The sequence below is a fragment of the Garra rufa genome, chromosome 1 (genome assembly GCF_049309525.1).
Source record: "Garra rufa chromosome 1, GarRuf1.0, whole genome shotgun sequence".
NCBI lineage: Eukaryota > Metazoa > Chordata > Actinopteri > Cypriniformes > Cyprinidae > Garra > Garra rufa.
Genome location: NC_133361.1, coordinates 101,000,672 through 101,072,760, shown reverse-complemented (window position 1 = coordinate 101,072,760; position 72,089 = coordinate 101,000,672).

Sequence of the window (72,089 nt, the reverse complement as noted above, 5' to 3'; positions counted from 1 at the left end):
CGCGTTCTGTGTTTTTATTTAAACCTAAATAAGTTTGTCTGTCAGTTGGCAGGCAGTTTTGGTCGCTTATAAAATAAAATAAAAATAGTTTTACCCTCCTGCTGACTATAGTGTCGTGCCCCTCCCAACCCATTCACACACGCACATAAGATGATTCGACTATCGGTCGACTATAGAAAGATTCGAAAATTCTGATTCGACTATGAAAATTCATAGTCGGGGACAGCCCTAGTATCTTTAGATGGAGACACTGAATCGCTGGACCATGAATGGAATCCCTCGATGCACTGAATTTAATCAAGTCAATTACACTTTGAAAGAAGGACATTAAGTTAGTTACTTGTTCTTGTTCATTTATTTATTTTTTACTGTTTTCTATTTTTTGTTCTATTTCTGTAATTTAATCTTAATAACTTGAACAAATTCACTAAATAAATTAAACTTTAACCTTTATATATTTCTGTAAATAATGTTCAACTTGTGTATTATTCAACAACAGTTTTGTTTACGTTGTTTATTTGATTTTTTTAAGTAATGTTTCTAATTTGTTCTTCTATGCAACACTTTATGCATCACTGTAGATGATTTGTTTAATTCTTTTCTCTGCAGTGTTGCTATGGCAACTAGTAAATACCGTGAATTTGGTTATGCTAGCATGTGTGGAAATATTTGATAACCCACGTTAGGTTGTGCCCCGCTCACCCCTAGTCAACAAAAAAACGAATTGCACGAAATTTTTCGACACTTGAAGTTGCAAAAAGAAGGGTAAGTTTTGAATGAATGATACATTTAAGTAAATGTAATACTGTTTGGAGGACTATATTTTTGATCCTCTCTTCATCCAAGAACATGTTTTGAGGCTGAAGGCTTTTAGTTTAAGGATATATTTTAGTTTTGAATCATTTCAGGTGAAGACAATTTCAGAAAGTTGGTTCAGTTTTTCAGACCTGTTCTGCAATACAAGGTCAACTCGTTCTTGTGCAATGTGCGGTGGAGACGAGACGCAGCACTGTTCAGCACTTTGTCAGAAAATTACATTTGTATTTTTATCTGAGCAATGTTCTTTCATAAAAAAAGGTTTGTTTAATAAGTACAGATCTTACAACCATACATAATCTGTATACATTTTATTTTTCTGTTAAAAAGACTCGAAAAGACTCGAAAGTCAAAGCGTAGGACTTGGGACTTGACTCGTGACTTGCCTGTCTTGACTCGGGACTTGACTCGGGACTCGAGGGCAATGAATTGAGACTTACTTGTGATTTGCCAAACAATGAATTTGTCCCATCTCTGCTATTTGCAACATCAAGGATTCCGAGAGGAGGTAAAAAGCCGTCAAGTTTTAACACAACAAATATCTTATATCTCACGTCAGAGGTTGTCATCACAGTGAATCTGTTTTAGGGGCCGTTCACATGTCGCGCCTAAAAACACGTGGAAAACGCCAGGCACGCCGCTTTCTCTTTCTTTCCAAACTGCTCTCGAGCTTGCGCTGCTCCAGTGGCGTCTGCCGTTACTAAGCAACCATGACATGCGCTCTCCATAAATACGCAGAAGTTTCAGCAAAGGATAAATGGATTTTCAGCATTAAAAATCCCTTTCAGTAGCTCTGATATTAAATTTATTTAAAAATGTTTATTCATGTACAGCTATGATAAGCTGTTTCTCCACCTTGGCAGTGCTTTCAATGTTCTTAAAGGAAAGGATGAAGCTGATTGGTTGGTTCATGTCACATGTCAAAGCATTTTATTTTATTTAGAATTGTGGTGCCTTACACAAAAAATAAAAACATTTTTGAAGAGTCAGGACTGATGTTTGCTATGATTGTTAGACCCAGTTATATAATATAAATTTCATTAGTTTATCTTAGATTTTGTATTTTTCAGGGTGCACAAAATTATAGTAGGGGTGAAATAAGGGGTGGGTGGGGAATGACCCCTGACAGACCTGCAAAAGCTGTCCACATCCGCGAGAGTCCATCGGCGTTGGCGGCCCCGGCCCAATGTCGCACTTCGAAGTGGAAGTCCTGGAGCGCGAGGAACCAGCGGGTCACCCTGGCGTTGGTGTCCTTGGCCCGGGCCATCCACTGTAGGGGGGCATGGTCGGTCACCAGGGTGAACTTACGGCCGAGAAGGTAGTAACGCAGCTCCAGGACTGCCCACTTGATGGCCAGGGCCTCCTGCCTTGGACAGCTTCCTGCTGATATAAATGATGGGATGCTCCTCACCTTCCTGGATCTGTGACAGGACGGCTCCTAGTCCGGTATCGGAGGCATCCGTCTGCAGCAGGAAGGGGCAGCCGAAGTCGGGAGCGCGGAGCACCAGCGACGAGGAGAGGGCCGTCTTGAGCCGAGCGAAGACCTCCTCCGTGGCTGTCGTCCAACAGATCTTCTCTGGCTGCCCCTTCCTGGTCAGGTCTGTCAGGGGGGCGGCTAAAGAGGAGAAGTTGGGGATAAAACAGCGATAGTACCCCGCCAACCCCAAAAAGGCATTTGCAGGGGTTGGCGGTCAGTCCAGCCCGCCGGAGCTCCGAGAGCACCCTCCGCAGACATTCCAGATGTTCATCCCATGCCTCGGAATGGATGACGACGTCATCTAGGTAGGCCGCCGCGTATGCTTGGTGGGGCCTCAGAACGATGTCCATCATGCGCTGAAACGTGGCAGGCGCTCCATGCAGGCCGAAGGGGAGGGTCCGGTACTGCCAGTGGCCACTAGGGGTAGAAAAAGCAGTTTTCGGTTTAGCAGAGGATGAAAGGGGTACCTGCCAGTATCCCTTTGTTAGGTCCAGGGTGGAGATGTACCGGGCCCTCCCCAGGCGGTCCAACAGCTCGTCGACCCGAGGCATGGGATAGCCGTCGAATTCGGAGACTTCGTTGAGGCGGCGGAAGTCATTGCAGAAGCGGAGGGTGCCATCCGGCTTGGGTACCATTACAATGGGGCTGGACCATGGTTCAATTACCCCCAACTTCAGCATTTCTTGGATCTTGTCCTCTATAGCCTGCCGACGAGCTTCTGGGACTCGGTAGGGCCGTTGCCTGACGATCACTCCAGGGGGCGTCCTGATGTCGTGGTAGGTGACGTTGGTCTTCCCGGGCCTGGAGGAGAACACATCCTGGAACTGACTGACCAGGTGCTGCAGCTCGGTCTTCTGGGCAGCCGACAGATGGGGATCCATGTCGACAACCACGGGATCGGTGAGACTGAGGGCGGCGAGCTGGTCCCGGGTCCCTTGCCACTTCTTCAATAAGTTGATATGATATAACTGCTCTGCTTGTCTCCGTCCAGGTTGGCGTATCCGGTAGGTAACGGGTCCAACCTTCTCCATTACTGTGTACGGGCCTTGCCAGGTTGCCAGAAACTTACAAGCGGAGGTGGGGACCAAGACCATCACCCTGTCTCCCGGTTGGAATTCCCGTGGTTGGGCTGCCCGATCGTAGTGGCGTTGTTGGGCCTGCTATGCCTTGCTCAGGTGCTCCCGGACTAATGGCATGACACGGTCAATCCGTTCCCTCATCTGTTTGACGTGCTCGATGACCGTGCGGTGGGGGGCAGGCTGCTGCTCCCAAGCCTCCCGAGCGACATCCAGCAGCCCCCGTGGCTGGCGGCCGAACAGGAGCTCAAAGGGGGTGAAACCAGTTGAGGCTTGGGGGACCTCACGGATGCCGAAGAGGACGTAGGGGATCATGAGGTCCCAATCCCGCTTGTCTTCGGCTGCCACCCTTCGGAGCATTTGCTTCAGAGTTTGATTAAAGCGCTCAACGAGTCCGTCGGTCTGCGGGTGGTAGACGGTTGTCCTCAACTGTTTCACCCGCAGCAGCCTGCAGAGGTCAGCCATTAGCCGGGACATGAACGGTGTTCCCTGGTCAGTCAGGATCTCAGTCGGTATGCCCACCCGGCTGGCCAACAGAAACAGTTCCTGGGCGATGGCTTTCGCTGTGGCTTTCCTCAGGGGGACTGCTTCTGGATACCGGGTGGCGTAATCCACGATGACGAGGATGTGTTCGTGTCCTCGGGCAGACTTAGGCAACGGCCCTACGAGATCCAATCCGATCCGCTCGAAGGGCACCTCGATGATGGGTAAAGGAATCAGAGGGCTGGGGGGAGGAGTCCTGGGTGCTGTGCGCTGGCAGGTCGGGCAGGCTTTACAGAACCCCTTCACATCGGCCTCCAGGCCCGGCCAATGGAAGCGGTCCCAGATCCGCTGGATGGTATTCGCTGCCCCCAGGTGACCTGCCATCGGATGGGAGTGGGCCAACTCCAGGATAGTCTCCGTCTTCGTTCGGGGAACGACCAAAAGCTCATCCTCCTCCCCCCGTCGCTGGGCCACGCAGTATAGCAGACCGCTTCGGATGATGAAATGCGGGAGAGGATGGGGCCGTGGGAGGACGTCGTTGCCGTCGATGGCTCTGACCTGGTTCCAACAGTGCTTTATCCCTCTGGGGCCTGAGGGTGTTTTGAGGCCCTGAAGAAGTTTGACATGCCCTGACATTTGTTGTTTTTTCAGTATCTTAAAAACATTTTAATGGCTAAAGTCTGATTACATTGTAATCAGCACATATTGGGCTACAATAATATGTAAGCAACATTAATGTACATGGTTGTGTTTTTGAGAAAACTACGTTTATGCATGGTTAGTGAAAAACTAAAGTTTTGAAGTCACTGAAATAAGGCCATGAAGCACATATAGGACATTTCTTTACAAGACTTTTGATAATTGGATGTCGTAGGCTAGAATTTTATCAACCAAATGATGTGAAAATCATCTTGTTCACTCGTTCAGAAAAAACAATATATTGATGTAATTTTCTAAAACATGTTTTGTGATCGAAAGGGATTATTCATAGGTGTGGCAATGGCCCATGAATATTTAGAAATTCACACCTGAAAGACAAAAGAGCCCTCCCTAATGGCCCCATCAATGAGTACGTTTACATGGACAACAATATTCCGATTTTAACGCGATTAAGTCAATACTCTGATTAAGAAGCAACCATGTAAACTGATATTTTTGATTAATTTAATCCGACTAAAGTCATAATCTGAGTAAACACAAATCGAATTAAGACAGGTGGAGTATTCCTATTTTAGTCGCATTATGGAAGACATGTACACACCTTAATCAGACTATTCCCCTTGTGTAGGACTTTTTGCCACATTTTGTGACAGGATACACACTAATGCTGCGTTCCAGGCAGGTTTTTGAGCTCGTAAATCACGTGTTCAAACCACGACTCAGGACTTTGTAGCGTTCCAGGCAAGCCACGCCAAGCATTTATTATTTTTATAGTATTAATAATTTGATTGCAACGTTATATTGTCCTAAACTCTATTTTTCCACCGTGTGCCACTAAAAACCGCACCCCTAGAGGCTTTATTGTTGTTTCTCGGGCTATGTCACGTCAGAACTCAGAACTGGGAGTACGTCGTCGATCTAGTACGAGTTCACGGGTGGGAATTCACGGGTTTGAGTGCCGTTCCAGTGCACTTTCACGGGTAGAAGTTTGGAAAAACACGGGTAACGGGTTGTCTGGAACGCGGCATAACGCTCTCAGTTGGTCGCGCTTTGGTTTCATTTTTATTTATTTATTTTTTGCTACAACATGGGCTTAATCAATGCTCATTGCTGATAAATAGCCTAGTTTGTTATCATAATTTTTAGTTTTATGGAAACGTTTTTAACATTCAACCCCCTTTTTCATTAGTATTATTTGTAAGTATTTATTTTAATTTTGTGAACGGGATTTCCGCTATTGGAATGTCTTAGGATGCTTTTTACTTTTACTTTCGAATTCATGATCTTGGTTTTGCTTGCATATATAAGGCTACACCTATCAATTTTAAGATTAAAACAAATTCTTAAAAGATGGATTTGTTATTTTTAATTAAACAGCATAACAAAAATAAATTAAAACTAGCTTATATAGCATTTATTAACAAAAACTAATAAGACGAGGCATGGACTCCATCACATGCTGTTATATGCCGACTAAACAATTTATTACAGGGCGCGCAAACACTGAGCAATCAAAATAATTAATAAAAAAATTAATAAAAGAAAGCCTCCAAAGCGTAATGTGAGGTAAACGGCAAAGATAACAGGGTTTTCAAAATGAAAACAAACAAAAAAAGTAAAACTAAACTGGCTTTCGGTGACTGTGCTTGCGTGTGTTTTTTTTTTCTCCTAAAAACTGACTGGCTCTGAAACGCTCGCTGTATGGAGCAGACGCTTTGGAGCAGCACAGCATGCACTCGCACAAATGCGACCACGGCAAATTTTAACTCACACATTCTAAAAAATGTTGTCTATGTCCAGAGCCACTTCAAGCTTTTGTAAAATTAAAACCCAAACATCCAAAAGTCTATAACGAAGATGAACTGATAGCGTCGCGTGTGGACGTAATGATGTGTGTCATTAATCGATCTATGTACTATAACATGTAAAACGGGATCATGAAAGGAATATTCTAAAAGCAACTCATGTAAACAGCTTAATCATATTATTGTCTTATTCAGAATAAGGTCATTAATTAGATTACTGGTGTCCATGTAAACGTAGTCAGTGACTGATTTGACTAGCAGAAGAAGAAACAATGTGAGAAGATTAAAAAAAATCGTTTTTTTAGATTATTTATATTTTATTTACAACACAGTATAATCAAAACATACATAATGAAGGTCAAAGACACAATATTGAGCTCCCTCATCTAACCACACAGATGTGCACAGACTTTGTGGCATTCCTGAAAACTTTTTCTGAATTCAGTTCAACAAATAAAACAAGTAAATCTTACCTGATATTAAAGTGTGTGCACTTTAAATATCTGTATTTGTACTGTACTTTTATCTGTATCATCTGAAGTTTGTACAGCGCTCTCAGAGGAAAACAGTTTGAAGAGACTCAAGGAAAGGACAGCAAGATTCATCTGTTGAGCAGGTTTCTGAGCACTAAAAACAACAAAAGCAAAACATCTGTGAGCCTATTCATATTAGGAGCATCTATAATAAATAAATACACACACACACACACACACACACACACACACACACACACTACCAGGCAAAGGTTTGGACACACTTCCCTTTACAGGGGAATAACTGGTATATAGTATAGTCATAGATTCTAGCATTTGTACTAATGTAAAAAAGGACATGTAATATCTGAGAAACTAATAATTATTGTTTAGCACTATATTACAAATAAACGTGATGTAAACATACATTCAGTGTAAACACTCATATTACTTTTACACCCTACTGTTATACAATAAAATAAATTAATATGATCTTGCATCTTACATAAACATATTGTCATAAATGCATCTTACAGTCATAAACGCATCGTTTTCTAAAACATAAAAAATATCCTGGCATAGTTAGAGATGCAATGCAATCAAACGTACTTCATAATGTTTCATTATGTATATAGTCAGGAATTATAGTTTGGAATAAGTCTAACTAGTAAAATGTGTACACGTTTCGTCAAAGTAAATAACAGCGAAAGCTAGTAGGAAAATTAAAGTAAGACTTACTCATGTAAATGTCTCCTCCTGCTGGGTTTGCGTTGCATCACGTCCTTCTTATGATTGAGGTAAATATAAGTCTTATTCCTCACAGCATGTCTTAGTTTCAGAAACGAACTGTAACCAAGATGAACTTGAAAAGACGTGTTTCTTTGTTTGCTGTGATGTGGGAGTTTCCTTGCCGCGCTTGTAGCACATGGCTAATTTAAATATCAATCGTTCTTCGCACGTGGGCGTGATCTCATTAGATATAATCAGTTGCAACTGGATAGACTAGACATACCTTTTGTTTCATATGGATTACTTTATTACAGAATATTTGTTTTCGCTAAAACTTACTTCCTTTAAAAGCATACATATCAAGCTTTCTGTAGATACCACTCTTCTGTTTGTGTGCTGAGTATTCACCGAGTTTGAATGATTTAAGTGACGCATTTCTAAAAGCAGTTCGCAGAGACAGAGAAAACAGAAATCAACCTGTTTGTTTTCTTTATTCTATAAAAAAAGCACAGCGTTCTTTTGCTCTTGTTAGTGTGCACAAATAAAACTACACACTTAACAGCTTCCAATGATGTATAGCTCTAATTTGTATGCCTGAAACCGACAAAGTATTTTTAGTGTCTTTTGCACTGATCTTAAAAAAAGTAGGTTGGTCACGCCGGCGTGACCGTCGGCCCCAGGGGGTTAAACGATCGTCCTCCCGCTGGTCCTTGGCGAAAGAGCCCCCCTGGCTGGCCTGTTGGAAGACATCATAAAAGAGATTAGCGCTTTGAGAGGGGGACTCACCATCTCTCCCGCTGTCCGAAGCTAGCAGCGCTGGCCGGCGGCGGGGTCCTCTTGGCCGGCTGCGGCGGCGACGGTTCCCTCCCGGGCTGGCGGGCTGAGCGGCGGCGGCGAGCAGGCGGTCAAACCCCGGCCAATCTCTTCCAAGCAGTAGGGGGATTGGTAAATTTTCCATTAATCCAGCCTCCAGCGACCAGGTGCCATGGGCGGCGGTGATGTTCACGCAGCGAGCTGGAACTTGTTGGGTGTCCCCGTGCACACACGTGATCGGTAGGTAACTCTTCTGGCCATGGTGAGGAGGACATAGCTGGGCCTGGACGAGGGTGACCGCGCTGCCCGAGTCCAGAAGCGCCCGGATGGGCTTGCCGTTTAGCTTCACGTCCGCCTCTGGAGCCGCAGGTGGGACGCGCTGATGGACGATGCAGCCCGCCAGCCACGTCCGCGGAGGCGTCGTGGTTTCAGCGGTTGGCATTGGCTCGTCCATCGGAGAGGGAACCGTCGGTCTGCCAACTGCGCGCGAGGTGGCCTCCGGCGCGCGTCGCTCCTGGACCACCCTCCGGGGAAACGGCGGTGCTCTCTCCCCGGCCTCCCGATGGTGGACCGCATCCGCCAGCTCGATCGCCTCCACAAGGGCGAGAACGGTGGCGGGGTTCCTCATCCCCACCGCCTGACGATGGGACTGAGGCAGGGCGCGGAGGAGGCGATCGATGACCACTCGTTCCACTACCTGAGCTGCGTCGGGGTCTCCATCCAACAGCCAATGATGGGCTAAGCGGACGAGTTCAGCGGCTTGGGCTCGGGCTGGCACCCGGGCTTTAAACTCCCACTCGTGGAATTGTTGCGCCGCACAGATGGGGGATAGACCAAATCTGGCGAGGATTTCACGCTTCACCTCCGTGTAGCTCTCAGCGATCGCAGGGGGAAGAGAGAAATAAGCCCGCTGAGCGTCTCCGGTGAGAAGGGGTGCCAGCGCCGAAGCCCAGTCCTCAAGCAGCCATCCTTCTCGGTGGGCTGTAGTTTCAAACATTTGTAAGAATGCTTCAACATCATCGTGAGCTGTCATCTTGGGTAACAGCCGAGCGGCCCGCATTCGGGGATCAGGTAGTGGAACTGGCTGGGCGGCTTGGGCACGAAGGGCGGCGAGTTCTTCTTCAGCTCTGCCCTGCCGAGTGGCCAGATGTTCCACATTTTGCTGCTGGCGGATGCTTACTTCGGTGAGGCGTTGCAGCAGCTCTTCTATTTTCCACGGGGAGAGAGGGCGCCGATCGATGCTGAGGGGGTGAACAAAAAGAAAAAAAACAAATTAATGCGGTGCAGTGCCAACACTTGTGAATTCTCCTGCAATGCCCGCATTCTCCACCAGATGTCACGTGGGAGAAAACACACAACAAGGTGGATAGTGAGCAGAAGCCCCGGAGGGTGGATTTTATTAAAAAAGAAGTACGTGTTGAAGTGAAGGGGGAATTAAAGTTCGTGGTGCTCTCGTGGCTGGTGCTCCTGTGTTGTCCTCGTGCTCGTGAAGGTGGGTGTCCAGGCGTGCTCAAACGGGCTGTCGGTCACTCGCTGCCTTCTGAGAGATAAGAGACAAAGGATTAGAACCAGTACGATCAGCATTGAGACAGTTGTCTGTCGAAGTGTGCTTGGTGGTGGCTTTTAAATCCACTTGATGATCGCCGGCAGCTGGGACCGATCAGCCCATGATGAGGACGTGCAGGTGTGCTGCGTTGGTTGCCAGGGCGACGCTGATGAGCCCAGAGAGACTCGTCACATCATATATATAGATCCTAAACTCTGTCATTAGATTTTCTAGGTTTTTTATTAATTGTATAACGGCCAGCCTAAACTCTGTAGGGTACCGGCTGAGCAGGATCAGGTTTGGACACCGTGGTATAGGATCTAGCATACATGCATTACATATCTACATGTTTTGATGTTAATTGTTTTGTGCCATTAAACTGAGGTTAACTTTTATTCCTTTTTTTCCACCTTAGACCTAACAGCACTGAAAGAGGAGAGAGAAGTACTGAATGAAACTGAAGAGAAAAATCAGTTTGAGAATCTTCATGGTTTCATATCTGGAGAAAAATCAGTTTGTTCATTAGAGTCTGTAAATACTTCTACACAAAAAAGAGCTCAAACTACAAACCTTGAAGTCCACCAGAAAATCCACACTTCAGAGAACCCTTTTACCTGCAAACAGTGTGGAAAGAGTTTCACTCTAAAAGGAAGCCTTAACAGACACATAAGACTTCACACTGGAGAGAAGCCTTACACCTGCCAACATTGTGGAAAGAGTTTAGCTCGAAGTGGAAATCTTAAAGTCCACCAGAAAATTCACACTACGGAGAACCCTTTTACCTGCCAACAATGTGGAAAGAGTTTCACTCAAAAAGGACACCTTAACACACACATGAGAATTCACACTGGAAAGAAGCCTTACACCTGCAAACAGTGTGGAAAGAGTTTCAATCAAAGTGGAAACCTTGAAGTCCACCAGAAAATTCACACCATGGAGAGCCCTTTTACCTGCCAGTGGTGTGTAAAGAGTTTTAAACTAAAAGGAAGCCTTAACATTCACATGAGAGTCCACACTGGAGAGAAGCCTTACACATGCCAACAGTGTGGAAAGAGTTTCAATGAAAAAGGAGCCCTTAACAAGCACATGTTTGTTCATACTGGAGAGAGGCCTCACACATGCAAACAGTGTGAACACTGTTTCAGTCAAAAAGGAAGCCTTGACAGGCACATGAAAATTCATAATAGAGAGAAGCCTAACAGATCCCCTTAGTGTAGAGTGAGTTTCAAACTAAATGTATAGAATGGAACTTTCTAATTATGTTTCTCATTATGTTTTGTCCATTGTACACTTTAAGCTCAGTCCAACACAATATAGCTAGTTGACTCGGTAATGCATAAAAGCGCAAGGAATAATATGGATGTGTTTGCTCTGTCTACAATGTAAGAACTTCACATTTGTATCATGAATTGAAAAGAGATCTCACAGGAAGTGCAGTTTTTTGGTTGAAGCACAATAAAGGACATTGTTAGCATTTTTAACATCACCGTTTCGGGTTACAACTACAACCCTTGTTCCCTGAGAAAGGGAAGGAGACACGAGGACATACAGAGGAAGGCTCCTCCTTGGGCTCTGTTCGTCATCCTCCTCCCGGATGTCCATTCTCCTCCTCCTGTTGTTCCATCAGTGCAAGGATGCGCCTTCCAGAAGGGGGACGATATGCCTGGAATATGGACCTGTTTTCGTTTCTGTGTGCCCTTTTTTGGTCCCGTTCCTTTCCTTTAGTCCAGTCCTATGTTGAGTCATTTTGTGCACCCGTGTTCCCCAGTTACCCCTTATATTAAAATCAAAGTCTGTGCATTCTGTCTCTGTTGGGTCTCTATTGTCCAATACGTCTGTCTTCCCTATTTCCTTGTGTGGATTACCCTGTGTCTTTCTTTGGACTATAATAAACTCTGTTCCTTTGATCTACGACTCCGTCGTTCCTCCCAGCACAGTATCGTGACATCAGTGTGTTCAAGTATTGGAGCAATTTTATTAATCCCTGTCACACCCCCCGTCAACCACAACACACTACACCACATCCAGCATTCAGTGCACTATAGCAATGCAATGGGCCTAGTAATGAGTTCAATTTGTGGTGTCCGAGACAAATTACTACTGCTCATGAAGAACACACTGCCAGATTGAAATACACAGTATGATGTCACAATGACAGAGTCATTAGCATAAAAAAGAATGTTTGAAATCTTTGATCTTCAATTGAAGCTTCTGAATGACTCTTGTGCAGATTTAAGCCTCAGATTTCTCTCTTAAACACTCACTCTAGTAAAAGTTTTCTTCCCACTTACGAGGAAGCACTAGGGACCAGAAATAAATTCTAGGGCCGCCAAATTCTTTGGCTGGTTGGTGGGTGCAGGAGGCCCCTTTAGCGTCCTAAATGCTGGGTGTGGTGTAGTGTGTTGTGTTTGGTGGAGGGTGTGACACAGTCATTGACAAAAGAGGAGCGGAGCTGTATTCTCTCCAATCAAATGAACAGTAATGGTTTATAGCAGGGGTCCCCAAACTAAGGCCCGCGGGCCGAATGCGGCCCACCCCCACATTTGGACCGGCCCTCTGAACAATGCCAGAGACATATTTTGAAAATAAAAAATGAAAATTAGAGGTTGTAAATATGTTTTACTTTTATCATATCGGTATTTGATTATAAAGGTTGGCTTTCAAACTAAAATTTCCCTCAGTTATTATCATATAGCCCAATTATTTGTTAAATTCACCTACAGATTGGTACATTTAACATACTGTGTCATCGCAATCGAACAGGTGATGCGCGAGGCAGCTAGAAAATTCAGAGCGATGACAAAATGACTCAATAGCATTTAAGGTGAAACTAGCACTGCTTGTGGGACAGGTGCGAAAGCAAGACTTCACTCATCTCCCAGTTACCCAAAGTTTTCAGCTGAGAACCCAGTGGCCCCATTTCCAGTTGAAAAGTCTGTGGAAGTGCTGAAAATGATGAAGGCAGAGTTTGACGTGTGATTCAAAAAACACAGTGGATTCTTGAATCGATTTTGCTTGACAAGCCTCTCAAGTCTGGTGTTCTCTCGGTTGGTTGTTCATCTTTTTCTTCTACACTTTTTCCTTCCACTCAACTTTCTGAGAACATGCTTGGATACAGCACTCTGTGAACAGCCAGCTTCTTTGGCAATGAATGTTTGTGGCTTGCCCTCCTTGTGAAGGGTGTCAATGATTGTCTTCTGGACAACTGTCAGATCAGCAGTCTTCCCCATGATTGTGTAGCCTAATGAACCAAACTGAGAGACCATTTTAAAGGCTCAGGAAACCTTTGTGGGTGTTTTGAGTTTATTAGCTGATTGACATGTCACCATATTCTAATTTGTTGAGATTTGTTGTGAATTGGTGGGTTTTTGTTAAATGTGAGCCAAACCATCACAATTAAAAGAACCAAATACTTAAACTACTTCAGTCTGTGTGCATTAAATTTATTTAATACACAAGTTTCACATTTTGAGTTGAATTACTGAAATAAATTAACTTTTTCATGACATTCTTATTTATTGAGATGCACCTGTATATCTTTTGAAAAGAAATTATCAGTTGTCTGTGTGGTGCCTAACAAAATAAACTATTCTAGCATTAAAAGGTAGAATAAATACAGGAAAAATCATAATAAAATAATACTACTACTACTAGTAGTCAGTCCGGCCCATCTGTCTTTCTTTAATAAACCGACTGGCCCCCCATTAAAGAAAAGAAAAATATGTGGCCCTCTCGGAAAAAAGTTTGGGGACCCCTGCTCTGGCGTGATGTGTGGACAGCAGTATGCACATATTAAGATGTCCTGCAGAGTCTTGAAGAAGATGGCCTGCTGGATATCTCAAACACACTACACATCTTACTCGTCCACTTTGTGTTTTTACCCCATCTCCGCAAAGACTTGCAGACATTTGTAGAGGACAGGAACCATCACCCCCTTCACACTGAGGGAAATATGAGCCCCCAGCAGGTGTAGGAGGTGGGACTTCTACATAACAACATTCACAAGCCTGATAATGTAGAGGTAGGAATGATTTTCATTTCTCTCATTTATGATGATACAGATAGTGTGCAAATGTAATTCGATATTTTTAATGATTAAATGCTTAATCCCTAGGATGTGGATGTTGACATAGACTGGGAGAGTGCCATCTTCCATGAGGAATCATTTACACAATGTGGAGTTGTGGTCCCTGAACTCGGGAGTGGAAAACTGACTGAAAAAGAATGTGACCAGATGAATAATTTGGCAATAGTCTGGGATCTCCCACAAGTAAAAGAGGAAAACTGAAAGTGGTTGGCACAAAGCATGCTGTACCATTCAGTAAGTATCATACGATAATTTTTTGATTTTACTCGTGACGTACTGCAATACTTAATCATTATTTCTGTCCTTGGAGTGGTGATATTTAGTATAACAGCACTGTGATGGTTCACATTCTATATCACTTTGCTTGTCTGTTCATTACTACTCTGTTCATCGCTAATAGTTGAATTTTTTCAAACAGTACTCTTTTTACAGAGTACACATACTCTTACATCATTAATTTCAAATGAATTATTATAGGTCATGGGTCGGAGGGAGAAGCAGATTCATTAGATAAGACAAGGTTTAACCTTTTCACACGTGAGTTTAAAATATTCTATCTATCCCCAAAGAGTGAGTTTTTTTAGGCAACCGTTATTTTAGAATGTTTAGCATTACTGTTTCCATGGCTACGCGTCATGTAACACACCACAGCCACAACAGCACTGTAAGACACATGGATCGCTTTTATTTCGTTTTTCCTTTTTTATTATTAATATTCACAAGCATGCTCACTATATTATGAAATATCTGATATCTAACACGCAAATTCATCCTCTCCTCCCGAAAGACATTAAAGTAAGTCTGTGGTGAGCTGGGAGAAGAGGAGAGTGAACTTTATAGTTACCTACGTAATCTGTATATGATATCAATAAAATATGTTGTCAGAATATATTTGTAGGATCATTATTGCCGCTTCCATAGACATCAGTGTGTGTTTTAAAAACTATAAATGTATGGTTTTGCTAGTACGTATGTGTATTTAAATGTCTGAAACCTAAAATAAGCATTATATGGTTGAAAACACTGAATAGTTGTGATAATATGACAAGCATATATGCCACAGCCATATCACCCTGCAGCCCAAGATCGGTTGCTCATTGAAGCTAAGCAGGCCTGAGCCTGGTCAGTACCTGGATGGGAGACCTCCTGGGAAAACTAGGTTGCTGTTGGAAGAGGTGTTAGTGAGGCCAGCAGGGGGTGCTCACCCTGTAGTCTATGTGGGTCCTAATGCCCCAGTATAGTGATGGGGACACTATACTGTAAAAAGCACCGTCCTTCGGATGAGATGTTAAACCGAGGTCCTGACTCTCTGTGGTCACAAAAAATCCCATGGCACTTCTCGTAAAGAGTAGGGGTGTAACCCCGGTGTCCTGGCCAAATTCCCTCCACTGGCCCTAGTCAATCATGGCCTCCTAATAATCCCCTTCCATTAAAATTGGCTATATTACTCTCTCCTCTCCACCTGTAGCTGGTGTGTGGTGAGCGCACCGGCGCTGTTGTACTGTGGCTGCCGACGCATCATCCAAGTGGATGCTGCACACTGGTGGTGGTTGAGGAGAGATCCCCCATATGATTGTAAAGCGCTTTGGGTGTACGGAAATACACATGAAAGCGCTATACAAATGCATCATTCATTCATTCATTCAAGCACTCAGCGCGTCCGATCTGGCTCAGAGCCAGCCAACGCGCCAAAACCGATTTGAATTCAGCAGCTGATGACGTGATGCGGCAAACGTTCGAATCACACCGGTGTGATCGTACGCGCTAAAGGGTTAAAAGACAGGAGTCTTACGCTGCTAATTTGCATTTTGCAGAAGAGCAGACAAACTTCTTGCTAAAGTGGTGAGTAAATATTTCATAATCAAACATAATATCACTTGAAAATACCATTTTACACATATAATGAATTGACAGTCTGTCCGCTAATCTTCAACATTTTTTCTGTAAACTATACTTATAGGGATCTAAAGTAGTCAGCATTTAAAGTGGATCAAAACCTTTCATCAAAGATGTCCTAAAACCAAAACAATACCCGTTCTTGTCTTACGACAACTTTGATTAACTTTTTTTGATCCACTTTAAATGTTGACTACTATATAGCAAAAAATAATATATAATATCAAGCATATATGTATATTGTATATATTAAGAAAAAAATCTAAAAAATGATATTTTGTGGCACAAGATCTCACAAGATCTGACTGGTGACCATGTGGTCTAGTTTAGTATTGCAACTTGTTAAAAATGCTCACAAGCTCTTTGCTGTTGCAATATTTGCAAGTTGATCCTTTTGCAGTGCAAATGTACACAGGACACAGAATATTATCCTTTGTGTCTCACCTCCAGGAAAATCACAAAAAAATCCCTCTATCTGGATGCAACTGGAGGAATAGTGAGCATAATACTTAGCCAAGATAAAACAGTGTTATACTACACTCTTGTTCTCCCAGGAGATGGTTCAAACAAACCTCCACTTCCAGTTACATAGCTCCTGACAAATGAACACAATGTGCTAAAAATATGTCAAGCTGGCTGCTGAAATTTGTGCACAGTGTCAGCATCGAGACAGATTCTAGTCGGGCACTGATCCAAAGCGTTCTTGTATAATTCATATATATTTAATTGAAAAGGTCTCATAAAATCTGTCATTTCAGACTTCACAAGAAGGACATAATGCACACATGCAACCAGCTGCTTTATCTGCTTTACTTATTTATATAGCACCATTAAAACAACAATTGTTGACCAAGGTGCTGAACAAAGTATCAGTCAGTAATACAATAAAAATTACATAAATTAATAAAAGCAAATTCTAACATAATACGTTACACACTTAAGATCACTAAATACACATGTGAGATTACTGAAATGCCAGAGAGAAAAGATATGTTTTTAGCTTTCCCTTAAACTCAGGTACCGTGGTAGCAGTTCTAATATTAACAGGTAGACTATTCCAGAGTTTTGGTGCGGCGACAGCAAAGGCACGATCGCCGCTGAGTTTCAACCTGGCCCTCGGAACATTTAGTTGTCTCAGGTTGGATGACCTCAGAGACCTTACTGGATTATGAAGTGAGAGTAAATCAGAGAGATATACAGGTGCTAATCCATTCAGACATTTAAAAACCAGTAACAACACTTTAAAATCAATCCTGAGACGTGCTGGAAGCCAGTGCAGAGAAATTAAAACAGGAGTAATGTGTTCGCGTTTTCGAACACCTGTAAGAAGCCTAGCAGCGGCATTCTGTACCATCTGAAGACGGTTCAGAGATGACTGATTAATGCCCATATAAAGGGAGTTACAATAGTCTAATCTTGTTGAAACAAAAGCATGAATAGCTTTTTCAAAGTCCTTAAAAGAAAGAAATGGTTTAACCTTGGCTAGGACTCTGAGATGGAAAAAACTGTTTTTGACCACAGAACTGATCTGTTTGTCAAATTTAAGGGAGCTATCGAAGAACACACCCAAATTCTTCACTAATGGTTTGACAAGTGGAAACAGTGAACCAAGATCTAAACCAGAGGAGCTAAATGCTTTGGAAGATTCAAAAACTATGATCTCCGTTTTATTTTCATTAAGATGAAGAAAATTTGCAGACATCCAGGCTTTCACGTCGGCAAGACAAGCCAGCAGAGTATCAATACTCCTCTTATCAGATTCAAGGGGCATGTAAATCTGGGTATCGTCCGCATAACAATGAAAAGAAATATTGTATTTCCTAAAAATTGACCCTAGAGGAAGCATATACAGTGAGAATAAAATCGGAGCCAAAATAGAGCCTTGTGGAACACCACAAGTTAAAGGGGCAGAGCCTGACGTAAATTCTCCAATATTGACACAGAAGCTTCTATTAGAGAAATAAGACTGAAACCATTTAAGAGCATCTCCCTGAATGCCTGCACAATACTCGAGTCTTGAAAGGAGAACTGCATGGTCAACTGTGTCAAATGCAGCACTCAGATCTAACAGCACTAGCACTGCCGACTTGCCAGAGTCCACAGTTAATAAAATATCATTTAAAACCTTTACCAGTGCTGTTTCTGTAGAATGGTGTTTTCTAAAACCTGACTGAAATGCTTCCAAAATATTATTTCCATTTAGAAAGCTCTGCAGTTGATGAAGAACTATTTTCTCTAGGATCTTGAACATGAAAGAAAGGGTAGAGATTGGCCTAAAATTTGATAATACTGTTGGGTCTAAATTGGGCTTTTTAAGAAGTGGGTGAATAATGGCATGCTTCATCTCCTCTGGTACAACCCCATTTACAAGGCTATTATTCATGATCGTTTGGACATTTGATCCAATTACCTCAAAAATCTCTTTAAAAAACTTTGGTGGAAGAACATCAAGGGCAGATCCAGATGGTTTAAGCTGACCTACAATATCTTGCAAATAAGGCAAAGTTACAGGATCAAACTGATTTAAAACGCTAGAGCAATCAGGAAGGATGGAAGGATCATGCAAAGAAGGCACAATATTCAGCCTAATATCCCTAATCTTGTCCACAAAGAAAATCGAAAAGTTATCACTGTTGTATTCGTATTTATAATGAACAAACGGAGCGAGACTGCGAGCCGTGAACAGTTTCCTTTTTACTCCACTCTCATCCAGCATCTACAACACATTAGCCAGGCCAAAGCAATCGATGGATGAGCGACACCTCAGCCCATCCAATCAACACAGAACTACCAACCAAATCCACCACATCCCCCTTTTTAACTAACAATGATTTATCTCTAATTGCATATTCTTATATGCGCCTTATATGCATATTCAAGTATATCAACAGTAGCTTTAACTGAACATGTAACTATAAGCACTGCACCAAATATTTACACTATGAACATTAATAGTCCATTCAAATTGCTTTGAGTAGTGTTCTGCTTTTCATTTCTTTTCTTTTTTTTCAATTGTCCATAACATAATCATCATATCTAGATGGCCGTATTACTGTTCTCCCACTTCTTGTACGGCATGTTGGCTGCTCTTCCTTTCTCACTGGAGAATTTTCAGATGATTGTTCAGCTGGTCTGGGTGTCTGAGAGGATACTTCATCCGAATGTTCATCAGAATCAATGCCTTTGCACAGACTGTGATGTATCTTTCTCAAGTGTCGCCTGTTTCTCCTGAATGTCTTTCCTGCCGGTGTTTGCACCGTATAAGACCGAGGCTCATCTCTCTGTTGCACTACTACAGCGGGCACCCATCCACGTCTGCTCTGCATATGTACAGTGGATCCTGGAGCCAGCTCAGGTAGTGTCTTGGCATTACGGTTGAACTGACGCCGCGTTCGAGACTGCAAATCCACCAGCCTTTTGTGTATGTGTTGTGGGGTCGACTGTTGGAGAACAGCACTAGAGCACGGAATTGTGCTCCGCAGGACTCTACCCATTAACATTTGTGCAGGAGATTCATTCATGCCTGTCACTGGTGTATTTCTTAGTGACAGCAGCACTAGATGTGGGTCAGTGCCAGTATGCAATGCTTTTTTCAATGCATGCTTAACAGTCTTTATTGCTCTTTCAGCAAGTCCATTGGACTGAGGGTATCCTGGACTGGAGAATGTGAGCTTGACGTCCCATGATGCTGCAAATGACTGCATCTCGTAACTAGCAAATGGAACATTGTCACTCACTAATTCTTTCGGGATGCCATGTCTGGCAAAGACTGACTTCATTTTTTGTATGACAGTGTGGGCTGATTTGTCTGGTATGTTCAGTACCTCTGGATACTTTGTCAAGTAGTCCACCAGCAATAGATAAGACTGACCTCTCAGCTCGAAGATATCTGCTCCAACCTTCATCCATGGTAATTCTGGAACATCATGAGTGATCAGTGGCTCTTTTTGTTGCCGTGGCTGGAGTTGTTGGCACGGCGCACATTTCTCCACCATCATCTCTATGTCTCTTGCCATTCCAGGCCAGAAGAGGGATTTTCTGGCTTTAGCCTTCGTTCTTTGGATACCTTGATGAGCTATATGTAGCTTCTCTAAGATGACTTTTTTGAAGTTGTGAGGTATGATTATCTTGTCTCCAGCCATTACAATGCCGTTTTGCACGCTAATCTTGTGTCGCATAGGCCAGTAGCTGTGTAGGTTGCTGTTTATGCTGCGTCTTCTCTGCGGCCAGCCAGTCTCTACCTTTTCACACAGATCTTGCAACACTTGGTCTGCAACAGTGGCCTCTTTTAGTTGTTGAAGTGTTTGTGGACTCAATGCATCTGTTGCCTCCAAGCCATGTACAACTTTCTCGTCATAGAGGTCTCCGCTGTCATCAGCCTCACTACTACTCACCGTTGCACGGGACAGCATATCAGCAATATGCATGTGTTTGCCTGGTGTATATGCAATGTTCAGCTCATACTTCTGTAACTGTAGGAGCATTCGCTGCAACCGAGCAGGGGCCTTGCACAGCTGTTTCTGCATGATGTTCTCAAGAGGCTTATGATCTGATTGCACCATCACTGCCCTGCCATATATGTACTGATGAAACTTCCTTGCTGCGAAGAGTATGGCGAGTAACTCTTTTTCTATTTGAGCATATCTTTGCTCAGTGTCAGTGAGTGCTCGTGATGCATAACACACCGGGTGGCCCTCTTGCATAAGACAGGCTCCCAAGCCGTCCTTTGACGAGTCTGCCTGTATCGTTAGTGGTTCTTTGTGATCAAAGAATCTCAACACAGGCGCTTTTGTGAGAGCAGACTTCAAATTGTCCAAAGCAGTGCTGTGATGGGGATTCCACTGCCATACAGCATCCTTCCTAAGCAGTTGTCTTAGGGGCGCTGTCAGCGAAGCTTCATTTGGGATGTACTGCGCTAAATACTTAGTCATTCCAAGTAGACGTTGCAGGCCTTGTTTATCCTCTGGGGGTGGCATGTCCGTGATCGCCTTTACTTTTGCCTCATCAGGTCGCAGGCCCTCTGGAGTGATGATGTGCCCCATGTATTTCACAGTCTTGACCTTAAACTGGATCTTATCGCCATTAAATCTCACTTTGGCAGCTTTTGCTCTCTCCATGACTTTATCAAGTATCTCATCATGCTCCTGCTCTGATGAGGCCGCTATGATCATGTCATCTGCAATGATGTGTACTCCTTGTATATCACCAAATGTCTCACAGTTTTTCTGCTGAAACACCTCACTGGCTGACTTGATGCCGAATGGGAGTCTCTGAAAACGATATCTGCCCCAAGGTGAGTTGAAAGTGCATAGTTTTGAGGATGGCTCATCCAACTTAATTTGCCAGTAACCATCTTTCTCATCAAGAATGGTGAAAACTGACTTTCCAGCCAGGTTACTGCACACATCATCAGGAGTGGGAATGGAATAGTGCTGGCGTTTTATGGCTTTGTTCAGATCACGAGGGTCCAAACATACCCTCAGTGACCCGTTTTTCTTTTCTGTAATGACAAGGCTGTTTACCCATTCTGTGGGCTCGGTTACAGGGGATATAACATTTCTACACACAAGATCTTGAAGAGTTTCCTTCAGCTTGTCGCGAACAGCCAGTGGAATATTTCTGCATCCATGTATCACAGGCATTACCGTCGGGTCAACATATATGTGATGAACTCCTGGGAACTCACCTAGCCCGGTGAAGACTGATGGATACCTGTTGATCAGTTCTTCTTTGGTTGACACCGGTGTTTTTGCTAGCGTTTCAATCCGTTTCACCAGCTGTAACTGCTCACATGCTGCTCTGCCAAGGATTGGCATGTCTGATTGATCGGACACATAGAACTGTAATGTGGCTGTAGCTTTGTCAGCCTTGCATTTCAGCAACACAACACCTTTCGGGGAGGAGCGTATTCCCCCGAATGCTACTAACACCGTTGATGTAGGCTGTGGCTTAACTGGACCAGGAATCTTCTGTATAATGGATGCAGGTAGCACATTTGCCTCTGCCCCTGTGTCCAGTTTGAATTTTATCTCTACACCTCGGATGGTGGCTATTGTGTACCATGCACTGTCTTTTGTATGTTCCAATTTATGCACTTGAGCGTGTGTTAATGTGCCAATGTACATGGATTCTGTTTCACTCTCTATGCTGTGCATCGTCTTTGGTCTGCTATCATGGCGAGTGGCTGCATGGCATACCTTGGAGAAGTGATTACTTTTGCCACACTTATGGCATACCGCACCGAAGGCTGGGCATTGACGTGGCTCATGGCTCTTTCCACATCTTCTACAGCTTCGTGTAATTGGCTTTTTGTTGCTTTTGTGTCTTACACCTGATTTTCTCAGTTCTGTCATTTTCTCTATAGCGTTTATTTGAGAGTCTTTGACAACTGCAGCATTTTTCATTGCCTCTATCTGTGTTTTGGCTAACTCAGTTGCTCTGCAAACTTCAATAGCCCTGTGCAATGTCAAGTCATTTTCACGAAGTAATCTTTCTTTGAGTGAAGGGTTTGTAATACTAAACACCAACTTATCTCTGAGCATGTCATTCTCACTTGCTCCAAACTCACAGTCTTTGCTTTTTTGTCTCAACTCAGTAATAAATCTGTCCACTGTAATTCCGTCTGCCATGGGATGAGACCAGAATTGATGCCTCTCAAACACAACGTTTTTTTGTGGGCTGCAGTAATTTCTGAATGCTGTGAGCACGTCTTCCATCGTCTCGTTCTCTTCATCAACTAAATTGACGGTGAGTGTATTGTACACTTCCAACGCCTCTTCTCCAATAGTGTGTAACAGAATGGCTATTTTGACTGGCTCTTGTTTGGCAGTCGCACCCGTTGCAGTCATATACAAGCGAAAACGTTGCTCCCATCTCCGCCAATTTTCCGCTAGATTTCCCGTTAGCATTAATGACGAGGGTGGCTTAAACTGATCCATCTTTTCATATGCCGACAGCATGCAAATTTTTGCTGCGCGCTAGTTCGTATCAACAAAACAGTTTGTTACTCACTCTGACACCATGTTGTATTCGTATTTATAATGAACAAACGGAGCGAGACTGCGAGCCGTGAACAGTTTCCTTTTTACTCCACTCTCATCCAGCATCTACAACACATTAGCCAGGCCAAAGCAATCGATGGATGAGCGACACCTCAGCCCATCCAATCAACACAGAACTACCAACCAAATCCACCACAATCACACATAGACAGAGACGTTGTAGGGTATAAATTAACAGAGGGATTAACAGCAGCATTTATGGTATTAAAAAGGGCTCTTGGACTATGGCAATTTTTTTCAATAAGATCTGAAAAGTACTTAGACTTAGCTGATTTCACTCCTTTTTGAACCAGATTCGATTGCAGCCAGAAAACAAACAAAAGAGAAACGATTGCACAGCTTTTCTGATCCGATTTGCACTTTTGTAAAACAGCATCACTTTTGAGAAGGCTAAATCATAACGCATAACTGTCTTCTTACTGTTAACAAGCACAAAGTGTTTGCAGGCAAAAATTGCTGTGCAACAAAGTGACGTTGAACTGGCTAAATTTGAAACTCACTGTGCCAATAGATTACAATAAGAATATGATGGTGTAAATGTAATGTCATGCGCTTAGACTGTTTGCCTTGGTTTTGCTCAGTGTTCCCCCCTTTGGACTGTCTCTTTGGTTCTACCCCATGCCCATATTTGCTTCTTCTCTGTGTTTTCCCCCCATTTTTTTCAAAAAATTTTTACAGTCCTTTTGTTTCTGTTGTGTTTTCCCATATGGATCCCCTCCTTCATCCTGAATTCTTCCTTCTAATGCTGAAGCAGGGGGAGAGATTGCTGGAGAGCTACACAAAACTGTTCCAGCTACTAGCTAACACACCCGCTTCGAATGTTATCACTCGATTGAATGGGCTTTATCAGTGGTTATCAGCTGATAAATATGGGCCAGTAGGGGCCTGCTGCGCCTACTGGTAGGCTCAGAAGGCTCTTATCATCCATCCACATGGTTAATCAGCTATACTAATAGAAAAGACTCCGGATCCAGTCCCAGAGGAATCCAGTTCACCGGTAATCGGAAATCTATTGGATGACGCGGGAACGTTGCGGCCACGCAGTTTTTCCGGTGGACATTTTCAGGTAAGATCATTGAAATGAGCATGTAAACTGTAATTAATTAGTCAATAAGCCACAACAATACAGAAAATGTGTTTTAAGGTGGTGTGACATGAGTGTTGACATGAAATAACCGTGTTGCAATTGCGTTTGTAAACGTTATATATTACGTTATAAGCATGTCGTTACTTTATATGACTTATGTGAGCATTAGCGGTACAAATTAGCATGTTTTAGCTATCTTCTCAGGCACCATTTCCTTCATCTGCATCCCATGTTCACTGATGTGTTTCTGTCTTTTAGGCTGTGACTAGTAGTACATGTTGCACTTTGCTTTATGTAGTAATTGCCAATTTTTTTATTTTCAGATATGGGAAAAGCAGTTAAAACCACACGTTTCAGGAGCGTTAAGATTAAGGTGGTGAGGAGGTGTATCACTGGCCCTGCAAAAGTGTCTTACCTTAGTCAAGGTCGTCCCCAGCCTGACTCCAGACAGACCCACCCTTCAGACCCCTCTACATCTATTACAACTCAACAGGCTGAACCTGATGAAGTGGCACAGAGCTGTAGTTCATGTTCTGAGACTGCATACAGTAAGGCAAAGAGGAGAGAGCTTCATGCCTGGGATGCAGTCAAGGATGACATGCTTAAGGTGTGGTTTGAATGTTCAGCACCAATCACTACCCAGTGTGTTGTCTACCTAGAACATGCCGATTATAGGTGCATTGAGTGCAGCACCACTGCAGTGTTTTGTGAGGCTTGTCTGTAGAGGACTCACAGAAATTCACTGCATCTTCCTGATAAGTGGAATGTAAGAACAATAGCATGCAGTCATAAATACAAACAGCAAACTCACAGTAATTACAAACAGATTCATTAGATTCTTCGAATTGTTTTAGCACTACGTAGTATCAACTGTTAGTGTACCAAGTTTGTTGTTTTAAAAACATTGTTAGAGCTATCAGTCTTTCTTACAGAATGCCTACTATGAGCCATCCTCCCTGGGGTTATTCCTGTATTTACCTGAAGGCCATGATACCCATGCTGTGTACACAAAGGACATGAAGGTCATTGTCAGCACAGGTTTGTCATTTTACATGATACAAAATCTTAATGTATTTAATTTTCTTGACAGGTTAAGGAATCTAATTCTATTTCATGTGGAATAAGATATATATGATAATAATATATGATTATATAATAATGATAATATAATATAATAATATATGATTTCCTATAAGGTTTTAATCAAATTTGTGAAACATTTTTGAAAATTCTAATCTGTGCCTGTTTGTTGTTTTGTCTCAAGATACAAAACAGTAATGTTTTTTGTAGTGTATGTTTATTAAAGTTACTTAAATATCCTAATTGAACTAAAACCTAATCCTGGTTTAGGCTAAGCCCTGTCTGTGAAACCGGCCCATTAAGTTGACACACTCAGGTGATTTTATTCTATGCTGATATGATAGTCTCTATAGTAGTACTTGGTTATGTTTTTATTTTATTTTCCTCTTTTTATTTGGCAGGGCGGCTCTGCATCGTCACAGTCAGTATGTGTGCGTGTGAACCAGAAACCTGCACGCTGCTGAGGTATGGGCTCTGGCCAGCAACAGCCGACAAGCCCCAGCCAGCCTTCTCCATCCCTCTGCTAGAGCTTTTTGTTTGTCTGTCACTGGAGTGTCAGGTTTCTGTTGAGGGTTTTTTGCAACACTCTGCGCTAGAAAAATAACCTCACACTTGCAGAGGTAAGTCAGTTTCCAGAGGTCAGTTTGAAGTCTTATCTGTGAAGTGAACATCTCATTTACTTTAATGGAACACTGACGAGGTCATATAGATGTGAAAATTACACCTTTCTTGATTGTACTACACCATTAATTATAACAACTAAAAGTAAACAGTTATGGAACCATCTAGGATTGTATAGTTGCAAAAGTATTCTTGTTATTTTTCTATAAAATAACAACTTCTGAGTGAACCACCATCACCAGATGTTAGTGTACGAAATAATGTGTTCACTGATTGCTGCTTATACCGTAGGTTAACACACTCTACAGAGCCTTGGTGGGAGAATCCATATCCCATTTTAGCCATCACCACTTCCGAAAAAGAAGTTTGGTAGATATTTGCCCAGAGTTAGATGATGGGACCATATGCCCAGCATGTCCAAAGGTTGGTTCTAGTTCCAGCATGGTTCTTGTTTGATTAACCTGATTGCATTTTCCATGACCCGGCATTGAATTGATATCTGCAAAATTAGTTATTTTTTTGTATAAAGTATTATAATAAAATAGTAATAGTATAAATGTATAAACCTGGTGCAGATACAAAACCAGTATTATTGTAAGTGTTTGTTTTCCAGGCTGATGGAGATATGATTGTGGCATTGGATGCCAACTTTGGCCTTGTGAGGAAGCAAAGCTCAGGTACAAGTGTGGTTGAGCCATTACATGGAACTCGCATGTTTGTTAATGAAAAGGATGTAGAGGAATACCTGCTATCACATCTTGACAGCTCAAAGCCTCACAAGGTTAGTCATAGTTGTAGAATTTCATGGACTGAGTCCAAGAAATATTTATTTAACTTGTGAAAAAAGAACATTATTCCTCCCGTAAATCTATGTTTTCCTTAAATCTTTAGGACTGCAGTAACTTCAAGGCTGGCAACGTGCTGAGGTCACAAAAACAAGCGAAGAAACTTGATGTTACAGGAGTGTTTGGAGCCTCTTGTCGTCATGAAATGCCCCTAATGTTTGTCAGCATGAGCCAAGGAGAACGGCAAGTCTATGCCACAGTAGTGACATCTATTGACCCAGTGTTCCAGAATGGTAATTAACCTGTTTGATTCTACATATTCATAAAATGCGTAGAATAGCATGACCCTAACATAAGACATATTTTATTTGTTTTTACATTTAACATGTTTTGTTTTTTTCAGTCACCAGATATAAACCTCATGGAATGTATATGGGAGATTCAAAAACATCACAAAATTTAAACTTTACCACTATTCTATAATCTTCACTAATATAAGAAAACATTAAAATTGTTTGGATCATTTTGAGTGCCCTTATTGAGTATTTAGGTATTGAAATTGATACTGGAGATTGTTTGTATAATTATTTTTACTTTTCCTCAGTATAAAGTGTCACCATTCTCATTTTGTGTTAGAAATAGATTAAATAGATTAGCCTATCCCCTGTACGTCATTGATGAGCTACTTCGAAGATGTGAGGACAAGAACATACACCTGCGAGTAGTCTATGACATTGCCTGTGTTGTTGCCTCACATTTGCACACGTAAGTACTTTTTTCTGTGTAAAACTAAATTATTGTTTTGAGAAAAGACACATTAACTCAAAATTGTGCCATACTGTGTTCAATCAGAAATCAGCATACCACACAACATCTCTTTGGCCATACCAGCATTTCATGTTTATGGACACAAATTGCCCTGCCAGGTAATTCATTGACTTTATAGAGACATCAGGACCTGTGTCACACATCATTCACTCCTTGTTTGGCCTCCATTTTCCTGTCTGTCAACTGCACAGCTGAAATTAAGTAGATATGCTGAAAAGTTGCACCGTTCAGGACAATAAAGTGGAAACCTCTTATCTCAAATCTGTGTGGGTCAAAATAATAACTATAAGCAGATGATTGTTACAACCTTGTTTTCTTTTTCTTTATTTTTTTATGCAGATTACATTTGTATAATTATTACATAAATATAAAGTGATAAAATGAACAGCTTCGCTATTTTTACTGATTTAAAGATAAAATAATTCAAGTTGCACCAAGGCCCTCTTATGCTCCAAGCCCTGTCTGAATGGTCAGGGTAAAAGCTACTCTACTCACCTAACATACAGTAGGCCTACCTGCTGTAGTGAGAGAGTGGGGATGATAATTATGCACCATAAAAGTCCCAAAAAAGCCAGCAGAGCAGGAACGGAAGGGCAAAATAACTCAGTAGACCACAACAGTGACTAAAGGAAAACCTCACATGACATGCAACTGCACGGAGCAAGCGTATACACACACACCAAACACACACACAATATGAACACGGTAAGCAGACTACTTGATTACTATAAACTTATTGTCAGGCAGGCACGTGCACACATAGACATCAAAGGGGGCTTGAGCACCTGCCCTTTTTATTCCTGGAGAGAAAGTGCCCTTTTTTCTGGGGTGTTTTTTTTTTTTTTTTTTGGAAAAATAATATATATTCCTGTTTGCGCACAGCTTCCCTGTCAAACAAATATATTTATTGAAGAATAGTATATCTAAATATCAGGTCAGGAGTTCTGAAGCGCCCCCCCCCCCCCCATCCCTGCGCAGTGGCGCACATCATATACACACACACCTGCAGGCAGCAGCAGCCCCTCCCAGCACGGTTAGAATCCTGTGAGTCCATAGCAACGCTCTGTTTTTCATGGCAATGTTCTGTTATACTCCGCACAGTGGTCTTTTATCAAGAAATAACAGACCGCATTCTACATTGGAATTCAACCAAGCCATCATGTAATAAAATAAGTTAGTAATAAGCATATATCATAGCATAAATTGGTGAATTTAGAAGAAATCTACAGATGCAAACAGATGGAGGATAGATACACTCTAAAAAATGTAGTAAATCTGAGTAACTGCATCTGGTACATTAATCAATAAAACTGAGTAGAAAAAGTTAACATTAAACATTAAAAATAACAATATTTATAAATTAACTTTTTATTAATGAGTAATTTAACTTTTTTAAATTTCCTCTAAACCTTTATAAAATAATATTCCATACAACCACAAATACAATTTTTCTCAATTATTTTGGTAAGTTTAATTCAAACAATCAAGTAATAAACATCTACAGGGACATGCCCCGCTAGAAATTTTACGTTCCCAGAACGTCCTCAGAACGTCCCCACTGGTGTCAAGGACGTTGTCTAGTAACGTCCCCAGAACGTTTTGAGAAGGTCACGATGTTGAGTTCTTTAAAGGGTTGGGGGACGTTACTTGGAGGACCTTCACAGAACATTCAGGACGTTCTCAAAACGTTTAGGGGACCATATTTATTTGGAAATCTGATGTTCCCAGAACGTTCTCAAAACGTCATTGCTGGTGTCAAGGACGTCACCTGGTAACTTTTTCAGAACGTTCCGAGAAGGTCATGATGTTGAGTTCTTTAAAGGGTTAGGGGACGTTACTTGGAGGACCTTCACAGAACATTCAGGACGTTCTCAGAACGTTTAGGGGACCATATTTATTTGGAAAACTGATGTTCCCAGAACATTTTCAAAACGTCATTGCTGGTGTCAAGGACATCACCTGGTAATGTTCCCAGAACGTTCTGAGAAGGTCACGATGTTGAGTTCTTTTAAGGGTTGGGGGAGGTTTTTTGGTGGACCTTCAGAGAGCATTCAAGACATTCTTGGGCTGTTTAGTGGACCAGTACTATAGGACATTACCTCTAAGTCTCTATACAGTCCATAATGTTTTCGAGACCTTTGGGGGACCCACCTAGAATGCTATTTCTTGTTCCTTTTTGGGTATTTCCATCACATTTACTGAATATTTTCAGAATAACATTACAGAAAACTTCAGGGGATCAAACTATGATGTTACTGCAACACATCTTCACACTGGTTTTTGGTCTTCAAAACCTAATCGGGCATTTTCAAAGATAAACATACAAAACAGGAATTCATCATTCATTTGCATTGTGAACAAAAACAGATTATAATATAATATAACATGTGGTCATAAAGGCATGGCATAGGAAGGGTGGGTGAGAGAGAGAGGGGGCAGAGAAAGCTCAATCAATTCAATTTAATTCAAACTGGCTTTATTGCCATGAAAAGTAACAGTAACAGTATAACAATTTAGATTGACACACGCACGCACGCGCGCGCGCATTGTATATAATTAATCACTGTCTACATCTTCAGGAGGTGCTCCAAGTTGCTGTTCTGAAAAAAAAGCATAAATAACAATATTTACCAATCACTTCAATTGCTTTTTAATGGCTTTTAATTACACTTGGGTATATACAGTGGTGCTTGAAAGTCTGCAAACCCTTTAGAACAGTGATCACCAACCTGTCGATCGAGATGGTAGATCTTTATCACTGTCCCAGTATCCCAAAAATAGTAGTAAAATAAGTACAAAAAGGCATTACATTTTGTTTACAGCAGTAACCAAGGAAACGCTATGGCTAATATAGTGTTTGACTATAATTTATTGTTATTATGTAACATCAGGGTATATACAGCAATCCTTAAGTTAAATTTACTACTTTTTAATACCTTTTTTACTACCTTCAGAATTTTTTTTAAAACCATCACGACACTGAATTGCAAGTGTTAATCAGCGACCTTTCTATTATTTACACAGATTTTGACATATATAACATACAAAAAAAGAATAGATTTAGAGACTGATGTTGACAACATATTGCACATATTTATTTCACTTAGTAAATAAAAATAAAACAAACTACATAAAATGTGCAATGGAGAGAATGGATAGTTCCAGCACACTGGCTGGCATTCACTGCAAGATCAAGCATTTTAATGTGAATATATCATATTGGAGAGAGTTTTACCGTGCATCCTGCTGCAACCCGAAGAGGTGCGCGCGCTGTTTGAATAACGTTACTGAATGGAGAATGATTGACAGCCGCAGAGGAGGGAAAACGAGTTTCCGTAAACTTTAATGTTGTAAATAGACTTCGGTCCCTCTCTCCGAGCACGCATTCCGTTTTTATGTTTAGTGGATTGCATATGCGACCGAAGAGCGTTAGCTCCCATCTAGTTGACATCGATGTTTTTTTTACACACCGAACAATAAGCCTGCCTGTTATTCCCTACTACAGGCCTGAGCCAGTCCTTAAACGCTGGGTCGTTCACCCAGCTACCAGAAAACTTGCATTTGCCCATGAAGACGAAGATGGTTGTCCAGTCGTTGAAGATATGCCTTGAAGCAAGTCTAAAATAAAACGTAAAGGCGGGCGTACACGGTGCTATTTTTGAGGTCGTACGAGCTCGCATGCGATTTCTTTGGTTATCAGAGGTAATCGTCTCTTCTCGTATGGTCGGGGCTCGTATGGTGTGTGAGAAATTACGAGATGAGCAGAGTGCCTTACGAGCACTTCCCGACCTCACGATCATTTTTAAACATGTCAAAAAACTTTGGGAGCTGTCGGATTGAAAACGTGACATGTGTGCTGTTGAACGAGCCGATTTGTTGATCAAACTGGAAATTACCAATCAGAAGCTAAAGAAAAGGAAACCACAGAACAAGATGAACATGACAGCGCCACGGCCACTATCAAGAAAGAGGATAAACTCGCTGAACTTTGGCAAGAACAGCGAGCCCTGGCTCTGGGCAAAAGAAAAAATGGGGGTGCTGGGGGTGCAGTGCAGTGATGCGCGGGTTGAGTCATCCAAAAATATTTTTTATGATATTCGGGTCGCGGTCGTTCGGGTCGTTTGAAATAAAGATGCCAATCAAACCTTTGTAATTTATATAGTAGCCTACTTGACAATTTTCTATGAAATACATAGACCTACTATTTATTGGCTGAACAAAATATAGCCCACCTTTTGAATGTTGAGCGTTATTAACTGTTGAATAAATGCTGATGCAGGACAAAATGCCGATTTCCTAACACGTTGAACTGAGCAATGCCATTGCACCATTTTAATAGGCTACTTTTAAACGAATATAGCTCAGTAATGTCATTTTTTTTTTGTTCTCTTTCTTTTTGGAATTATTAGACACATTTCACTGTCTTTATTGTCTTTAATTTCCTTAATTATACAATTTCTAGCACTATTTTTAAACAAATATATATAAAATCTCATGTATAGGCCTATGCTTGTTTAAAACAGGGATTAAAAACGATTCCAAGTAAAAACTGTATTTTTTCTTTACATTTCCAGAGAGCGAAAACGAACGAAATCAAATAAATTCAAGCACTATAATTAAATTATTCGTTTGATACAACTATTATAGCTATATAATTAATATATATATAATAATATTATTTAGTCATATTCGTGATTCCTGAATTTATATATGAAAACTTCGTTTTGAAGTGCATTCGATATGTTTGTAAAAGAAAATTCGTTCAGCTGGCCTATTAAATTGATTTAATATTCTTGATAATTTTTAGAGGAAGTTAAAAGTTAAGAAAAAAGGGAATTAGCTTGTGGTCTATATATATTTAGGGCTATAGGCTAATCTTTTCCTTACATTTTATTACACTGTGTAGATCGAAATAAAAAAAAAATTATTGATCATATTTAACATCGGAGAATCACCGACATAATTTAGAGTATAGCCTACTTCGAAAATGAAACTATTTAAATCTGTATAAAGGAAAGACAAAATAAATCACAACAAGAAAAATCTGTATTTTTCTTGTAATCAAGAACATTTCTTTTGACAAAATTACCTAATTAATGCCGAATGATGTTTGACAGTGAACGAATCTCCACCGCATATAATCGCTGCTGTCAGTCGCAAATATTAAACATGCGGGTCAGGAAGCGGGTCGGGGACTATATATATACACTGCTGTAAAGGTGAAGTTTTGTCAAGTTTGCAACGAGTGTACACACGCAAGGGTGATCGGACGGTACTTCCTGCATGTCTAGCAAAGAGTCACGGCTCATATTTTTTAAATGCAGTAAAGAGATAGAGAGCAGTTGTATTTAACAGTAGCCTACATACACAGTATATTATACACAGCCTTCCTCTCAGAATGCGATTGCCTCGGAAATCGGCAGGTTTTAAAATCGTGCCGTGTACCACTGCGTCCGTAAAAAAAGTCATTCGTGACGTGTGCGTGGCCATACGGTCTTCCGACCGTCCGAATTCGCACCGTGTACGGCCGCCTTAAGCCAGCAACTTCTGTGTTCTGAGATGTTGCCGAACGACCACTGAATGACGTCAGCATCAAACATAAGTTGAGACGGAGACGAAAGATCTTTGATCATGTCCCCATGTGCTAAAGCCCATATTTAAACGAACTAACGCGAACGCAGATAGAATTTCAATCAGAATAGGACACCTGATAGTCTGAAAAAATAATACCTAATTTGGAAAAAATAATACCTTTGAGACCACATTTAATACTTTTAACGGCCTTAAATTTGACAATTTTGATTTATTACTTTTTAATACTTTTTAAAACCCCGCGGATACCCTGAACATGACACCATAAAATAAAGTGTTGCCAACTCTGCTCTCCAGAAAGAAAATCATTGGTGGTCTGCAGTTTGCTAAAGATCATGTGGACAAACCAGAGGGATATTGGAGAAATGTGTGGACGGATGACTCCAAAAGAGGACTATCTGGTTTAAATGAGAAGCATTATGTTTGGAAAAGAAAAAACACTGCATTCCAGCATAAGAATCTTATCCCACCTGTGAAACATGGTGATGGTAGTATAATGGCTTGGGACTGTTTTGCTGCATCTAGGCCGGGACAATTTGCTATCATTAATGGAACAATTCATTGTGAATTATAACAACAAATTATAAAGGATAATGTCAAGACATTTGTCCAAGAACTGAGTTTCAAGAGAAAATGGATCATGCAGCAAGACAACAACCCAAGCACACAAGTAGCTCTACTGATTAAAGAACAACAAAGTTAAGGTTTTGGAATTGCAACTTCAGAGTCCAGACCAAAATCCAATTAAAATGCAGTGGAAGGACCTTAGCAAGCAGTTCATAGGAGGAAAACCACCAACATCACAGAGTTAAAGTGGTTCTGTATGAGAAATAGGCTAAAAGTTGTTGTGCAGGACTGATCAGCAGTTATAAGAAAAGTTAAGCTGCAGTTATTGGTGGTCACATCAGATACTGAAAGCAAAGATTCACATTGTTTTGCCAGATATGTAACAGACTTTTTTATCTCAATAAATCAGAAAGTATATATTTCTGTCTCCTTTGTTTGGTTGGATTTTCTTTGTGTACTTTAAAACAAACAAGCAGACAAAAAAATTGCACTGTTATGGTCACTGGCCATATATAAAACATGCTATTTTCATTCCTCACTATATAATGCACCTTCTATTTATACTCACTGTGTAATGCAAATTCTGTTTATACTTCCTTTGCACCTTATGTTGTATTTACAGTCATTTGCATTGAGCTGGTCTCTACCCTTCTTTATTTATTGTTAATTAATTGTTATTTGCACTTCTGTTTGAATGCTAAATGCATTTCATTGGCCCTGTACTTGTACTCTGCACAATGGAAATAAAGTTTAATCTAATCTTGAATTAAAAAAAAATACTAATAATAATGTTTTAGGTGGGTTTATGCAGCGATTTAAAAAAGTTGAAGGGTTCACAAACTTTCCAGCACCATTGTATGTACTAAGTAAATAAGTGAAGGGATAAATCAAACAGTTATGCTAATCTAGAAATAATATAAAATGTTTATATACATACATACATACATATATACATATATATATATATATATATATATGTATACACACACACACACACACACACACACACACACACACACACACACACACACACAGTGGGTAAAATAGGTACTGAATACACAATTTTTCTACTTTGAACTCTTGGACTATCTTGGATTCAAGTCAGGTGATTGGCTGGCCATTCCAGCGCTTTATTTTCTTTCTCTGAAACCAGTCAAGAGTTTCCTTGGCTGTGTTTGTGTACACTGTCACCCTTGTTTCATCTTCATCATCCTAGTACTGTAGGTGTTGGGACTGAAGTAGCTAATATTAATTTCCACTGATGAGGGGCAGGATTGCTTTCTAATTACTGATAAATTTCAGCTGGTGTCCAACATGTGTTCTATACTTTTTCTCTGTGTCATTACATTTAATTACACATAACTTAATTTCTGAACTTATTTGTTTTGTGATATTATACTTTATGTGTATGTATGGATTATAGATTACTCGGGTTGTTACCGACATCTGGTGAAAATTAAAGTCAACAGCACCTTTAGAAATATATTTACTGAGAAAAATGATGTGTTCAATAATCATTTTATCTGCTGTGTGTGTGTGTGTGTGTGTGTGTGTGTGTGTGTGTGTGTGTGTGTGTGTGTGTATGCATTTAGGGTTGATACACTGCAAAAAATGCTTTTCTAGTGTAGATTTTTTTGTCTTGTTTCCAGCCAAAATATCTAAAAATTCTTAAATCAAGAAGGATTTTCTAGAATCTAGACGAGTAAAAATTATTGTCCTGTATTCAGAAAAAAACAAGTCAACATTGAGTGCATTTTTGCTTAAAACAAGCAAAATAATCTGCCAATGGGGTAAGCAAAATAATCTTGTTTTGTCTGTTTGAAATAAGATTTTTTTTGCTTACCCCATTGGCAGATTATTTTGCTTGTTTTATGCAAAAACTCACTTAATTTTGACTTGTTTTTTTTCTGAAAACAAGAAAATGATTTTTACTCGTCTAGAAAATCCTTCTTGATTTAAGAATTTTTAGATATTTTGGCTGGAAACAAGACAAAAAATCTAAGCTAGAAAAGCATTTTTTGCAGTGTAATAGCTCAGTGAATAAAACAACTTACAGGTGTTATGACCACCTTGGCACGGTGAGGTGCATGCTTAAGGGCTTCCCCAATACATGCATCAGTTTCCTTTTCTGTGATTTTTGGAAATTGGCTGGCACAAGCACCTAGAAAAAAGGTACCATGATAAATGTGAAATTCTCAAATAGGTCTATGCAATGTACAGGAACACATTCTATTAAATCTAATTATTCTCATTGATTCAAATGCTAATTCATCCATGTGAAATTGTGATTAAATTATGTTTTTATGGTTTATAATTTGCTCTTTAAAAGTTGCATGACTAAGTAAGAGAGAGGCTTTGAAAAGCTTACGCAAAACAATATGGTGGAGGGATGTCCCCATGAAGGGCAGCTTTCCTTTTCTTCCTTTCAAGCTGTAATTTGACCAGGCCTCATTGGTCGCTAGTTTCCGGAGGATTCTTCTCACTGCATCCCCAATGCTGCTGCCTCCCAACAAGCTCAAAAATTGGATCTATGCAACATGTAAAAATAAATATTAAGTAGGGGTGTGTATTCGGCCACTGAAAATTATCAGCCGAAAATGGCCCAAAAGTGCATTTTTGGTTTTCAAAATGTCGTGATGACGCAAACAGAAACCTTGACCTGCACATGCTTGTCTGAAGCAACATGTCTGCGGTGTGGATGTATTTTAGTATATCTGAGAAAGACCCACGGACAGCGATTTGCAAAACATGTAATGCCGAAATTTCAAGAGCGGGTGCATCTGCAAAGACTTTCTCAATGTCAGGTTAAATTTATCACTTGTCTGCAAGAGACTGTTCAGAGCAGCACCTCATGTTCTCGATGAGAAGAGGAACAGACTTCACTGTGATAAAGCAGAGAAGCTACTCTTCATCAAGAAAAACCTGCCACTTTACCTCAAGAAGTAGAATGGGCTTGTCTAGTGTTTAAATATTTACTATCCACTTTGCACATCTGCAATTCTTGGTGCATTTGTTGTTGTTAAAGTTCTACAGTTAACATATGGGCTATGGCACTCTTTGTTTTGATACACTATTATGTTGAAGGCCTACGGAGAAAATATTGTTGTATCTTTAAGCAGTTGCACTTGTTCTGAATGCACTTTCTTGTAGTAGTCCTACAGAGAAACATTTTAAATGCACTTGACCTAAATGCACTTTGTTTTTATGAGAGAACATTTAATTTTACAACCTGTCAGCAGGCAAGTAGGCCTATACTTTATTATTTAATATACACATGAGTGGGGTCAAGTTAAACATTTTAGTTTGAATTTTATTTTATACTGTGCATTGTTGTAATGTGCTAAATAAATATTTGCATAATTTGTAATTGATTTATTCTTTGAAACTTTAATATTCATTTATGCAATTGCAATGACTTGATTTTAGTAAAGTTAGTCATAGCAATGGTACTAATAATTGGCATAATTTCCTTCGGTTTTCGGCCTTGATTTCCTCTTTTTCAGTTTTCGCTTTTGGACAAGAATTTTCATTTCAGTGAATCCATAATATTAAGAACAGGGCTCTGAACCGGTTCAACGAAAACAAACAGAATTTTTGACAAGAACAGAACCAGAAACCAATATAAAACTAATTTTATAGTTCCGAACAGAATCGAAAATTTGAAATGTCCATTAATGTTATTTTATTGTTCCATTTAATAATTAAAATTTACTATCATCCAATCATGAATTCAAGAAGTGCAGCATATGCAAATGTGACTCTGACACATCCAACGAATGAAATACTTGCGATCAGCTGTGAACTCGCCATAGGTAAGTCGCAATGGCAATGCACCGGCAGCCTGTTCATTATCAAAATAAAATGTGACTCTGGACCACAAAACCAGTCATTAGGTTAAATTTTACAAAACTGAGATGTATACATCATATAAAAGCTGAATAAATAAGTGTTCTATTGATGTATGGTTTGTTAGGATAGGACAATATTTGTCTGAGATACATCTATTTGAAAATCTGTAATCTGAGGGTGCAAAAAAATCAAATAATTTTTTCAAACAATAATTTTGACCCATACAATGTATTTTTGGCTATTGCTACAAATATACCCCAGCGACTTAAGACTGGTTTTGTGGTCCAGGGTCACATATAGTTAAAGAAAAAAAAAAAAAAAAGATATTAAACGTTAAACTGCACTGTTGTACAATCTGTTGATCTGCGTGACAAAGGATGATGTTTTATGTCGATGCGAGTTAAGTACAAAGCCTATTATACAATAAATATTATTTTAGCATCCAGATACAAAAATGGAAACTATTTTGATTCTTGCTGAATGCGAGAGGTAGTCACCAGTTTCACCTAATTTGTTTTTGGATTGACGTTTTTATAGCCTAAACACATGCAACTTATAATATTTTATTTATTTTCTCTCAAAACGCGATTATATACGAGTAGTTTTTTTTTTTTAAGCACCATATTTAAATGTCTAAAAATTACTTTGTCTTTAAAGCAATGACAGATTTTTTACTTTTGTTTAGTAGCCTACATTTGGCCAAAATCTAGAAAATATGCTTTATTGGCTGAGCTTAAGTGCAGCGGGTTAAGAACTGTTTGTTTTTTTTGAGTAAAGACAATGCTGTACTTTTATTATTTTTTATTTATTTTTTATTATTATTATTATTATAGGAAAAGAAGAGTAAAAAAAAAAACATTACTAACTGGTATTTTTCTACTCAAATCAGGTTCGGAATGATAATAATACAGAGGAAAGCAGGAACAGAAACGTTAAAATATAGAATTTCTTAAACCGATTGATTGTTACCTGCATTTACTGCACCCTCTGCATGGCTGGTTTCTTGTGTGTTATGGGTATTTTCTGTTATTGACACAAATTTCAGTGTTATGGTTATTTTCTGTTTCCCAAACTTTACACATAATACCATATTTTCACTTAGACATAAGCATAGGTCATACAGAGGTCTAAAACTATGCAACACTTAACAAACATGACTGCGAAGCATGAGTATTTTAGAGCTCAAATTTAAGACTTTTTAAGACCTTTTTTAAGACTTGCACAAATAAAATTAATACCATATGAGCCATATAAGTACCATAAATACCATATAAGTCAAGCCTACCTTCTGAGAAGACATCACAGCTTGCATTAGGGCAGTGTAAAAGGCAGGGTCTGGGAAGCACAGCAAAGGGAACAGTATAGACTTTGTTAGAGCATTGCATTCACTGTAGTACAAAATAAGTGTTCATTGCTTATCAAAGGGGACAAAACGGGCACAAAAAAAGACAACTGTAAAAGACTTACATTATAGGAAAAATTAATAAAAGAGAAACAAAATTCTGATCCAACATATTTTGTTTAAGCTTAATCTCATTGTTCATACATAGGTATTAGCTAGTAATGCTTCCAAGTACAACACATACATTTTCAAAATTTGGTTAATGTGTTAAACATTTAAAACATAACACTTCAATTTGTAGACCCCTTAACCTATCCCCAAACCTAAGCTACCCCTTTTACAGCGAATATAAAAAATAAGAAATGCATTAGAATAGACCAACATTTATTTTCTCCTACCTATAAAGCCATATGTACAGTATAGGCTAAAAATAAAAACATGACAGACAGACAAGTGCAATCACACGGACTATTACTAAAATGAACTGTAGCAAAACATTTTCTCTTTTTTTGGGAGAATTGATTTTACTGCCTTGCATGTTAAGATTCTTGAAGGAATTTCTAACTTTGTAACATGATCATCAGGGCGAGTTTTTATGCTAACGGCCGCTGCGAGGAAGATGCTTCAAATCCACGCAGTGTTATTGTTTAAGATTTGGACTACAGCGCACTAATAAAATTAATTGCTTTTGAAATTATTTTGCGTTTTGGTGCGTGTTCAATTGTCAGTCACTGCATATCAGAGAAAAGGCCTTTGGTCTTAAACGTACGGCAAACTAAATACATGCAAGGATTAAACGATTGCAGAAAATGCCATTGATTGTAAGTGTTTATAAACAGGCTATCTAGTCTTGTTGAACTCTATTCGAAACGAGTTAGCAGCATCATTTTATGTAACGTTAAATGAGCAAACTTCACTTATTAAACACAGTTAGAACATGCCTTGGTATGAAAAATACAATATAATACATGTTAATGCCACGATTGCATATTCATATGGATTTATTTGTAAGACGGAAGTTGTTCATACATAAATTCGTCAGGACGACAGAACTTGCTAATAAAACGCGAATTCTCACGAGATAATGTAGATAATTTAATGCTGACTTCGGTTTCGCAAAGTGTGGTCACAACATTACCTTCATTAACTTAAACGTTTGCTTCATTATAGGAAAAATGGCGTTTTACAAGAAGTGGAGTTTTTTTTAATAACTTTCCTTGATAGATAGATAATCAAATTAGAAGACACACTTATACTCACCATAGAAACTGCTGCTAGCCGGGGAAAAAAGCCGCCAAATATCCTCAGTCCTGTGGATCAACGGATGCTGGGATAGATGCCCCGCCCCTCCCCTCCGCTGCCGCTATTGGTGCGTACGCCGCACATGACCTTTGTTACAGTTTGAAAACGCTATAGGTATCCAACGTTCGACAAATATAGGGAAATGACAGATATACTATTTGATTGATTTATTATTGTTATTGTTATTATTGTTCCAAAAAAAGAGGGATCATTAAAAAAAGCATGTTTTTTTTTTCAGTACTGACCTGAATAAGATATTTCACATAAAAGAAGTTTACATATAGTTCACAAGAGAAAATAATAGTTGAATTTATAAAAATGCTCTGTTCAAATATTTACCCTACTGTGTTGTTATGATCCACAGCTGTTTTGTTTGTTAGTTTGTTTGTTTTTGTATTTAGTGATAGTTGTTCATGGATCCCAAATTTGTTCTGAACAATTAAACTGCCTGCTTTTCTTCATAAAAATGCTATCTGGTCCCACAAATTATTTGGTTTTCAAGCAATTTTTGTGTATTTGATCCCTTTCAAACAATGACTGTGTGATTTTGAGATCCATCTTTCCACACTGAGGACAACTGAGGGACTCATATGCAGCTTACAGAAGGTTCAAACGCTCACTGATGCTCTAGAAGAAGAAACCATGCATTAAGATCCAGGTGTGTAAAATAAATGAAGATATGTCGGGTTTTTTTTTTTTTTTAGTTTGCCTAAAAATCTTTTTTTTTTTTTTTTTTTTTTTTAGGCGTACTGCCCTTTGTAAGCTACAGAAGATACTTACATGTTTTCCAGAAGACAAACTTTGGACAAAATTGTCAAGTTTTCCAGAAGACAAAATTTAGAAAAACCAAAGAATTTGTGGGACCTGAAGGATTTTTCTGAAGAACAGCAGGCTGTTTAACTGTTCAGGACCAACAATTGAATAAATATCACTAAACAAACAAAAATAAAATGAAAAAGGCACAGCTGTGGATCATTCTGGTAACATATTAAGAATCAAATAGGTAAACTTTTGACATAACATTCTGCAGATTCTGCAAGGTGTATGTTGCATCCAGCGCAGTTCCAAATGAAATGTCACCATCTAAGTAAAAGGGAACTGTATGGGAAAATTCTGTTAATGTTTTCTTTGTAACATTGCTAGATGACCATAGAATAACCAATACAGAACGTCCCCCTTAAGTCATATTGGGAACGTTATTATGTGACCAACATAGGACCATGTGGGAACGTTCTGTTAAAGTTCCTAATGTTCTATTTGTAACGTTGCTATGTGACCATAGAATAATCAATACAGAACGTCCCCCTTAAGTCATATCAGGAACGTTATTATGTGACCAATATAAGACCAGGTGGGAACGTTCTGTTAATGTCCCAAATGTTCTCTTTGTAACGTTGCTATGTGAGCATAGAATAACAAATACAGAACGTCCCCTTTAAGTCAAATTGGGAACATTATTTGTAACGTTTCTAGATGACCATAGAATAACCATTACAGAACGTCCCCCTTAAGTCATATTGGGAACATTATTTGTAACGTTTCTAGATGACCATAGAATAACCATTACAGAACGTCCCCCTTAAGTCATATCAGGAACGTTATTATGTGACCAATATAGGACCAGGTGGGAACGTTCTGTTAATGTCCCAAATGTTCTCTTTGTAACGTTGCTATGTGACCATAGAATAACCAATACAGAACGTCCCCCTTAAGTCATATCGGGAACGTTATTATGTGACCAACATAGGACCAGGTGGGAACGTTCTGTTAAAGTCTCAAATGTTCTATTTGTAACGTTGCTATGTGACCATAGAATAACCAATACAGAACGTCCCCCTTAAGTCATATTGGGAACGTTATTATGAGACCAACATAGGACCAGGTGGGAACGTTCTGTTAATGTCCCAAATGTTCTCTTTGTAACGTTGCTATGTGACCATAGAATAACAAATACACAACGTCCCTCTTAAGTCATATTGGGAACATTATTTGTAACGTTGCTATGTGACCATAGAATAACCATTACAGAACATCCCCCTTAAGTCATATCGGGAACGTTATTATGTGACCAATATAGGACCAGGTGGGAACGTTCTGTTAAAGTCCCAAATGTTCTATTTGTAACGTTGCTAGATGACCATAGAATAACCAATATGGGACGTTCCCCTTAAGTCATATTGGGAACGTTATTATGTGACCAACATAGGACCATGTGGGAACGTTCTGTTAAAGTTCCTAATGTTCTCTTGGTAACGTTGCTATGTGACCATAGAATAACCATTACAGAACGTCCCCCTTAAGTCATATCGGGAACGTTATTATGTGACCAACATAGGACCATGTGGGAACGTTCTGTTAAAGTCCCAAATGTTCTCTTTGTAACGTTGCTATGTGACCATAGAATAACCATTACAGAACGTCCCCCTTAAGTCATATCGGGAACGTTATTATGTGACCAACATAGGACCATGTGGGAACGTTCTGTTAAAGTCCCAAATGTTCTCTTTGTAACGTTGCTATGTGACCATAGAATAACCATTACAGAACGTCCCCCTTAAGTCATATCGGGAACGTTATTATGTGACCAACATAGGACCAGGTGGGAACGTTCTGTTAAAGTCCCAAATGTTCTATTTGTAACGTTGCTATGTGACCATAGAATAACCAATACAGAACGTCCCCCTTAAGTCATATCGGGAACGTTATTATGTGACCAACATAGGACCATGTGGGAACGTTCTGTTAAAGTCCCAAATGTTCTATTTGTAACGTTGCTATGTGACCATAGAATAACCAATACAGAACGTCCCCCTTAAGTCATATCGGGAACGTTATTATGTGACCAACATAGGACCAGGTGGGAACGTTCTGTTAAAGTCCCAAATGTTCTATTTGTAACGTTGCTATGTGACCATAGAATAACCAATACAGAACGTCCCCCTTAAGTCATATCGGGAACGTTATTATGTGACCAACATAGGACCATGTGGGAACGTTCTGTTAAAGTCCCAAATGTTCTATTTGTAACGTTGCTATGTGACCATAGAATAACCATTACAGAACGTCCCCCTTAAGTCATATCGGGAACGTTATTATGTGACCAACATAGGACCATGTGGGAACGTTCTGTTAAAGTCCCAAATGTTCTATTTGTAACGTTGCTATGTGACCATAGAATAACCAATATGGGACGTTCCCCTTAAGTCATATTGGGAACGTTATTATGTGACCAACATAGGACCATGTGGGAACGTTCTGTTAAAGTCCCAAATGTTCTCTTGGTAACGTTGCTATGTGACCATAGATTAACCAATACAGAACGTCCCCCTTAAGTCATATTGGGAACATTGAACAGCAGCACTTTCAAAACCAAAAGAGGACGTTTTGGGAACGTCCCTAATGTTCTGTAAAGGTTCGGGACTTTCATCACCTTTACAGGACTTTAAGGGAACGTTACGCAAGGTCGCGAGAACGTCCCCTCCTACCGGGGTGGCCCCCAGAAGGTTGCCTCTGTAAGGGAGGAAGGAGAGACAACCAGGGAATGGAAGTAACAGATTTTATTTTGAAGTAGAAGACCTTTTTTTTGTAATAATTTTATTAAGTTGCTGTATTTTTGTATTTTTGCATTTCAGTGCGTACTCGGGTATCAGCCTCCGCTGTTTCCCTGGACGGAGGAACCCTCCAATGTCCCCGCGGTAGACCACTGGTTCCGCGAAAGCGAGAGAGTGTGGGACTCAGCTCAACAACATCTACAACGGGCAATACGACGACACAAGGGATTCGCAGACGCCAGACGTCGAATGGCACCTCCATTTCAACCAGGAGACAAGGTCTGGTTATCCACTAAGGACATCCGTCTGCGACTACCCTGCCGTAAGCTGAGTCCCCGCTATATTGGTCCATTTAAAATCCTGAGGCAGATCAACGAAGTTACCTTTCAGCTTCAGCTCCAGGGTACAGAATTCATCCCACATTCCATGTCTCCCTGCTTAAACCTTTCTCTCTCTCTGCCACAGATCCCATGAGAGCTGAAGCTGAACCTCCTTCTTCCGAGATCTTAGACCAACCTTCCATCTACACGGTTCATGAGATCTTGGATTCAATGTCGTCCTCGACGTCGTGTTAGGGTGTCGGGAGCCGCCTCTGGAGGAGGGGGTAATGTCAGGCATTCACAGCAGCCACCTTCACCTGTCACAGAAGCTCCACCCACCAGATCATCATCACCCGAATTCTAACACCTGATCTCCATCACCACACCCTTTATATAGCCCAAACCTTCAGAGACTCTTTGTCTGGTCTACCGTTCACATCCTGATGTCAACCACGGACTTCAGACCCATCTCCTGGATATTCTTCCCCTCGATTGAGATTACTAAGGACACTATTACCACGATTGCTAAAGGACCGTCAGATAAGCCTTACCTGCCATCATTGCCATTGTTTCCTGTCTTCAAACACAATCTGTTTAATAAACAACCATTACGTTTTACTTACCTCTGTTTGCAGTCTCATCTCTACAAGTACGTGACACTTATTGACTACTTTAAACTAAAAACTTGTTTACACAGCATTTCTATAGGAATGATAAGTGGTTGATCACTGTAACCATGATCACTATAAGCAGTTTTCACTGCACTTGGGTCATGCTCAATGTCAGTGTCTGTGATATTCTACCACTTTGCTTTAATCACAGATCAAGTATAGCACCAGGCGGCTCAATGGGTTTGGGCTCACAGATGGGGAAGGAATGGAAAGGGTGTGGTCTTTCCTCCGAAGATTTGCCAGAGTCACAAAGGAGATGACTCCATCTCACCGCCTTGACCTGTTGACGGATGCCCTTTTGCATTATGGACGGAGGAAATCAACTGACCTAGGTTTGTCCACTGCTGCATATCCTGTCAAAATTCTGTGCTGGTGGTTCACTATTTATACATTTTATATTTTCTGGAGTGAAGTTGATCACACACAAATTGGTCAGCATAAGTACATTAAACTGTCTTTGCAGAGATGCAGCTCCTGCAAAGACTAGACAAAGCAGAGAAGATATTGATTCTTGCTCAAGAAGATATCTCATCTGTCATCAGAGAGGCACCAGGTAAACAATGCACATAAGAAGCAGGTAACAATAGTTGTAAATGGGAGAATTTTAGATTCTATTTACAAGCACATTGTGCACAAAGTATGTAGCATTGATGTTGTCTTGTTTCCTGTTATTTTTGTTGTTTAGTGTTGGTTTCTGAGGGAGACATGGAGACACTGTCTGTAGATGGAAAATGGACTACATCATCAAGCTGATTCAGTTCTACAAGTCAAAGTAGGAGTTCAATGTGCTTATTTTAAACTATATGGTAGGGGTTTTCAAACCTGTCCTGGAGCCTCTCCTGCCCTGCACATTTTTCATGCCTCTCTCATCTAATACACCTGAATTAACTCATCAGCTCATTAGTAGAGACTGCAAGACCTGTATTAGGTTTGCCTAATAAGGGAGACATATAAAATGTGCAGGACAGGGGAGGCTCCAGGACAGTTTTGAAAACTCGTGCTATATGGTAATTACAGCCATCTTTAAGTGCCCTGGTGATGTGCTTCAACATGGAAGCCTAGGTGTGATTACAGTAACAGCATAGTTTTGAAGGAAACTGTCACAATGGTTATAAATTAAGAGTTGCTATAATACTGCAGTAATTTAATATGATGTGATTCGTAATCAGTTACCACCAAGGCCTCTCTTATAACATATACAATGTTTGGTCAGGTGTACCACAGTAATGCTTTCTGCTTTAGATTTTTTGTAATGTATAGATCTGGGACTCGTGAGTCATACGTGGAGTGCCATTCGACAAGCTCGAATATCTCCGTCAATGTTCGACTAAGGTAAAAAAAACTTCGGATGGGGTATTTAGATGGGCTTTGGAGTGCATAGCAATCTAGTTAAATCTACTCCGAACCATCGCTTTACGGCTCACTCTGGACTTGCGCTTGGCACGTTTACCGATCACGTGATCAGCTCATGCAGAGAGACGAGTAATGGCGGGCCGTATAGCGGTTAATGCTGTATATCGCTCATTTATGACGAACTGAAATTAAAACAAGTGTCACAAATGTTTTAAACTGAAACAGTTAAATTTTGCATTTATATGCATTATCTGAGTAAACTGTCAGTAGATTTAACTGTTGTTGCATAAAAGAATGTAAATAAGGGATTTTTGAATGTTAAAACAGACTAAATGCAAGAGATAAATGTTGGAAAGGATGAAAGAAAAAGACAATTTGAAAAAGTAATACTGAGACTTTATCTTTTGACAAAAAAAAAATTGTTTGTGAACATTGAATATTAAATGTTAGTCAATAAACACACATACAGAGGAGCAGGCAGAGAAGACACGCAATTCCCAACTCTCTTGTTTGTTTCCTGTATTCACAGTAATCTGGCTGTCGAGTTTCCGGAGCTGAAACTTGCAACACCAGCTTGAATCTTACAGATCATATTATCCTCTCATGCAGTTATAAATGCAGTGTTTTGACTTCTACTTCTGTTGCACAAGGTAAGAACACTTTTATCATTTTCTGAGTCATGAAAGAGTCTTCTTTTGTAATATATTTCCTTCTTTATTTACATCAATGCATTTGCTCTGTGTAGATGGGCTTAAATGTGCACTGATGATGTGTTCCTGTCACGTTAGACATGCACACTTCGATAAACCAACAAAAACCAGGTTATTGCATTAACATGGCACACAAAATTGAGGTAAGAGGCAAAAAACTAAATGTGTTGGTTTATGCCTACGCCATGTATGACCTTACTCCAATAAAAGAAAACAGGTTACCACTTTTTCGGCTTATTAAGCATATCTGGCCTAAGAATGTGCATGTAAACACGCTCAATGAACAAATGTCTATGGCCACTGAAATTTTAAAAGAAAAGTATTTACTATAAAGACCCAAAACCAGATGTTGTTGCCTTGTTTATGATACATTTCATAATCCTGACTTGCTCACATAGTCACCAACAGTAAATGGCCAGAATGTGAGAAATCCAGTTTGTACTGTCAACTCTCTTCATGGTTTCACACAACAGTAAGTCTTGAAAGATTACTGTGTCAACAGGTTTCTGAGCCTGGGGCTGCCCAGAACTATCAAAACAGTGTGTCGCGTACCTGTGTAGTTACGAGCCTTTAAGAAAATGAGAAGAATGAATTAGTAGGAATTAGGAAGCAGATGATCGCTGACAGGTAATGACAGACAATTTTCTGCAATAACAGCGGTTTCCAGTAAGTCACATTATATAAGGCTGAACTACGCCTTAAGAGACTATAATTAAATAATGTGTTTTTCATAAAAAGAAAAACAAGCAATCAGGACATTTACATTGTTTGTGATCACCAAAACTAAACTGTTTCTCTTCTAAACTTGATTTATTTCCTTTTAATTTCTGCACTATCCCGCTCCCTCAGATCACCATTAAAGTTAAATTGGATTTTAATGATAAAATGTACTATTTAGAAATCACATTTGAGAAGTGTATTGTTTCCTAGCGTGAACAATGGGCTAAAATAGCGATATTTTAGATAAGGAGAGTCTGATAGGCAAGGTTGAATTTTGATTGGTCGTTTGATTAAGCGTCCTCCCCAACCCTAACATCATACTGAATTTGGGTTTTCATTAGTTATCAGTTATAATCATCAAAATTAAAAGAAACAATCACTTGAAATATATCAGTCTGTGTGGAATGAATATATACATTATATAACTTTCACTTCTTAAATGGAATTAGTGAAATAAATCAACTTTTTGAAGATATTCTATTTATATGACTAGCACTTGTATGGATTTCTCTGCTAAAAATGTAATGTTCCCAGAGCATTCTTAGAACGTCCAGGTCTCTGTGTTCGCACAACAGATCTCACGAGTGGGCTATAATGAGCCAGTCATCAAGATAGTTGAGGATTCGAATGCCCTTCTGCCAAAGGGGAGTCAGGGCGCCTTCCGCAACTTTGGTGAAGACGCGGGGGGACAGAGACAGGCCAAATGGGAGCACCTTGTACTGATACGCTGAACCCTCGAAGGCAAACCGTAGAAAGGGTCTGTGTCGAGGCAATATCAAGACGTGAAAGTACGCATCCTTCAGGTCGATGGCTGCAAACCAATCCTGGTGTCGAAAGCAAGAAAAGATGCGTTTCGAAGTGAGCATCTTGAACAGCAGCCTGAGAGGGGACCGATTCAGGGCTTGAAGGTCCGTAACCTACCGCTCTTCTTGGGCATGATGAAGTAGGGACTGTAAAACCCTGACTTCATCTCAGCTGGAGGGACAGGCTCGATTGCGTCTTTGTCAGCAAGACTGCAATCTCCGCACGCAGGACAGAGGCATCCTCGTCCGAGCGGACATAAGTGAAGAGGATGCCCCTGAACTTGGGTGGGCGCCTGGAAAACTGAATCGCATAGCCGAGACGTCCCCCGAAGAGCAACTTCCTCCATCTCCTGGTTGCCTGTGTCAGGGACGCTTCACAGACCTGCAGGTGTTCTTAACTGGTCCCTGGGCAGCGGGCAGCGCCACTCTCCTACGGCCGGCTCGACGTCTCAATGCAAGAACATCGTCATGGGCCTCAGCCGGAGAAGATTGTTTTGGGGCCGCAGGGGGGCGCCCTCGGCGACGGGCAGGCGGAGGTTGGGCACCCGGGGACTTCCTGGGTGTCTCACGCCAGGGCAAGATGTGTTTATTACAGTATCGCCGAAGAGGCTGCCCTGGGAGATGGAAGCGTTGAGAAAGCGTGCTTTGTCGGCGTCTGCCATTTGGGCCAGGGTCAGCCAGAGATGTCGCTCCTGGACCACAAGTGTGGACATCACCTGACCAAGGGACTGCACCGTGACCTTCGTCACCCGGAGGGCGAAGTCAGTCACTGCACACAGCTTCTGCATTACTGCTTGGTCGGAACTACCCTCGTGCAGTTGTTTTAGTGCCTTGGCCTGATATACCTGCAGGGTGGCCATGGCATGCAGGGCAGTGGCAGCCTGGCCACGACCACGCGATCAACCTGGGGGATCGTCACGTAACCCTTGGCTGCCCTGCCATCGAGGGTAGCGAGGGCCGAGGAGCCAGGGCGCGGGTGGGACGAGAAAGGGGTGCCGCGGACCCCGCCCCCAGGAACCAATCGTCCAACCTAGAAGGACTGGGTGAGGGAGCCTGAGGAACCTCCAGCCCGATCCCCTTGGCGGCCCGGAGGAGCAGCGACCGTGGACGAGCCTTCCACCTCATCAGCCAACTGTTCACACTCTGATGCAGTGATAAACATTTTATTCTCTGGGGCGCACCGAAGGAGACGCTCAGCCTGTGTGGCGGGGAAGCAGTCTGCTTGGGCAGCACAACGGGACTACGTGGTGGAGCAGAAGTCCGTGGGTTTTTCTGCCCGGCGGAACATTCTGCACAGTCACCCTGAGATCCCCCAAGCCCCTTGCCGCAGCAGCAGTAAAGCCTTTACGGCTCAATTAACTACCGCAGGAAGACAACGAGGGGAGCCGTCTCGCGAATGAGAGTCGGGATCTCAACGTAGCCATGAACGTGTTTGCAATGAACGCATGAACCATTCGTGATCGCAGCCTCAGCGTGATCTCGGCCCTCGGCTCATGACCGTCCAGAGAGGGACCTGAGTCAAGCCAAGACACAATTTCACACCCTAAGTCTGGCCAAGACACAGCAGCACCTCCTAAGTCAAGTCAAGTCGCAGCAGTTCCACCAAGGGCAAGTCTAGTCACAGCTGTTGTTCCTGCTCAGTCTAGTCACGTCACCGCTGCTGTCCCAGCAAGGTCAAGTCATATCACCACTGCTGTCCCAGCAAGGTCAAGTCACGTCACCGCTGCTGTCCCAGCAAGGTCAAGTCACGTCACAGCTGCTGTCCCAGCAAGGTCAAGTCAAGTCACAGCTGCTGTACCTCCTGAGTCAAGTCAAGCAGCACCTCCAGAGTCAAGTCAGGCAGCACCTCCTGAGTCAAGTCAAGCAGCCCCTGTGTTTCCTGAGTCAAGCCAAATTAGAGATGTTGCTCCTGTGCTCCCGGCCAAGAGGGCCTCCATTCTTGAGTTCCTGGCCAAGATGGCCGTCAAGCATGAATCCCTGGCCAAGATGGCCGCCATGGCCTCCTGAGCCCCCAGATTCGCCATGGCCTCCCAAGCCCCCAGATTCGCCATGGCCTCCCAGACTGTTTGCCCGGCCATGGTCTGCCAAGCCCCCAGATCCGCCATGGCCTCCTGGACTATTTGCCTGGCCATGGCCTCCTGAGCCCCCAGATCGGCCATGGCCTCCAGGACTGTTTGCCCGGCCATGGACTCCTGAGCCCCCAGATCGGCCATGGCCTCCCGGGCTGTTTTCCCGGCCACGGCCTCCTGAGCCCCCAGATCCGCCATGGCCTCCCGGACTGTTTACTCGGCCATGGCCTCCTGAACCCCCAGATCCACCATGGCCTACTAGACTGTCTGCCCGGCCATGGCCTCTTGAACCGCCAGATCCGCCCTGGAGACCACCCTTGTATCCTGTGTCTCCTGTGTCTCTGTTTAAGCGGTCCCACCCTCCCTCCCCTATGGATGTTTTTAGGCGTGAGACGCGCCTTCGGGAGGGGGGGGGGGGGTAATGTCAGGATTATTAGTCTTGTCTGTCCTGTCTTCCCAGTGTTTTTCCCCCTATGTTTCTAGTCTAAATGGTTCAGTCCTTGTTTCCCCCTTTTTGGTTCATGTTCATTTGGTTTAGTCTTGCCCATATTTGTACTTCCCCCTCGTTATCCTGTTATCTTTTTGTGTTACCACACCCTGTTTTCAGTACATTTAAGGTCTTTGTCTCGTCACTCCCATTGTCCGTCAATAATGTTACTTGTTCCCTTGCTTTTCCTGGTTTTTGTCCTATGTTGCTTTTGTTTTCAATAAATATCCATATTATTATTATTATTCCGGTTTCCTGCAAGTTTTCTCCTGGCTCCACTCCTCTACAGTTTGTGACAGTTAGATGATACCAGTCAGTTACAGTATTTTATCATCAAATTGGTAAAACGTCCTGTTCATGTTTTCTTCTGGATTATTTTGCCTTCATGTACTTATGCAATTTACTTTATTCAATCTAATCATATACCATGCATTCCATGTATGTAATTATGTGTAGCCTAAATCATATTTTCCACAATACTGTGCAATATTTATTTTGTGTACATCACATATTTTCTTTCTGTCTTCTTTGTCTGCTTGCTTTTATTTATTTAGATGGCAAAGACAGTCATGGAGGCATTTTCTAAATTACCTAAAATCTAAATTGGGCAATTGCTTTGGCACTGGAAATACTTCAAGCTTCATTTTTTTTTACATTTCTATTGGATTGTCATAAACTCAAAGTATAAAATGTTTATTAGTGTTTTTCACAGAAAACAATTGTTCCATGTGTTCAAGAAGCAATCCACCAAGGCAGTGGCGGACTGGCCGTTTGGACATTCTGGAGAATACCAGAACGGCCGCTGCAGCAGGACGGCCATCGGCCTCTGTGCAGCCGTCACAGTTTTTTTTCTTGCTTATAATTTACTGTTGTTCCATGTCAAGACCGATAGGTGGCAACAATGCGCCTACAAGCCCATAGATGCGTAAGCTCACTCGTCAATGCTTGTCACTCAACCGTTTACAAGTGAAGTGCAGATGGGAGAAAGAACATGGATACTGCAGGTGTTGGTAATACGAAAAAAAGGAAAGAAAAGGGTGGGGCTGAGAAGGTGAGGGGGAAAAAACACGATATAAACATGCCGCAGCATTAACACTGAAGGCAGAAGAAATATTTAATAAGTAATTAAACCGTTTTTGTGCACACTGCAAAAACTCCATCTAATCAAGTCAAAAAATCTTGTTTCCAGCTAAAAAGTATTTTTAACCTTGTTACATATATACTAAGCAAGAGCAGAAGGTGTTAGATTATTAATCTTATATTGAGTATATATGCCTTATTTTTTAGTATTCTTACCAAGTGTTTAATTTGTCTTGTTTCATTGGCAGATTATTTTACTTAATTTAAGAAGTTTTCGACTAAAATCAAGTATTTTAAGGGTTAGGTTAGTCGAAAGCTTCTTAAATTAAGTGAAATAATCTGCCAATGTAATAAGACAAATTGCACTTGCTAAGAATTCTCAAAATAAGACAAATACACTCAAAATAAGATTAATAATATAACATCTTCTGCTCTTGCTTAGTATATAAGTGTCAAAACAAGATCAAAAATACTTTTTAGCTGGAAACAAGATTTTTTGACTTGGTTAGATGAACAGTTTTTGCAGTGCCGTATTTTTTTGCACAAATTAATTAAGAGATTAGTAAGTAATAAATATAGTTTAAGATTGCATGGAATTAGGGATGTAATGGTATCAAAACTTCACGGTATGGTAATACCTCGGTATGAATGGCACGGTACGGTATTTATTGAATCATTTACAGGAAAAACAAAACTAATGAAGAGACTCGAAAAAAGTGCCAGAAGTGTTTATTAAACAGTTTACATGAACACTGAACATATCAATGGCATACAAATTAGCCATCTATCTGTAAACTTTGAAACAGAAACTTAAATATTTCAATTTTAGTAACAAAAAAATTATTAAAGCATGTAAAAAACAGTCAAATCAGTTTAGCTGAATGAGTTGTCTGAATCTAGTTGTCTGCTTGAAATAAGATTTTTTTTCTTACCCCATTGGCAGATTATTTAGCTTGTTTTAAACAAAAACTCGCTTAATTTTGACTTGTTTTTACTAAAAACAAGACAATAATTTTTACTTGTCTAGAAAATCCTTCTTGATTTAAGAATTTTTAGATATTTTGGCTGGAAACAAGACAAAATTCTAATAAGAAAAGCATTTTTTTTGCAGTGCAGTAGACTCTCATGCCTTTCTTTCGCATTAAATCTTTATTAAAAACAATCTTTTAAAGAACTTTTCTACCTGGACAAGTGCATCTATTATGTTGCTAGTTTAGCCTCTTTAAAACTGCACCTTATTTTAAACCTAGCCAAAAAGCCACGTGTTGACTGTGAAATTTATATGCATTTATGGTACATTTCCGTGTCAATCCATGTTAATTTTTACAGCGAACAACGCACTGTAACATTAATTCAGCGCATACAGCGCAGCAAAAAATAGACTCGGTGCCGAAACGATCGCTGCACTGCTGCAAAGGCACCGCTTCTAGGACGTACTGCCGGAGAGCAACCGCGTGCAGTGTGAACGCTCTAATCCTTTAACATGGGTGCTGAAAAGAATACGTGACGCATACACACTGCAGACGGAGCAGGTTCGACCATTTCCATTTCTTTTCCTTGCTGCTACAGCCTGTAGCGACAACAGACCGCAAAGGATGATGGCCACGTCTGGGCTGATGGGAAATGTAGTTCCCGCTACCTCCCGTTCGCTCCATTCGCCTGAGCAAACTTTTCTCAGAAGACCTATTGTTTTATCGAGTCATCCGACCACGGTAGTATCGAAAAAATTTGTTATTGCGGTATGACGGTATTTACAATACCGTTACATCCCTACATGTAATAGATGACGTAATACATAAACCCCATTTTTTTACCTGCATATTTTTCAGCAGAGAGACATTAAAAGAGGGCTGTTTATTTCTGTGAGTATTCTACACTATGCTTTTAACACATCTTTTAGCCAACATCAGAGATAATGCTATAATTTGGAAGGTAAAACATCATGGGTTAAGATTTAAGTATTTTGAGGCCCGTGTCTGTTGCTGATTAGCTTTCACACACATCTGTTGTTGTGGGATGAGCCGAGTCAAAGTCCAGGGCTGTTTTTTAGTCCCAGTCTGCCACTGCACCAAGGCCAGAGACTTCCATTGAAAGTGTTGTTTCCAATTGCTCTGCTTTGTGCAGATTGCTGGATTAAAATGTTTGCATTTAATGCAATATAAAGTACATTTATTCTACATACCAAGGATACAGCTCTTTGAGTTCCTCATGTAAACGTTGAATAGCATAGAATTACATGTCTGGAACGTGATCTGTCCTTGGTTGCAGTAAAGCACTCAACATGTTAAAACATACATTTACTCTTCTTAGGTCATTAGGGCCTCTCCTGAACATGACCAATTGACAGTTTACTTTATTTTTCACATTTACCAATAGAAAAAAAATGTATGAAACCTGTAGTATAATAAAAGCACCTCATATGTGGATGTTTGAAGAAAGTTCCTGATTACTTGGGTATGAACAATAATGTCTGTATGGTAACTATGAAGTAATTTGAATCATAAATGTGAAGAATTGATCAGTGCTAAAATGCATAGTGACAGAAATAAATTTTCTGCTAAATTCTTCAGTAAAATCTCATGAAAGTTGACAAACAGAGCCTTGTGTATTCTGAAGAAGTATAGAGATTTTCATGGTAACTATGAAGGAATTTGAATCATGTGAAGAATTGATCAGTGCTATTATGCATAGTGACAGAGATAAATTTTCTGCTAAATTCTTCAGTAAATTCTCATGAAAGTTGACAAACAGAGCCTTGTGTATTCTGAAGAAGTATAGTGATTTTCATGGTAACTATGAAGGAATTTGAATCATGTGAAGAATTGATCAGTGCTATTATGCATAGTGACAGAAATAAATTTTCTGCTAAATTCTTCAGTAAATTCTCATGAAAGTTGACAAACAGAGCCTTGTGTATTCTGAAGAAGTATAGAGATTTTCATGGTAACTATGAAGGAATTTGAATCGTGAAGAATTGATCAGTGCTATTATGCATAGTGACAGAAATAAATTTTCTGCTAAATTCTTCAGTAAAATCTCATGAAAGTTGACACAGAGTCTTGGGTATTCTGAAGGAGTATATATAGAGATTTTCATGGTAACTATGAAAGAATTTGAATCATAAATGTGAAGAGCTCATAAGTGCTATAATGCATGGTGACAATGTGCCATTCATTTGCTGCTGAATTCCTCAGTAAAATCTCAAGAAAGTAGACACAGATAATACAAATTTATTATTATTTATTTTAACAGACTTTATGTCTCAGGAAAACTACACAGTTCAGTATATTCAAAAGTAATACTGTATATTTATATCTGTTGTAATGTACAATATTGATCTGTTTTTAAATACTTTCCCCCTGTTTTCGGGCACATTTGTTTATTAACTGCTGAAATATAGATGTTCATCAGCTTTTTAGCCACTTTGAGTATCTGTAGCATAATACCACAAATAGACGTGCAGCAGAATCCAGGTGGCGGTTGGCTTGACTGGGTCTTCACAGATGGTGGCTCACTTGACCACGGTGAGACGGAGTGGACGCAGGCGCATCAGGTGCAATCATAAAATATATTTTAAAGCAAGCTGGCGCCATGTTCCTGACTGCATCATAACTGTCTTTATTGGGTGTTTTTAGCGAATATTTTCATTTATTCACATAATGACTGAATTTGGCGGACTGTCATGATTTTGGCTAGTGCAGAACACTATTGAATAATGCGCATCTGAGGGGATTTAAATGTGGGTATACCCAAAGACACCTGATATAGAAGTGGTTATATGCCATAATTTGTTTGATGGTGTTCCCAGCAAACAATTTTTGATTCCCAGAATGTTCTGGGAATGGTAGTTTTTGGTTCCCAAAATGTTCCCAAGAACGTTCCCTATTGGTTAGCCAGGAAAGTTTTATTTATGTTTTTTTTTTTTTTTTTTTGTGATCAACATTTTTATTCAGATTTTTAGTTTCACTTCGGAAACATCACGATTCACGGTTCAAAACAAAAAACTATGTACAAACAGATGCCATGAAGCTGTCCACTTGTACAATAAAAGAGGGAGAAAAATATGAGAATAAAAGTCAGATACGCATTAGGATGTTAACTTTTTAACCTATCTAGCAACAACACAGCAATATTTGTCTTTTGCGCCATTAAGCCTGGCAGTGGTACCTTCCAGCATGGCAATGTCTCTGAAGTATGATAGCCAGATGGAAGTTGTGGGAGTGGAAGGTTCAATCCATAGCTTCAAAATAGTATTTTTGGCGACAGTACTTGCAGCTGATAAAGCATTCAACTGGAGAGTGGAATCATCTAACAATAGAAAAAGTAGGGGATCTCGAGGTATATTTGAATGCAGAAAATCCGGAAGAACAGAACATACAAATTTCCAAAAATGAACCACCACCACCAGAACATGTGCAGGTAAGAGCCTATTGAAGTTCTATTACATAAATGACAGTATGGATCAGATCTAACCTTCATTAAATATAGTACACTGGGGGTAATATAGGCCCTATTGATACATTTATAATGTATCATCTGATGTGCAAGATTTTTAGAAGCAGTAATACATCTGGCCCATACCACATCCCAATCAGGTTGAGCAAAACATCCCTTTCCAAAGAGTGAATTGCTGGAACATAAGTATACTGCAGTAAAAGAATTGTATTATGGCTTCCGGTTCTGGTGACTGAGAGAATGGTAGCATAGTCCATCGTCTCCTCCGATGACAGATCCCCTAAACATTGAGAACAAATAAAAACTTTAGTTAAAGCAGTCTGTAATAGTGGGATAACAATGGAAACAAGAGAGAAGAGCAGGAAAACTAACACGGATGCCTTGGAAATCGAAGGTAGACATCAAGGAGGCGCAGGCGCAGCACATGCGATAACACACGATGCTAATCGTGCTAACCCGGAACCTGGTCTTTACCATCTGCTGAAAAGTAGCGATTCCTGTACCTTTTGCATAAACAGACAAATAGACAAGAAGGACTGGTCACATGAAACTCATATATAAATTTATATTATATGTTATCAAAATGTTAACACTGATTATTATTATTGGCAACTGATTATTAACCCATTTAATCCCAAATTTTTCCTAGAGATGACATATATGAATTTGTGTGGTATTTGTAAGGATATCAAACAATCAATGTCAGTTTTTTATAAAAAATAATTGAAAAGTCCATGAAAAATGGGTTTCATCTCTGGTCACAATTGTGACCGGTAGTAGAACACAGGGAGTCTAGGTCTATAGTGTAAATGCATTTACAAAATTAAAAATCTCCAGCCAGCAATTAGTTTAAAGACTGGTTTAACTTGTTGAAATTTGTTTTATTCCATTAACAAGAAGTAAACATTGTCTGGCTCAGTTTCAAAAATAACAAAATAGCAATCTTATGCAGCAGTTCAACACAAATATTCAAATGAACTGATGACAAAATGACAAATTATAGGAACATAGAGGAAATTATTATAAACTTCATTATAAACGGAAATACAGTGGGGCAAAAAAGTATTTAGTCAGCCACCAATTGTGCAAGTTCTCCCACTTAAAAAGATGAGAGAGGCCTGTAATTTTCATCATAGGTATACCTCAACTATGAGAGACAAAATGAGAAAAAAAAAATCTAGAAAATCACATTGTCTGATTTTAAAGAATTTATTTGCAAATTATGGTGGAAAAAGTATTTGGTCAATAACAGAAGTTCATCTCAATACTTTGTTATACACCCTTTGTTGGCAATGACAGAGGTCAAACGTTTTCTGTAATTTTTCACAAGGTTTTCACACACTGTTGCTGGTATTTTGGCCCATTCCTCCATGCAGATTTATTAGTTATGATTCAGATAACATCTTCATATACGCAATCTGCTTGCCTGTGTTTATTGGCCAGTAAGTAACACCATCAAACCTGTGAATATCAGTCACAGCAACCAACATTGAGGATGGCCTCCCATGACCTTTTGGTGCAGTACTAAAAGTAAAGTCCATGTCCGATGCATCACTATCACAGTCACTTTCTATTGCATCCTTCTCTGTCTTTGGGACCACTGCTATATTGCAAATTGCAAGCTCTGGATCATCATCATCAAGTAAATCCAAAACTTGACTTAAGGTCAGTCTGAAAGAGAGTTCATCAGAATAACACAGAATGACATATGGGGGACATAGACTCCCTGTGTTATACCACCGGTCACAATTGTGACCGTCTTCAATTATCAGCAGTTTGACAACAGAAAAAAACAATGTAATAATATAATTTTAATATGTATGTATTGTCACGGTACATGCATCTGTTGTGTTTTTCTCTGTCTCGTGATCATGTGTTGTGTGTGTGTGTGTGTGTGTTACGTCATGCTCCCCAGCACGCTGCCAATCAGTCCTCCACAGGTGCATCTCATCATCTCCGGCTATATATACTCACCTCGTTCTCATCTCCTCTGTCGATAGTTCATTCTGGATTGGGTTCGTGTCGGGATTGTTGGTCGTGTCTTCGTCTCAGTTGGATGTGTATTTCGTCAGTGTTCATCTGGATTTACTCACCTTCACGGGATCATCACGCCACGTCACCGCAGCCATCAAGCCCCTGTGTCACCCAGCCGAGAGATCTCACCACGTTGCAGTTTGTTCACCTTGTTTGTCTTCAATAAACATCCATTTCACTGCATTTGCTTCCTCGTCTCTGTTTGCACCGTCACAGAACTATCGACCAGGAATGGAAGCAGCAGGATCCACCCGTCTCACTCTGGAGGAATGTCTGCTGTCTTGTGTCTCTCGGCTGGAAGCCCAGGAGAAGAGCTCAACGGACACGGGAACGGCCGTTCGAGCTCTTGTGACACAGGTGTCCGACCTGACCCAGCGTATGCAGCAGATGCAACTTTCCGCTGCGCCGCCCACGCCGCCCATGCCGGCCGCTCCGGTTCCCCTTCCTGGACCATCTGGGGCTGCCCATCAACCGGAGCCCCGCCTTCCCCCACCAGAGCTGTACAGTGGTGAGCCGAACTTTTGCCGAGCTTTCCTCACTAGATGTACGATGCATTTTTCTTTACAGCCCCGCACGTTTCCTAGTGAGGAGAGCAAGGTGGCGTTCGCGCTCACCCTGTTAACGGGGAAGGCACCCCTTTGGGGCACGGCGGTGTGGGAAAACCAGGACCCGTGTTGTGCCTCGTTCTCGGCACTTGCCGCCGAGATGAAAAGGGTGTTCGACCGCGCAGCCACCGGAAGAGAGGCTGCACGGAGATTAACGGACCTCAAGCAGGGGGAGAGGTCAGTTTCTGACTACTCTATTGAATTTCGCACCCTGGCGGCGGAGTGCCGATGGAACGAGGAGGCGCAGTGGGACATGTTCCTGCATGGGCTGGCTGACCGCGTCCAACAGGAGATCTACGCCCTGGACCTGCCCGCAGACCTCAACGCCCTGATCGACCTGGAACTGCGGGTGGATGCTCGACTCTCCCGAGCCGAGCGGCGGTGGTTACCCGCTCGGCTTCCCCCTGGGGAGGGACTCCCATCTCGAGCCAGCGGCAGAGACGCGGTCAGTCCCATCGACGATCACGAGCCTATGCAGGTGGGTCGGGCTCGGCTTACTCGGGAGGAGAGGGAGAGGCGGAGATCCCATGGACTGTGTATGTACTGTGGGGCAGCTGGACACTTTGCTGCCAGCTGTCCGGTAAAAGGGCAAGCCCGGCAGTAAATGTGAGGCTACTGTCGGGTGGGGTCTCCGCTACCAAGCCCTCGTCTAGATCTATCTCCACCCTCCTTCCGGTTAGGCTTGCATGGCATCATCACGACATCCGTTGCACTGCACTACTGGATTCGGGGGCGGAAGGTAATTTTATGGATTTTTCGTTTGCTGTACTTCACCATGTTCCACTTCTTCCCCTCAGTAGTTCCATCGCCGTCCACACTCTCAACGGTCAGACTCTTCCCACCATCACCACCATATCTGAACCCGTCACTCTCACGGTGTCTGGCAATCACCGTGAGAGTATTTCCTTCTACATACTGGACTCCCCTCATGCACCCGTCGTTTTAGGTCACCCCTGGCTCATCAAACACAACCCCAGGATTGATTGGCAGCTTAAGTCTGTGTCTGAGTGGAGCATTAAATGTCATGAGTCCTGTCTTGTGTCTGCTTGTTCGTCTGTTTCTGGTTTTGTGTTGCAGGAAAAGACGACAGATCTGTGTAACGTGCCCGCGGAGTACCTCGACCTGAAGGAAGTGTTCAGTAAGTCTAGGGCTGATTCTCTCCCTCCTCATCGTCCCTATGACTGTGCTATAGATTTACTGCCAGGTACGTCTCCGCCTAAGGGCAAATTATATTCACTTTCTACTCCTGAAAGAGAGGCTATGGAGAAATACATTTCTGATTCTCTAGCAGCCGGGTTCATTCGACCCTCCTCTTCTCCAGCGGGGGCGGGGTTCTTTTTTTTGGGGAAGAAAGACGGATCTCTGCGACCTTGTATTGATTACCGGGGGCTGAATAATATCACGGTAAAAAATACCTATCCTTTGCCGTTGATATCTTCAGCCTTCGAGAGGAGGCTGCAGGGAGCGTCAGTCTTCACTAAATTGGACTTAAGAAACGCTTATCATTTGGTTCGCATCAGGAGGGGAGATGAGTGGAAGACCGCCTTTAATACCCCCAGGGGGCACTTTGAGTACTTGGTCATGCCCTTCGGCTTGTCCAACTCCCCAGGGGTCTTTCAGGCACTCGTCAATGATGTGGTGCGAGACATTGTCGATCAGTTCATTTATGTCTACCTGGACGACATATTGATTTTTTCCTCTTCTCTCCAGGAACATGTGCAGCACGTCAGGCGAGTGCTCCAAAGGCTGTTAGAGAATGGACTTTTTGTCAAGGCGGAGAAATGCGATTTTCATGCACAGTCTGTTCCTTTTCTAGGGTACATCTTGTCGGCTGAGGGAGTTCGTGTGGATCCAGCGAAGGTTCAGGCTGTGGTGGATTGGCCAACTCCAGATTCCCATAAGCCCCTACAGAGGTTTCTGGGGTTTGCCAATTTTTACCGACAGTTCGTCCGCAATTACAGCCAACTAGCCGCGCCTCTGACAGCCTTAACCTCCCCCAGAACGACGTTCAGGTGGTCTAACGCAGCTGAGGCTGCGTTTACCAAACTGAAAAGCCGCTTCGTTTCGGCTCCCATCCTTGTGACCCCTGATCCATCACGTCAGTTCGTGGTGGAGGTTGACGCGTCAGAGGTGGGGGTAGGTGCGGTTCTCTCACAGCGTTCGACCACAGACGACAAGATGCATCCTTGCGCGTTTTATTCACATCGTCTGTCACCTGCGGAATCAAATTATGATATTGGTAACCGGGAGTTGTTGGCAGTCAAGTTGGCCTTAGAGGAATGGCGTCATTGGCTAGAAGGGTCGGGGGTACCCTTTATTGTATGGACCGATCACAAGAACCTCGAATATATTAAGACTGCTAAAAGATTGAACTCTAGGCAGGCTCGGTGGGCACTTTTTTTCGGACGTTTTGATTTTACTCTCTCGTTCCGCCCGGGTTCCAAAAATATCAAACCCGATTCCTTGTCGCGTATTTTTGACCACGCCGATCGCCCGTCTACTCCCGAGAGTATTTTTCCTGAGACGCTTATCGTTTCAACTCTCACTTGGGAGGTCGAAACGAAGGTTAAAACAGCCTTAGAAGGGGTAACGCCTCCGGACGCTTGCCCACCGAACCGTTTATTTGTGCCAGAGGAATTACGGTCTGAGGTTATTCAGTGGGGTCATTGCTCTAATGTAGCATGTCATCCAGGAGTCAATCGTACCATACGCTTGGTCAAACAACGGTTTTGGTGGCCTCTTATGGCTCGTGACGTTCGCAGTTTTGTTTTGGCTTGTTCAGTTTGCGCCATTGGTAAGACATCTAACAGACCTCCAGATGGACTCCTTCAACCGCTGCCGGTCCCTTCGAGACCCTGGTCCCACATCGCACTAGATTTTGTCACCGCCCTCCCGCCCTCCCAGGGCAACACGGTAGTTTTGACCGTGGTGGACCGGTTCTCGAAGGCGGCCCATTTTATTCCCTTGCCCAAATTACCCTCAGCCAAGGAGACAGCGGTAACTGTCGTGGACCACGTCTTTCGGTTACATGGCCTCCCGACGGACGTGGTCTCTGACAGGGGACCCCAATTTGTATCCAAATTTTGGAAAGAGTTTTGTAAATTACTGGGGGCCACTGTTAGTCTCTCTTCGGGGTTCCATCCTCAAAGCAATGGGCAAACTGAGAGAGCCAACCAAGATTTGGAGAGAACGTTGCGATGTATGGTCACTAGAAACCCTTCCTCCTGGAGCCAACAACTCTCAATGGTGGAGTACGCCCACAATTCGTTACCAGTATCATCCACGGGCCTATCTCCATTTGAAGGTAGTATAGGGTACCAGCCACCAGTTTTTCCCAGTCTGGAATCCGAAGTCGCGGTCCCCTCTGCCCACGCCTTTGTCCAGAGGTGCCATCGCACTTGGACTAGAGCCCGTGAGACTCTGCTCCAAGTGAGAGAGCGCACCAAGGCTAAAGCCGATCGCCACCGGTCTAAGCCTCCCGTATACGTCGTCGGTTCCAAAGTGTGGCTTTCTACCAAGAACATTCCTCTGCGTTCCGTTTCGAATAAACTTGCTCCCAAATTTATTGGCCCGTTTGCTGTCACCAAGATCATTAGTCCGGTGGCAGTCCGCCTCAAACTTCCTCCAGTGTACAGGAGAATTCATCCCGTGTTTCATGTTTCCAAAATTAAACCTGTTTTTTTTGCACGAATTAATCCGCCTGCCCCGGTTCCCCCACCGCCGCGGCTCGTAGACGGGGAACCCACTTATTCGGTCAATTGCATTCTGGACTCGAGACGGAGGGGACGCGGATTTCAGTACTTGGTGGACTGGGAAGGTTACGGTCCGGAGGAGAGAAGTTGGGTGCCTGCCAGAGACATCCTGGATCACTCTCTTACTGATGAATTTAATCAACAGGTGCAGGAGGCTGGGAACGTCAGGAGACGTTCTTAGGAGAGGGGGTACTGTCACGGTACATGCATCTGTTGTGTTTTTCTCTGTCTCGTGATCATGTGTTGTGTGTGTGTGTGTGTGTTACGTCATGCTCCCCAGCACGCTGCCAGTCAGTCCTCCACAGGTGCATCTCATCATCTCCGGCTATATATACTCACCTCGTTCTCATCTCCTCTGTCGATAGTTCATTCTGGATTGGGTTCGTGTCGGGATTGTTGGTCGTGTCTTCGTCTCAGTTGGATGTGTATTTCGTCAGTGTTCATCTGGATTTACTCACCTTCATGGGATCATCACGCCACGTCACCGCAGCCATCAAGCCCCTGTGTCACCCAGCCGAGAGATCTCACCACGTTGCAGTTTGTTCACCTTGTTTGTCTTCAATAAACATCCATTTCACTGCATTTGCTTCCTCGTTTCTGTTTGCACCGTCACATGTATAGATAACCCTTTCATGATGATGCATGCAAAAGATGTATTGGCTATTTAAAAATGAACTTAGATAACTTACCTGTCATTTCTGAGCTTTGACATTATCCTTCCATTCAGATGGCAGTACTAGGAAATGAATGTTTATGGTCACATGGCCAAACTACCCAATCATGTTAGACCTGCCCTGAACTCATTTAGACATCTTAAATTTTCAGTATATATGAACATGTGCTTTATAATAAGAGTTGCTTTTTAATACTACAGAAAAATATGCAAGCAAAAATTGTGGTCACAATTGTGACCGGTGGGATTAAATGGGTTAATAATCATCATCATGAAACTTTATGTAACAAGCTGTAAGCTGTCTATTTAACCTACCTGGGATCAATAATAGTGGCCAAAGTATATAGTGGCTCATTTTCAATGTTGCCGAACCTTCTCTGAACCGCCTCCAGCAGTGTAGTTTTTGCAGTGCCCACTCCACGATCTGCATCTGTCTTTTTCTCCAAAAGCTGTTTAAGAACGATGATGGCTGGAATGACGTCTGCGGCTGTTGCTGTAGAGGAGCTAATTTCCTTTGTAAGTTCCTCGAAAGGCTCAAGCATTCTCAGGACGCTCTCAATAAGTCCCCACTAATGCGCGCTGAGTGTGGCCGGCAGCTCGTGCTCCACTGCGTATGTAACCAGTATGTAAACTGTTTATTTTATATGTATAGAATCACACAAAAAAAGTTCATACATATACCTGATATGTCTATTTGTGCGTTGATGTGCATCTTCCCCTTTAAATTTCTGCCTGTAGTGTTGGCCTTAATTTCCTGTCTTTGCACCTCCTCTTCCCTTTTCTGCCCTGGCTCAGCATGGGAGAGGTGGGTTTCTAATGAGCACTGATTAATCTAATTACATCTTTTTCTTTTAAATTACTTTTGTAACTCAATCGATCATCCAAATCATATATGTGATATTTTGTTTTATGTATATTTGATTATTTTTGTATTTTTATCAAGTTTGATTACTTTTATGTCTTCCGTGACCCGAGCACAGGCTAATTGCATTGCATTGTATATTCATGTTTCAGAAATATAAGAGGGCGAGTTGATGCTGCTATTAAACGCCATTTATGTGTTTTCATCAGGTATGCTATTTGTTACGAATGTCAAATTTCATTGTTTTAGTGTTTTCACCTCCTCTTCCCTTTTCTGCCCTGGCTCAGCATGGGAGAGAAATATAAGAGGGCGAGTTGATGCTGTTATTAAACGCCATTTATGTGTTTTCATCAGTAAACCAGAGTCAACTGCCAGCCGATGTCCGAGTGGTTCATTCATGCAAATTCACAACGCAGATGGGACCGGTTACACATATGCCCCCAAAGCGCGTCTCTGTTCCACCAGCGACTGCAGCATATAGTAGGTGCTGTTCCATCGGGTTGGAACGTCTTGCTGCAGTCTTTTACTAGGCTGACCCATCTGTGCCTGAATGTCATAAAGATGCGAATAAGCGAGGGTTGAGTGTTTAAAATGTCCGACGATCTTTCTGGCAATTGCAAGCAAATCGGTGATGCTTCGCTGCGACAGCACACCCTCGTTCACGACCAACTATAATGTATGTGCAATGCATGGCAAACTTGCCAGGTTGGCCTCATCAAGTGCTTTGCTTATATTTCGTGCATTATCTCGAAGCACGACGTGAACCCTGTCCTTGCCCAAACCCCATCGCTGCAACATTTTGTCAAACGTTGCCGCTAAATTGGCAGCAGAATTGGATACCTTAATTTCTTGACAGTGCAGAAGTAATTATTGTCGCTGAAAATCTTTGTCAACCCAGTGAGCAGTCAGGCTCATCATTGACATTAGGCTAACGTTACATGTCCAAATATCAGTAGTAAAACTTATGGATGCTTCAGGATCGGCTTGTAACAGGCTTTGTGTGTGTTCTGACACAAGCTTAAACAACTTGGGTAAGGCAACATCGGAAAAGTACCGCCGGCTCGGTATAATGTATTTTGGACTGAGGTAATTTATCAAATTTCTGAAACCTCTGTCCTCGACTACGGAGAATGGCTGGTCGTCAAGTGCCATGAATTCCATTTTTTTTTTGTAATTGCTTTGGTCTTTTCACTGCTCATCCCAATAAAAGATAGCAGGGGCTGCTGACTTGTACTATTGGTCTACAGTACTTCAAAATGGGCAGCTCTTTGAGGTTTGGGTGTGTTTTTCATTTTTTACAGCCAGCCCTTTTGGAATTGTATTTAAAGCAGCGTTCTGGAGTGTTTCTCTGTCTCTCTCAGACTGAGTACAAAAGAGCTGTCCATCAGAACCAGTGCTGTGCTACACACCTTTCCAAGTAAGTATGTTTAAATAGAAATCATTTATGTTTATGTCAATATTGTATTTAATGTGATCGCAGAATCCTTATATAACATGTCATTATATATCATTTATATCATTATAAAGTAAGTGTGTATGTGTGTACATATCTATCTATCTCTCTCTCTCGCTATATATATATCAGTTGCTTTCTAAATATCAAAATAATTAACAGGCACTTAACTTAATTAACTTAATGACTTTATATGATTTTTGGAGCTAGACATACCTAAATAAATGCTTAAAAAATAAAAAAAATTATATTTGAGTACTTAAACTAATCCGTTTAAAAATATATATTATTCATTGTACGTGAATATTCTTTGTTTTTAACATCAACTTAAAAAATTTAGTGATTGAATAGAGTGATGGTGTTACCATTTTTAAATTTCTCATTAATATTTCTTTATGTTTATGCAAATTTTGAAAAGATTTACATTTAGATGAAAACCCAGCTATTGTGACCCTTAGTTATTAGTTCCAGCCCCCATACTTTTAATACATCTAGACTAAATGTGTGTAAAATAAGCTATTTCTTCTCATTTTATTTATGACTGCACAACATGCGCTTGTTCTTCAGATGAGAGGGGTGCTATGCACCACATTTGTTAGTTGTTGATAGTTTACTTTTGTTTGCTGATATACAATCATCAGTGTAAGTAATGTCAGATTTACAATTTGGTGAGTTTTAAACTGCCTAATGTGTCAATGTTTTTTTGCATTGATTATGTAATACTGTGAATAACACATTCACAGTATTACATAATTAGTGCTTTTAAATAAAGCAAAATGCAACATTCTTGACTTAATCACAAACTCACAATGACAAACCCACAAAATTCAGACAATTAGTTATTGACTACAAATCACTTTTTTTTCCTTTTACTAAAAAGGGTCCTATAAATCCATAACACTTAATATTATTGTAGCATCCCTCTTTACATTCTCAGCCAAACATACAATACATTCACAATTCATACATATGGCTATTGTTCACTTTATTGGCTGTGCCTCCAGTCTGCTGGAGGCCATCCTTGTCTAGTGACAAAACAGGATGTGCAGCTTAAGCATATAAGGTATGTCTGCACATTTCCAGGTGGCTAACTCTTCTACTGAATTCCTCCTTACACACCGGCAACACGTGATTATAATAGTGAAATACCTTGATGCATAAATGGCTATAGTCACAGCGATGTTAAATTGTGAAGATCTTGAGTTTTCCCTGGAGGGCGTGTCTGTGGCCTGACAAAATTAGATGTTTCACCATGGAAATAAAAGTTGTTGTAACTCAGCCATGAAATGTCCAATCTGCCTCAAACTTCACATGTTCAATAAGAGTCCTGGGGCCTCATTTATAAAGACTTGCGTAGAAACCATCCTTGATTTTATCTAAGAACTTTTCTGATTTGATCGTAAGAGCGATTCAGAGAAAACGAACGTACCACGAAATCCATGCGTACGCCAGTCATTCGGTTATAAATCACAAATGATCATGGAATTGTGTGCAGCTGAATGTTCCGCCGTCGAAACGCCCCTGCTTAATTAATTAACATATAAAATGAGCTCATTCCTAAAGCAAAAACTCTGTGACAATGGCAAGTAAAAAGGAGCGCAAGAAATCAAATTATAGTGAGGCTGAACTATCTGCAATACCAGGCATTACCACAAGGAAATGGTCGTACGCCAAGCTGGAATCTGACGTGGAGATAAGTACTTTTCCACGTCAAAGACGGTTTTTATAAATCTGTACTTTGACTTGGATTTGATCGTACGAACACTCTAAGATCAAATCAGTGCGTAAGAAAGTTTTATAAATGAGGCCCCTGGACTGAACACATCTGAAGGCCAATATTCTATTATAATCATAGCGCCACCTGCAGGCAACCGAAAATGACTTATTTGACACTAACTTAAACATGCAATGTCCAATCTGCACCAAATTTCACATGTTTGGTAAGAGTCCAATATTCAGTTATAATCATAGCACCACCTCTTGGCAATGGGATGCATCATGCTTTACACTAATTTAAATATACTATCATTAATCTGCACCAAACTTCATAAGTTTGATTAAAGCGCTGGCCTGAACACATCTACATGCCAATAATCAATTATAGTCATAGTGCCACCAGCTGGCAGCAGGAAGTTTGGCACATATAAATGGCTTTGACCTATTTGACCTAAATTTACTATATTAAATGCATACTGCCCACCATTCACTGTTTTCCTAAAGCCACCAGTAGGTGGTAAGCCCGGGTGCGTAGGCCCTATCTTTGCTGCTTGCAGCTGTAATTACATTTGTATTTAATATCTGTAATTACCACTTTTGACCCATTCCTTACACCCTAACCCAGGGGTGTCAAACTCATTTTAGGGTGTGGGCCGAATCTCACTAGAAAGGCACAATATTCTGTAAAATTGCATTTAATAAGTCCTAAGAAGCTATTCATTAACAGTCTTATTCCTTTTTGGGAAAACAAAGTTTAAGTAATGGCAGGCAAAACCCTTTCCTTTGAACATTAATATTATTTGTCAGATACTTTTTAGTAATGAGAAAATAAGAAATAACAAATGCTGAAGATTATGTGTACAGACATTTACATTAAATATAAAGCACTTCACAATAAAAAAAAACTGCCTTTAACATATTTTACAACTCAAAAGCTTATATGTAAAAAAAAAGAAAAAAAAAAGTTAATTCTAATGAAAAAATACTTTGGATATGAACTGTCCACTAGAAATGAGAACTTTAACAAATAAAAATCTAGAATGCATTTGTAATGCATTAGGTTTGACATACACACATATACATACGTACTAGAGATGCGCAGATGAGCTCAAACGTCACCCAAATCCACAGCTACCGCACCTATATATTTCTCTGATTTAGCTAACTGTACCCGATTTTCCTATTACAATTATTCTAATTCTTGAATAAAATATGGTTCATTTTAACAGCTGATATACACATCGCTGCACACACTTATATACACTTAATAACTCATGCTTTTAAACCAAATCCACGCTGAAAAGAATAACGTTAACTGACACAGTCAGGTTTTCTCTATTTTAGAGCCGTTCTGAACTTACTATATGAACGCATACTGGATTCTTGGACTAAAAGGGGTTCACCAGTATAAGTAATTTCATATCGTAAAATTAAGTTTTCATTTTAAGGTATTGTTTTAGTTATAATGTACTGATTAAAATTAGTAATCAAGAATAATTATTAATTTACCACTCGCTTCCCGGACGGCGCAGGCGCATCAGGCACGATCATCAAATAAAAGGAAAATGGTGCATCAACATCAGCAACCAACTACGTCGTTAATGTCAGTCCAAGCAACAAGTAACTTTGTCTTTCAGCTGACTTTATCTTTCATTTTTTCATTAGGTCACCTAATATAAAGTGTGACCTTTTGCACTAATGTTGTGTGCTGCACAAATCATCTCTCATGTTGTATAAAATGTTACTGCAGCAACATACAACGAACAATCTCAAGTTATGTAAACAGCAAACTGTAAGTACTATTTGTTAGTAAAACAAAAACAGTGGAAAAGTGCACCCTTAGATTACAAAAATAATTAAAACGACCAGTGGCTTTAGGAAAACAGCAAACAGTGGGCATTATGCTTTAAAATAGTAAATATAGGAGGAATGTCAAAGTCAGATATATGTGCCAAACTTCCTGCTGCCAGCTGGTGGCGCTATGCCTATAATTGATTACTGGCATGTAGGTGATTTCAGGCCAGTACTTTTATCAAACATGCAGTTTGGTGCAAATTGAACTTGCCCATATTTAGTTATAGTCATAGACTTACACTAACTCAAATATATCATGTAGATTTCTTCAGGTCAGGAGTGTTATCACACATGAAGTTTGAGGCAGATCGGATAGAGTTATAGCAATGGACACGCCCTCTGATGAAAATTCTAGTTCTTTGCAATATAACGTCACAAAGGGCTCTAGGAAGAGTTTGTTCATGAAAAATGCCTTAAACTGGCAAAAATGACACAAAATTTGCTGAGAAAATAAAAATAACTGACTTCCTATTGGGTTATGGATTTGGTACCAGGAGACTTTTTTGTAGGTATTGGTGTGTTACATGTGTGTACCAATTTTTGTGCATGTACATTAAGCGTAGCTCGAAGCTCACACCGCTGAACGTGTAAAGGTAGCGTTATCGAGCCATTTTGCCACACCCACTTCTGAAACCAATATCAGACGTAAATTTTCACTAGGTCTGATGTGTGTGCAAAAGTTTCATGAGTTTTAGGGCATGTTTAGGCCTTCAAAAATGTGATTCATTTTGCATAATAATAATAATAATAATAATAATTAAAGCTGCAAACAGCGATGACGGCCACTTGCCATCAGCACAATCACCATCAGGAAAAAGGTGCTCAGCGGGCACATGCATTCACAGTAACCCTCTGCCAGTTTGGATTTAAAGTTTACAGCATTGAAATGGTTACACTTAATAAATAGCATTTATTAATGTTAAGTAATATTAAGCTAAAAAAGTATTCATACATTATTAAAATGTAAATTTGCATCTTTTAACATTAGTTTATGTACTGTGAATTAACATATACATGAATATTTGTAAGATTATTTTTTACATATTTTTTAATATTTAAAAAAACTATATATTAATAAATGCTGTAAAAATATTTTGTTCATTGTTAGTTCATGTTAGTTAATGCATAAAAGTGCTTTGGGTGTACGGCAATAAACAATAAAGTGCTATATAAATTCCTCATTCTTTCAAAATATCTTTAAAAAAAAGTAGTTAAGTATTGCAATGGGGCGATATAAATATATCTCACCTTAAAATGGTATAATTTTCTGAAGTTTTGAACAGATAACAGCAAAGGTTGTCTTGTCAGTTTGTTTTGAAATTGTTATTTATAAATTCATATTTAATGAATAACACTATGTAAATAAATGTCTAACAATGAAGATAAATCTCTCATGCTATTTATTTATTATAAAAAGTTTTATTTTGCTATGTGACTGCATAGGACAAGTTCATGGTACAGTTCAGTAAAAAAAAAAACAATGAAAGACTTCACTAAGTTAGTGACCCTTTATATTTTCTCAATAATCAGACTCTCAAAGATCGGAAATATTTATGTAGATCACACTACACAAATGTGCATTTCTTCCTCAAAGATGGTCTTTTACTAAACAAAAAAGCACATTTTACTGCCTCTCTCTCCTTCCCTCCCTCACACCCCTCCCCACACTCACTCTAACACTCAGCACACTCAACACACACACACACACACACACACACACACACACACACACATACAGGCAGGCAGAGTGAGAGCAGCTTTCTGATTTTATTTTTTATTTTCTTTAATTCATAGAGCCTTGTATATTTATGAAATTACCAGTGTTTTCTCAGAAGGACTAGTACTCTGTATGAAAAAAGTTTTAAAGAGTTTGGATGCTGCATTTTAAAGATATAATCATGGCTGTAAATTTCATTTAACAGTAGGGGGGACAATAAATATAAAATTTCTCAAGCAATTTTTGAAGGGGACACAAATAATGAAGTCAAATTGTACTTACAAAGATACACAACAATAAAAACAAGGAATTAAAAAAAGGTTTATACTTTTAATTTAAAATTAATTAAGACACTTAAGAACAGAACAGAAACTGATTATGCAAAAAAATACAGTGGGGTCAGTTCGGACGTAGCAAAGTGCTCATTTATAGTAAATGCACAGCTAAGTCGTCACAAATAAACCAATGCATGGGAAACGGCTTTGGCGTGTTAGTTGCAGTGCACTATGCAACAAGCTATTGTAAACAAGTTAATGCCAACTAGATAAGTAATATTTTAATCGCTAATATAGCAGATTCATGGAAAATTACATCGGTAATCAGCATTTTTGCCGCAACTAATTTATGAATGAGTCTGCATCAACTACATTAAAGAGAATCGCTTTATTTAAAGTGAATAAAATACCCTACTTACTGGATTTCAACAATAATTGAGCCGCAGCCACACACTTGACTCGTGTGTGTAGAGTAGGTGAGATGAACTGGGAAAGCAGGCAGTGGACCAAACCACTGTGAGGAAGAGGAGGGGGAACTCAGCTGTTTCTAAATGCATGTTTTATAAATATTTTATATCAATTTTATATTTACATATATTTTTTCACAATAGAAAGTGTGATTTTTTAAAATAATTTATCAATCAGTATATAACTTATCAATGACCCTTCACAGATCCTCATCGGCTGTGTTGTGACATTATTCTGATGAAGTTTGAAGCAAATTCGGTAAAAACAACATCTGATTTCGAAGCATTTTTTAAAAGAGACACACTTCCTGCTACCAGTTAGTGGTGCTATAACTTTGACTCCTAATAGTCACATCTATGTGATCAGCATCATACAACGAACAAACTGCTGAAGTTTGATCAAAATCAGACAAAGTATGCAAAAGTTATTAGACACTTCCTGTTTCTAATTTCTCGCCATAATTCCAATGCCTTGCCACGGCCAAAC